Source organism: Pinus tabuliformis, chromosome 4_1 (assembly GCF_031772625.1).
Source record: "Pinus tabuliformis cultivar Carrire ecotype Pingquan chromosome 4_1, CPIR1, whole genome shotgun sequence".
Taxonomy (NCBI): Eukaryota; Viridiplantae; Streptophyta; class Pinopsida; order Pinales; family Pinaceae; genus Pinus; species Pinus tabuliformis.
In genome coordinates this window covers 917498213-917570301 of record NC_142303.1, presented here as the reverse complement: position 1 = coordinate 917570301, position 72089 = coordinate 917498213, and positions in this window count along the sequence as shown.

Here is a 72089-nt window from a genome sequence, read left to right as displayed (position 1 = left end):
GCACAAAACAATGCTTCCACATCCTCATCCTTTCTTGAGAGTGCATCTGCAATAAAACTTTTCTTCCCTTTTCTGTAGATGATGTCAAAGTCATAACCCAACATATTTGTGACCCATTTTTTTCTGTTCTTCTAAAGATAATATTTTTTTCTAAAAAGTATTTACGACTATCATGATCCATTTTTACCTTGAAGTGTCTTCCCATTGGGTAAGGTCACCGTTTCTTAAGTGCATGTAGTATTGCCAACATTTCCTTCTCATAAATAGCTTGCTTGAGATGTAGCCGTAAAAATACCCAACCACCACCTCAAAACTTTTTTCACTGCGATGTTGATATACCTGTTGTTTCATTTGATTCTTCACCAAAGTGGCGTTATCCTTTAAAATTTGGAGAACTTGTTGTTGATGCTCGATGTGATATTTCACTGCTTGAACCCTTTTCTTCTTGATATGTCCTTCTATCTTGAGAGTTTGAGGAGTGGTAATTTCTTCCAATGCTTTACAAGATATGGTTGGATTCATTTCTTGATGCTTGATGTGATATTTCACTTGAACATTTTTCTTCTTGATATGTCCTTCTATCTTGATAGTTTGAGGAGTGGTATTTCCGGACAATGCATTGCAAGATATGGTTGGATTCATTTCTTCTTTCTCAATGTGATCTTTCACTTCTTGAACCTTTTTCTTCTTGATATGTCCTTCTATCTTGAGAGTTTGAGTGTAATTCTTGCCAATTCTTTACAATATATGGTCAGATTCATTTCTTCTTTCTCTATGGTTGGTTCCTGGTGTATATCCTCTTCTTTTGATGTTTCTTTATCCTTTTCTTCCTCCTCTTCATATTCTATGTAAAATAATTTCTTCTCAGCACACTTATGACCTTTAGTGAATTTGCTATCACAATTGTAACAAATCCATTTTTCTCTTTTTTCTTCCAATTTTTTTGGTGTAAACCTTGTAGGTTGTGGAAGGCTAGGAGAAGGAACACTTCCATAATTATAGCCATGAGTGGTGGGATTCCTTGTTTCCGTAATTTCGCTTTCAATTTTTCTTGCCCACCTGAAGGCCTTCTCCAATGAATTAGGTTCCCAAAGATGAACCTCATGTTGAATGTTATCCTTTAAAGTACCTATAAAGACATCAATCCTTTGCTTCTCTGGAATATCATTTACCATTATATTTAATTTTTTAAAGTCCTCAATGTGCTCTTCCATTGAACACTTTTGTTTGAGATTTATCAATTGACTAAAGAAGGTGTTTCTCTTTGTATCCTCATAATGTGCTATCATTTCCTCTGTGAAAATTGACCATGTAACAAGTGGTTTACGAGAACAAAGCCCTTTATACCATAAAAATTGATCCGGTTCTAAATATGAAGATGCAATACGTACCTTTTATAACAATTTCACCTCATGTAGATCAAAATATTGCTCCATCTGTAGTATCCAATTTACTGAATCGTTGCCGTCAAACTTCCTCATATCGCCTTTTCTTGATTTTAGGAGCTCGATCTTGAAATGAATATAACTCTGTAATTGTGGCTCTTCCATTTCTGAAATTTTGAATTGCAGTAGCCCTCTGTGTTCTCTTTCCAATGACACTAGTCTTATCAAAATTAGATTCTCCAAGAAAGAGTTATGCACAATCTCCCAAGATGGCCTGATTACATACCTTTTCAGAAGAGAAAACTTGTATGAAGTGTCATGTGTCACTGTTTTGACCTTTGGATCTGAAAAATATATGCAAGAGACTACAGTCTATCCTCTTTTTTTATCTTCCTATGAAAATTCAATCTAATGTTTAGAGTGAACGTTATGATGATTTTCCCAAGGTGACCTATTTGGAATGTAATTCGAGGGTCTACAAAAACCCTAACTTCCACAGATTATATATCCGACATTATAGCGAGACAATATCTGGAATTTGGAGCTGAGGTTCAGAACGAATTATTCTCAAATGGATTTTTGTTTTAGCTTCTGAAACTTTGTAGTGAAAGAGTTATAGCGACAATCCCACGATGACCTATTTTAGTTGAAATTTTGGAGCTTGCAAAAACCCAAAATTTCTTAGATCATATCTCCATAAATATAGCAAGACAAACTCTGAAATTTGGACCTGAGGTTAAGTGCGAGTTCTTCTCAAATGATTTTTTTTTCACTTTTGAAATGTCGCAGAAAAAATTTTATAGTGAAAATTCCACGATGACCTGTTTGGAGCAGCGAAACCCTAGAATCCAAAGCTCTGATACCAAATGTTATGAAACCAACTCACAAAAAGATAGAAAAGATAGATGAACGCCTTAGAAATAAGCCTCTTCGAGGGTCAACCTACTTTACATTACACAAATGAACAATTATTGGATGATACAAATGAAAAGACTTCCTTTCTGTATATAGGAGTCTAAGGGGTCATAATATAATCAGAGCCAACATAACAATAATAATGTAAGGGCATAATAATAACAATAGTGGGCTTCTATGGGGCACAATAATAACAATATGGGGACTACATGGGCACAACAATATAATAATGGGGTGGTACTAATAACAATAAGGGGTTACACTAGTAGTATAGGGACGTAATAGAAAAAGACACTTATGAAAATGAAATAAAGTAAAAATGACAGTTGTGAACATGAAAGAAACACTTGTGAAAACAAAAGTGCACTAAAGCGATAGTTGAGAAAAATCACCAAAAAAGAAGTAGAATTGCAATCAAAGTAAGGGAGACTATTAATAGAGAGTGTGCACTGAATGTCGACATGTGTTTCACAGTACACTATGCTTATGGATTGTGCAATCACTGTCGCTAGTGATTGTGCAAGCCTTACCTTCAAGAGTAGCACAATGCTTATCTAAGCTTGCATAGAAGGATGTGTGTTTGTGAATTCATCAAAGACAAAAAATGTGTGGGCAAGTGATTTTGAAACTTAGAATAAGACTTGATAATTTGAAAAACATTAGACAACCATGAAGTGACCATGGAATGATAGATCACAAGATAGTTAGTAGGTTCCAAAATTCAACTGTAAGCAAAATTTTAGAGGGTGTTTGTTCGTAGTGACAACATGAAGTTAGTGAGCCCTAGATTGAAAACGGATGAAATGTGGTCCAGAAGGATTTGAAGGTTGGGAGTTCTAAGAAAAATTTTGGAGGGTGTTTGTTCATAGTGACAACATCAAGTTAGTGGGCCCTAGTTTGAAAATGGATGAAATGTGGTCTACAAGGACTTGAAGGTTGGGAATTGTAATAGCCCCAAGTTAAAATTTCATGTAATAAAGGTTAATTAAGGAAAAATAAGACTAAGGTCACAAGACACATATTCCAATTAGAATGTTGGGCAAACAATATAGTGGCCATCACTTTTGGTTTATTAATGGCTATGGAAATTCGAAAAGGAATTGGCAAAGGCAAAGAGGAATTAAATGGATTTTATTTATGAGAAATAAATGAAAATAGAAGAAACGGAAGGTGAAGAGACACAAATTTTCATGTTAATGAAATTAGAAGGAAAATGAAGGGAAATGAAGAAAAAGGAGGCATCAATAATAGAAAGGCATTAGAGAATCAGTTCACAACTTTTGCGCAACTTTAGTCAGTTTTTAGCTTGGGTCAAGTGAAACAGAGAGAGAGAGCGTTGCAAGAGGAGAAAGAAAACAAGCAAGTAAAGGAAGGAAAAGGAAAGAAGAGGATAGCCAAAGAAAGAAAAGGAAAGAAAGGAGAAGGTTGGATCAACAACTTCAATAAGAAGATTTTGCAGGTAAAAGGTTGCATGTGTGATTTCCTAGCTATGGTGTGAATGCATGGTACATGTATTTGTTTATTTGGTTCATTTGTTATCATTGATATGGGTTTTGCTGGGTTTGACAGTGGTTTTAGCCTCGTCTTTACATTTATGGGATAACCATGGTGTGATGGGATTCATTTCTTGGTTGATATTTGTATTGCCGAAAGGTTTTCAATCGGGTGAGGTGGTCTCCGGAAAATTCCCAAGGGTTAGGGTTGGAGATGATTTTCATGGGAAGGCCTCGATAGGTGGGTGGAGATAGGAAAAATCCTCAAGGTATGGTGAACAAATTCTGAGGCATCCAAGCTTATTTTGGTTTTGTGACCTTGGGATTGGTTTAGGTGAGATCACAGTAGCTCGAGGGTGGAGGTGGTTTAAACTCAAGATTCCCTTGGTTGTTTATGCCTTGGTTTACCCAATGAGATCCCACATTCATGCTTGGAATATGGCATGAGGGTAATTTGCTGAAAGAAAGATTTGGTTAAGACTAATCTATGGTCAGGTGGTACATGGAAGTCCCTAACTTGGTTGGCTTTTGCATAAGTTAATAAGAGCTATTTTCCTATTGTGATTCATGAGTATTTTCACTTGTTATTATGGTGATTTGATGTCTATTATTTTATGGTTAATATTCTGGTTATATGTTTCTTATAAGAATGATATATATTTTCTCTAGCTATAGATATTGTTATGCTTTGATAGGTTATCGAATGCTTGATGAATGCATGGACTAACTAGTGTTGTTGCAAGTACTTGAGAGGGTATTAGACCTTTCCGGTGATTTTTAGCTAAAGTACAAATATTTACACTTAGATATGCATGCATGACCTATATCTTACATGTTTACCATATTTTTGACGAAATGTCTAGTGTGTTCTAGGAAGTCTAAGTCAAGTTTATGATTCAAGTTTGAAGGTTTAACATTGTAGCTATGTCAAATGTGATTCTATAAAGTTACAAGAAGTTATGGGAAGTGGCTTGGATTCTATCTTATAAACGTGGCTCATATCTTGGGACCGCGGGCACCAAACTAAGGAATTTATGTCATAATCGTATGGAGGAAAGCTTATGCATGTGGTTGAAGGCCTATAATTGCACCCTTTCCTTCTTGCATGTGATTGGGGCATTAAGTTAGTGAAAAATGGGTCCAACTTAGGGATTGACCATCTGGGTTGGGTTGCAGCCTTCTAAGTGGTTTGGGGTATCTAAGGGGTGTCAGTAAAGTTGTTAGTTTGTTGGCCCCACTTCCATAAATGGAACTTGGAGGTCGGGTAATGTCATAGTAGCACTCTGCTTCACATTTACCGAGAGGGCTTGTAAAACTAGGTAAATTTGGGCATTGTCATGTTACAGATTGGTATCGGAGCATTAGAGAAATTTTGAGGTCTAAAATGGGCCTCCTAAGAAAAATGTACAACCAAAATAAACTTTATAAGAACCAATAGGATTCAAGATGATGATCTCAACCATGGGGTATGATTCACTATTTTTGGAGTAAAAAAGTAAAAAGATTAAAAAATATTAAAATTATAAAACTGGTTTTTCAACTCGTATTTTCAACTTATCTCCTTAATGTTTTACTCAAATTTCAAGTGAGATTAGTTGTTGGATGCAAAATTTAATTCCTCATCCAAATTGTACCCATGTTGCATACTTGTGATGGACCTTGGTACACGAAAAATGATAAATACATGAAAACTCATGATTGCAATCACATTTTTCATGTATTTCTCATTTTTCATGTAGCAAAGTCCATAGAAAGTACACAACATGGGTACTCCTTGGATGGGGAATAAAATTGTTCCTCCAATGAGTGTTCCCACCCGAAATTTGAGTAAACCCATAGGGAGATAAGTTGAAAATACGAGTTCAAAAGGTAGATTTTTCTTTTTCCCCTCTAAAATTTGATGATGTAATCTAATCTTATTTTATTATTTCCACTATTATTTTATAATTTCCTTAGGAGGTCCATCAGAGACCTAAAAATTCCCCTAATGGCTTCCGAGTTTAAACACTTGGACTAGATGGGAAGGATATGATTGTTATGCATGCATGCCAGTCATATGCATGCATTGTAGTGGCTATAGTTGTCATGTATATATTGGGTGTTACAGTTTGTTGCATCATGCTTGATGATTGAGATGATGTTGATAGGTTGATATGATGGTATCATTATGTGTATATACATGTATATAATGTTAATCTAGACTAATTTGTGCAAATGAGATAGCCTCCCCTGAAAAACACTAAGGTATGTTTGATTATGTATATATTTGGTTTATATGACATGGTATGTTTGCAGGAAGTAGAAGATCAAAGATGATGAGCATAATGGTGGTACATTTCACATGACTCCCATTATAGATCAGTTGAATAGCAAGGGGAAGAGTACTCTCCTAACATAGTGGATACCTTGAGAAGTCTGAAGGTAGAAATCAAGAGTTGCAAGGAAGATAATGAAAGGACAATTCATTCATAAGAAAGGCTTGCGAGAGCTCAGGAAAAGAAAGTCAAGGTCAATGTAGTGACCCTTCAACATTTATCATATTTGTAGAGATAAGGATAACCAAGGATTAGTTATGGACAAGAGGAAATGACTAATGAGGCATATGGTAGGAGGTCTCAATCACGACACAAGATGGACATGGATGACATGATCAAAGGCAAAAGATGGTTGGATACACTTGACAGGAGAGGTAGTGGTTATGGGTTCTATTCTAGACTTGGTTAAGATAGATATCATAGTCGTAATCACTATTATCCTTGTAGGAGGAGTGATAGGGCGTACTTTCTAGATGAGTTCAAGAAATCCAAGCCTCCTACCTTTGATGGAGAGTTGAAGAAACCAAAAGATGCAGAAGCATGGCTTCTTGGGATGAAGAAGTTCTTCGAGTTGCATGATTATACAAAGAATATGAAAGCCAAGATATCTATTTTTAGTCTCAAGGGAAAGGCGTATATTTGGTCGGAATATGTGAAGCATGTCAGAGGCATCAAGATAGAGGAATTGAGTTGGCATGAGTTTAAGATACCTTTTAGAAAGAAGTATTTTTTCGAGAGATTATGATGGAAATACTAAGGAGTTTTATGAGTTGAATATGGGTTGCATGATAGATGAAGTGTATATGAATAAATTTATGGAATTTTTGAGGTAAGTGCCTTACCTCAGGGATGAAAAGATGAAGGCTCAAAGATTCATCATTGGACTGCCATTAACATTTAAGGATCGAATTATGTATGACGAGGCTCATTCGTTGGAGGAATTCGTTAGGAAGTTGAAGCACTATTATGAGTAGTCGAAGAATAACTATGAGCCTAAGCGTGTTTGGAAATGGAATGAGAAGTCTAAGCGAAAATGGCCTCCAAAGCGGGAAATACCTCAAGATGCATGTAAGAAGGAAAATGTGACTCCTTACAAGAAGTTCAGTGCATCTAAGAAGGGACATGGAACCCATCTTGGGGAGCAGAAGAATAAGGATACTGGCATAGAACTGTTGCAGTTTTGGATTTGTGGCAAGGATCATTGCAAGAAGGATTTTCCATTGTATTAGGGTGAAATACCTCATATTTTTAGTGCCCAGGAGGCACAAACAACTAGGATGTTGGACAGAGCATTCCTTAGATATATGTAGGAAAAGCACAATTGCAGGAAAGGGTGTGTAGTATTTGTGGTGCATGTTTCCAATTAAGAAAGGAAGGGTGTTGAGGATGTTTAAGTATTGAAGAGGTATCTAGTTTTGTAGCTATTTTAGTATGTATTTCTAGTAGAGATTTCAGAGTTGACTCCTCATAAGGAAGTGGGATTTTTTATCGAGTTGGTATGAGGAGCAACACTAGCATCAAAGGCACCATACATGATGAGCACTCCAAAGTTAGTGGAATTGAAGTTGTAACTTAAGGAAATGATTGATAAAGGGTACATAAGGCCAAGTGTGTCAGCTTGGGGTGAACCAATGTTGTTTGTGAAGAAGAAGGATGGTACTCTAAGGTTTTGCATTGATTACATGAAAATGAACAAGGTGATAATCAAGCATAGGTATCCCTTGCTACAAATTGATGACTTGTTTGATTAGTTGAAGGGAGAAACAATGTTTTCAAATATTGACTTGAGATCAGGGTATCATCATGTACACATCAAAGAAGAGGACATCTACAAGACAACATTTTGTACAAGTTATGTGCACTAGGAGTTTGTAGTGGTTTTGTTTGATCATACTAATGCTCCAATTACTTTCATATATTTGATGAATAGTGTGTTGTGTCCTTATCTGGACAAGTTTGTGATAGTGTCCATTGTTGACATATTGATATATTCTAAGAATAAGGAAGAGCATGCAGTGTACATAGCTGTAATGTTAATATTACTGAGGAAGAATTAGTTGTATGCCAAGTTTAGAAAGTGTAGTTTCTTTCACACTGAAGTTCATTAATTGGGACATGTTGTTTCCAAAGAAGGTATAGCAATAGACCTGAAAAGGATTAAATTTATCATTAAATGGATAGATCCTAGTAATGTGGATGAGGTTAGATCATTCATGGGACTAGCAGGTCATTATATGTGGTTCATCATGAACTTCTCATGGATTTCCTATCCTATTACATCATTGCAGAGAAAAGGAAAGAAGTTTGAATGGACTAAGGAGTGTGCAGGAAGTGTTGATTAGTTGAAGCATTTTCTTACAAAGGCTCCAATATTGAATATTGCATATCCTGATAAGGAGTTCATGGTATGTACAGATGCTTGCAAGAGTGGACATGGTGGAGTCTTGATGTAGGAAGGACAGGTGGTATGTTATGAGTCAAGGAAGTTGAATGAGCATGATCATAACTATGTGACTCATGATATTTAGTCGAAAACTATAATTCATGCCTTGAAGATGTGGAGACAATATCTTCTTGGCAGGAGGTTCATTTTGATGAGTGATCATAGTGGACTGAGCTACTTATTTGACCAACCTAATTTGAATGCTAGGAAACCTATATGGTTAGCTACTCTCAGTGAGTTTGAATTTGAGATCAGGTACATTAAGGGAAATTAGAACATGGTTGCATATCCTCTTAGTAGGAGAGTGTAGGTGAATCAAATTGTAGCTATGAGTTCTTATGGGAAATTTGCAAGAGAGGATCTTGTAGGTAGGACAACATGATGAGAAGTATTAGTAGTTGAGGAACATGTTACAAGAGTAGGGTGAAGGCGATAGGGATGGGGAGTATCATCTCATAATATATGGCTTGATCAGGTTTACAAACATGATTTATGTGTCAGATGACAGTGAGCCCAAGAAGATTATGATCCAGGTGGATATTGGTGGCCACCTGCCAAGTCCACCTGGACCCCCACCATTGTTTCTCTCAGCATTTTCAGTTTCCTTAATTGTAGCACAACTTACTATTTTTAGCAATTTTTTCGGGTCCTGAACTTCTGGAGCTGTTTTGAGGCCCTAAACGACGTTTTTTGGGAAATCTGGGGGCAACATGGGTCCATGGACCGATGTTACCCTTCCCAAAGTGGTAGTGCTTGGATAGATATTTCTAACGAGCTATTGTACGCGTCAAACGGAGATCGTATGCCAAAGTTACGACCCCGGGAAGTTGATGTACCAATTTACCCAAACAGGGCCCACAGTTTGGCGTTTCATCTCCTAGGGTTAGGTTTTGGAATTTTAAGGGTTTTCCATTGTTTCTCAAAAATAAATAGGCCTTCAAGCCTCATTGTAACACAGTTCAGAGGCATGTAGCCACCACATCTCTTCTCAGAGATAAGCTACCATCGCCCTAGCTGGTTTATTTCCATTTTCTGGTTGTAAGCATATTTCATTATTTTCCATTAATGAAAAGAAGTATTATTTCCGCTGCATCTTTGTGTATATGGTTATCTCTATAATTTGTTGCGTTCCTGTTTAAATCTGGATCAGATTACCTTGAGGGAATTTCATGTCAAGATGTATTTAGGTCACCCAGGATATCAGAAGAATTTGACATCAGTTAAGAAGTTCTACCATTGGAGAAACTTGAAGAAAGAGGCGGTTGAGTTTGTTGCAATATGTTTAGATTGTGAGTAGGTAAAAGCAAAGCAGAAGCATCCAACTGGTTTGTTATAACCAATTCCGATTCCAGAGTAGAAATGGGAGGTCATTTCCATGGACTTAATTACAAATTTTTTGAGGACATCGAAGCAACATGATTCCATCATGGTTGTGGTTGATAGGTTAAGTAAGGCAGCTCACTTCATTGAAGTTAAGTCTACTAATTCAACTACTGAGGTAGCTTAGATCTTTATTAGGGAGATAGTGAGGCTACATGGTGTTCCCAAGAAGATTATATCAGGCATAGACACCGAGTTCACTTCTAGGTTTTGTTGGCAGGGTTGTGGACAGAGTTTGCTTTCAGTACAACTTATCATCTGCATATAGATGGACATATAAAGAGGGTCAACAAGATTCCTAAGGACATGTTGAGAATGTACGTTATGTATCAGCAAAGGAAATGGGAAGGGTATCTTCCACTGATGGAGTTTGCATATAATAATGGGTATTAGGATTCCTTGAAGATGAGTCCTTTCGAGGTTCTTTATCAGCGGAGTTGCAATGCTCATATCAGCTAGAGTGATCCAGTGAATAAGGTGTTCATTGGACTAGATATATTGGATGAGATGGAGTAGGAGATGCAATTTATAAAAATAAATTTGATAGCAACACAAGGTAGGTAAAAGAATTATGCAAATCAACATAGAGCATTCAAGGAGTCTCAAGTTGGGGAGCATGTGTACTTGTGCATTAATCCCAAGAGGAGCTCTTTGAGGATTGGATCATGTGCTAAGTTGACACTTCAGTATTGAGGGCCTTTTTAGATCCATGATAGGATTGGATTAGTGGCCTACAAACTTGCACTACATTTGACAATGAAAGTACATGAAGTTTTCCATGTTTCATTTCTTAAGAGATATGTGTAGGATGTTGATCATGTGATTGATAGGTTTGTATTGTAGGTGGAACCAGAGGGAGAATTCGAGTTAGAAACAAAATGCATATTGTAGTGGAAACAACTCATTCTCTGGAATCGAGCAATAGAGAAAGTTAAAGTAGTGCAGTGGAAGCACTTTGGGCCCAATGAAGCTACATGGGAGATCAAAGATCAGATGTGGGCTTTATATTCTTCATTATTTGTTGATTCAAGCAAATAATCTCTCTCTCTCTCTCTCTCTCTCTCTCTCTCTCTCTCTCTATATATATATATATATATATATATATATATATATATATATATATATATATATAGATATATATAGATATATATAATGTGTGTGTGTGTGTACACACACACACACATATATATGGTCTACAATGAGTTGGGTTATAAAGCTCCAATAAGTGATATGTTTGTTTCATTTTCAACAGGATGTCATTGTAAATACTATATCGAGCTATGTTATAAACCTCCACATGTAATATGTTTTGTTTCTAGTGGTTTTCTAGTCATAGGTATCATAAGGGGGAGGGATTTGTAACAACCATGGGTTAAAATTTCATGTAATAAAGGTTAATAAATGCAAAATAAGACCAAGGTCATGCAATGCATATTCCAAGATGAATGTTGGGAAAGCATTGTAGTGGGAATTACTTTTGGTTTATTAATGGCTATGGAAATTGGAAAAGGAAAAGAAGCATTAATTGGCATTTATTTATGAGAAATAAAGGAAAATAGGAGAAAAGGAAGGTGAAGAGACACAAATTCGCATGCTAATGAAAATGATGAAAAATGAGACATCAAATATAAAAAGGCATTAGAGAATCAATTCAAAAATTTTACATGGATTTAGTTAGTTTTTTTTTTGGGTCAAATGAAAAAGAGAGAGTGATCTCCAAGAGGAGAAAACAAGCAAGTAAGCAAAGGAAGTAAAAGGAAAGAAAATGAGAGCAAAAGAAAGTGAAGGAAAACAGCGATAAGCTTAGATCAACAAATTCAACAAGCATATTTTCCAGGTAATAGGTTGCTTGTGTGATTTCCTAGATGAAGTGTGAATGCATGGTACACACATTTATTTATTTGGTTCATTTGTTGTCATTGTCATGGGTTTTGTCAGGTTTGAAAATGGTTTCAACATTTCACCTTTCCATTTCCTAGATATTCATGGTGTGATGGGATTCATTTATTGGTTGAGTTTTGTATTGCCAAAAGGTTTTCGAACCATGTGAGGTGGTCTTGGGAAAATTCCCAAGGGTTGGGGGTGGAGATGGTTTTCTCTTGGAAGCCCTTGACAAGTGGGTGGAGACAACAAATTATGCAAGGTATCGTGAATAAATTTTGAGGCATCAAAGCTTGGTTTGGTTTTGTTATCTTGAGTCCAATTTAGGTGAGACAATGGTATTTTGAGGATGGAGGTGGTTTAACCTCTAGATTCCCTTCATTTTTTATGTCTTGTTTTATCTTATGGAATCCCACATTCATTCATGGAATATGGCATGAGGGTGATTGGATGGAAGAAATATTTGGTTTAGCCCAATCTATGGCCGGGTGGTACATGGAAGTCCCTAATTCGGTTGGATTTTGCATAAGTTAATAAGAGTTATTTTCCTATTGTGATTCATGAGTAATTCTACTTTTTATTATGGTGATTTCATGGTTGTTCAGTCATTGTTAATATTCTAGTTATATGCTAGTTATAAGCATGATTTATGATATGCTCTAGCTATGGCTCTTGTTATGCTTTAATAATTTATCGCATGATTGATGAATGCATGGAATAACTAGTGTTATTATAGGTACTTGAGAGGGAATTAGACCTTCTTAGTGATTTTCAACAAAAGTACATAGATTTACACTCATATATGCATTCATCACTTGTAGCTTGCATGTATGCCATATGTTTTACAAAATGTCTAGTGTGTTCTAGGTAGTTGAAGTCAATTTTTTTGTTCAAGTTTGAAGGTTTAACATTGTTTTTATGGCAAATGTGATTTTGGAAAGTTACAAGATGTTTTGGGTAGTGGTCTGGAGGCTAGCAGGGAAAAGTGGCTAAGATCTTAGGACCACATGCACTGAATTGAGGAATTTAGGTCATAATTGTATGGAGGCAAGCCTATGCATGTAGATGGAGGCCTATAACCACATCCTTGCCTTGTTGTGCATGCATTTGGAGTGTTAAGTCAATGAAAAATGGGTCTAACTCAGGGATTGATCATCTGGGTTGGTTTGTAGCCTTCTGAGTGGTCTAGGGTCTCTGAGGGGTGTTAGTAAAGTTGTCAATTTTTCGGTCCCACTTCGATAACTAGAACTTGGAGGACAGGTCATGTCATAGTAGAACTCTGCTTCACATTTACCCAGAGGGATCATAAAATCAGGTAAATGTAGGGGGTGGCATGTTACAAGACTTTCATTGGGAAGTGGTGGCTTATCAACAAGTAGTGGCTTGTTGCTTCTGGGAGTGGTGGTTTCATTCGAGTTGTGGCTTGAAGACTTTGGGAGTGGTGGGATGGGAAACTATTGGAGGTTGGGAATCCAATAGGTAGTGACCTACATAGTTGAGTGAGTGGTGGCTTCCAATAGGTAGTGGCTTACATAGTTGTGGGAGTGGTGGCTTCCATCAGGTAGTGTCCTAAAGATAGTGGTTCGTCATGTGAATCACAAGTTGAGGCTTGCATGTTGGTGGTGGATAGTGGTTGATGTAAAAGAAATGTTATATTAAGAAGAATTCATAGAGAAAAAAAGATAGTGGTTTTTCTGCTAGAAGTGTATCCACCTTATATCCTGCATCCTCATGAGCTTATTGATGTGTTGTTATTCATGGTACTTGTATTTGTGTTGATTTCTACTCATGCCTATGTTATTTGATGTTTAAATGTATGCTATGAGTTAAATAATGAATGATTTAGTTAATTATTTTGTAAAGAAAAGGAAAAAGGGTCTTGAAGTGATCCATCAAGCATAATAATGATTCACTCCCCCTCTCTCAGTATTGTCAAACTCCCAACATAGTCATCATCATACATGCTATAGGAAATTATTTCAGTGCAACAAAGGACTATAAGTTTGTAGCCATACTATGCATGATAGGATAGAATTAAGGTTGGGAATATGTATAGGATAAGGGAAACTCTTCTACCGACCTTTTGATGATCAACATTTACAAGGAGAAAATCAGCCCTGATTTTTGGGATGAACTTTTTTGACAACACTATGTATATATCAGTTTTATGTATATATTTTTAGACATGTTATTATTATATATTTATTAACAGTATATCAGTTACAGATATGTAATAGACAGTTTCTCAATTGTGGCTTGGCCACCAGTTTCTTGATATATGCTTCATTGAAGCATATACAACATGTAATTTTCAAATACATAATGAAAGTTACAATTTTTTCTTGGGGAAAAAAGGAGAAGAGAAACTCTATTAGTAAGTGGAAAAATTTTGATTCCTCATCATGATTTTATATTTCTTGTATTCATATTCCTTTATTGATTTCATTTTGGATTGTTGCTAAGAAAACTAGTTTGACATGTAAATAAGCATTTCACATATATCTTGACATCAAAAAACATTAAATTTTAATGTCATTCCATGTTATAAACCTTGAAATAAACTTGATATGTGCATTTTGTGTGTATGTGTGTGCGTGTGTGTTTATGTGTGTGTGTGTTCCATGCACAAGTTATGAACTAGCACAAAAATTATCATAAGCCCCTTATAATTCTTAGGGATAATATGAACACCAACTATTATCCAAACATAGCTTGGGTTATCCAAGTCCATCAAATAATTGATGTAAACACAACATTTATAAACTCACATTAATCATATTCAAATTGCACTTCTTTTAGAAATAAGGATGTAGTGAAATCCATATTCATATCTTGAATAGTATGTATTAAAAGCTCATACATTTGATTCCAATCAGGATCCTTTCAATGCATGAATTGAAATTAAGTTTCAAATATGTTCTATGAGACTACCATATCAAGCTCAAAAACATATTCATGCATGCACTCAATAAAAATAAGAATAACGTTGACCATTCACATCTATCACAACCCCCAATATACCATTAAGGGGAAGAGTGACACCATAATTTCACATAATATATATTCAACTAGATGTTGGAAAAAAGACAAAAAAATATAATAAGAGAATAATCATTAAAACTACAACATTTTACTCATACTCAAGTCGAAATTTGACCTCTATTATGAGATTATAGTAGAGGATAGATATGATGTTTGAGTGTATAAATATATGCTATTTGAAGAATAAATGAAGAATAAACTTCAATCTCTTCATCATAGTTTGCAACAGTCTAAAAGGAATAACAATTTTGACCCTATGGTGTATGCATAACATAATCAAATCAAAAATTCAAATACCAAGGTTCCAAGCCTCATGGGATTTATTTTATACATAGGACATGAACCCAAATCATTCCAAGCAACTATTTTGGAGCTATGTAATTCAATACACATAACCATGCATAAAAAGTAATGCAATAAATCGAGCAGAGCTTAGCTTCCTTGGGCCACTTATACTAAAAACTAGAGAGAGAGAGAGAGAGAGAGGCTCTATAAAAGGCTTCTTTCCCTTCCCCCCCTCCCCCTCACCCACCCCCGCCCTCCACCCCACCACCACCCCCCCTCCCCCCCCCCCCCCCCCTACACACACACACACACACACATATATATATATATTTGTAAAAAAATGAAAGAAAGGAATGCATAGATAATCTTAAACCTAGCGATAAATCAATAGATTTACCATGAAAGAATTGCAATGACAAGAAATTATAGGTTTCTTCCATATTCCTTACCTTGTCCATATCAGTTGGGATTTATGGACATGGTATCAAATTATTGGTGGGATTAGCCTCCATTATCAAATTGCAACCACATGCACTAGTATAGAGTCAGATATCTCCAACAGTATCCATATTTTCCCAACCAAATACAAAATGAAAACATATAGTACACTAGACAACTTAATGTATAAATAGTGTAAGGGTAGCAAGGCACAATACTAAATTTGAGTATAAATTAAGATATTTTACCAACATTTATGATGTTGCAAAAGAGACAAAAATACATAAAATCAATTTATTGGTAAAATTTTGTTGCACTTTTGAATTCCATTATAATTGTCTATTTGTTAACCTAATTTTGATGCCATGTGTCATGTTTGAATCTTTTTTTATCTCAATTTACATTGGAATTTCAATGAATATTTTTTTTTTCTCAGTAAAACTATGCTAAGTAATTATATTATGTACAAAAGATCATTACAGGCAGTAAAACAGGTTTCCCATGGCCATCTGTGGCACTGTGGGTTGGCAGCTGGCTTTAGCAAAGAGATGTGTCCAAGCTGCCTCAAAACTCATCAAGATTTTCCTTTTAACATTTAACATTGCCCACGCAGGGGCTGTGACACAAGAAACCACCCTCGCAGGGGCGACCGTGGACATGTGCAATCGCCCAGAAAAGACTTACTAACTGAAACAAAGTCACAAAAGACCTGCAGACGAACTAAAAGACCCATACAAAAACATTTGATTTATCCCAAACATAGAAAGCGACCGAGACAGAAGACCTTGAAACTGGACCTGGACAAAAAGATGGATGACAGAGCCAATGTCTGCTACTCCTCCGGTTCCTCCTCAATGATCGGGACCCAACCATATTCTTCCTGGAGTCCTGCCCGTTCTTCTCCTGCCTTGGACGTCGACGCCTCCTGCGTCTGAGGTTGGGCGGGTGCCTTCTCAGGTGCTCCCTTTGTCTTTTCCTCAGCCCTTCCCGATTGGTCATCGGAGGGCGATTCTCTGCTGCTCGACCCGGCATCATCCTCCTCTGTGTCCCTAACGAAGAGGACTGAAATGTGTGCACTGAGGTGTCCCAAATTAAACACTGCGGTGCCAAACGCTGGAAGCGCTGGTGGTCCTTCAATTGGGTTGCCCGTATCCAAGAACTGTGATGCCTGCAGGTGGGGAGTTCCAGCTCGTCTATAACAGTAGCAGCAACAACAATGGTGGTGGGCATCCGCTGCTGGAGGGCGTGAGGAGCCCCCACGACCAGTTCCGCGTCTGCACGGCTGTCTTTCTCTTGGCCTAGCCATGTTGGCAATGGAACAGGCTGAGTGAAACAGAGCTGCCAATGCAGGGCTTCTCCTCTCGGCACCTGAAGATAGTGCTTTGATGCCCCTTCCTTGAATAGCAGAGAATTCAAAGTCCTCAGCGTCTGCCTGAAGGCAGAGAATGTCCAGGCTCGACTGCGCAGCGTGCCTATCTTGCTGAGAATGGCGTGACCCCATACCTTCATCCAACTTAAATCCATTAACATTCCTTTGAACCTTGAGCGCCATGAATGCACCCTGCCCTCACAGCAATCCGTCTTTAATTTCATTAAGGGTTCTGAGCGGGGGCCTCCACATTTATGTCTTCGGCGGCGTCCCTGGTGTCCTTCCGCTGGCTGGCTCGTGTCATCACCTGCTGGCCATGTGGCCTAGCACTCTCTCCTGTGCTAACACCCGCATCCGAGTGAATTTCAATGAATATTAGTTGTAACCCCAAAAGTTATTAGTGCCACTTATCATTTTAAAACTTTTTTGTGAGCTCTATATATGTTGAAACTCCACCAAACATTCATAGAAATCTAACCATTTCTTAGTGCCACATGACAAATTAATTTTTTTTTGCTATAATTCTAAAGAACATTAACAAAAAATCAACACTTTTTTAGTGCCTTGGGTATTTTTAAAGCCTTTTAATGAACATTATTTGTATCTTATGTCTAATGAAAAAAATTGTCAAAACAAAGGCATTTTTTATTTCCTCATGTTAAGTTAAAATTATTTTGGTGGTCTCTTTACAATATAACTAGCTCAACCATATAAATTAAATGGCCAATAAACACCAATAGTCATCAATCCATGATAAGCACCAAACACTTACTTTATCATACATCTCACATTGGAAAAGAAAAGAAAAAAATCATAAAAATTGTAACTTTTTTTAAAATTATTATTATTAATTATAAAAAGGAGATTCACCCCCACTTTGCCATTGATATTCTTAACATATAAAGATTATTTGTTACGATATCTTGGGCCATCATGATGACTTATGAAAACCACACTTCTTTATATGTCCAATTTTTTTAATTAATCAATTTTATTAAAAGGGTAAAACATGCATAACTACTTATGAAATAAGTCTCAACCTTTTATTTGTGAATAACAATAAGAATACTTTAGAATATTCCATGGAGATTAAATCCCTACTATCCACCTAATAATTATTCTTAATTAAATTAAAATTTTAGAAGCCATATTCCAAAATAGACATGCCTATTGGCCTAATTATGTTGTTTTAGTGATAACTTTGCATCACAAGACCAACATGTTAGAGATGAAAAAAGTAAAAATGAATTTTCTTATATGTTGAAATTATGATATTGTATCAAGAAGTTCACACTAATTATAATTTCCATGGAGTATAAATAAAACATTTTGATTTTTATGTATAAGTTTTTTTTGTTAATGTCAAGTTAAATTTCCTTTTGTGATTTCCTTATTTTTTTATGTGGTTCATGATCATTGGAGTTCAATGAATTTGTACGTCCATACAATATTGTTCCAGATATATCCACCTAAAAGGATCACTTTCCGCTCGGAAAAACATAGAGCCTAACCCTTAAGGTATTAACAGAATTGAACCTGTGACCTCCCAATAGTAGAGGTGCTTAACAACAGGGAATTGACCAACTGAATGAACCCTCCGAGCTATTTTTGTGGTTTCCTTATGTTGTAATTATGATGTTTTAGTGACAACCTTGTGTTGTAATACTGACATGCATTGACATTATACATTTTAATTATGATGTTATATCGGGAAGTCCACATTAGCTATAATCATTCCATGGAGCTATTGTGGCTCCTACAGTAAAACTCCTTGATTCCTCTCCATCCTTTAGGCCTTGAGGGAATCGAGGGGCCTACCTATTCAAAAAAGTTCAAAAGTCACCTTACCATCTCTTGTAAGTTATAATCATCCTTCCAATGACATGAAATGTGAAGGACACTTTTTGTGTTTCACTAAGTGTTATTGGTCATTCTAGAAATCTAAAGACACCATCCAACTATTTTTTTCATTGAGTTAACCTTTGGGGAAGGTATTAAATTAAGGTCTCTTAATTTTTTATTCATTCTAGCCCTTATGTAGAATATCACTAAGATTTTTCTTAGTGCTATAACACTTTACTAATCCTCAATGTAGTGCTACAACCTCAAATCATGTATCATTTTCACACTTTTTGTCACATTTTTGCCAATTTTTCTATAAATTGTGAAAATCATGAGCATTAAATATTCTCTATAGCATCTCCTTGACCTCCTCTTCATCTTCATAGTGTTGCATTTCCCCTCTTCTCAATAATACACGATGAAAAATTGCCAAATTTTTCTTCCCTCAGCCTTTGTAGTGCACCATTGTCCCATTTGTCTAGTGCCATAGCTCTCCCTAGATCCTTAATACTACACTATAGCTCTCCCTTTACCACCTTCATAGTGCTACAAGGTTGTCTTATCCTTCTTCATAATGCTATAGTGTTAAAATTTGCTCAAAAACTCATTTTTCTGGCCTCCTCCTTCAGTGTAGCACAACACTAACCCTTAAGCTAGTGGTATAACACTATAATAAGAATCATCATATTGTTAGCACAATTCAATGAATATTCCAACCTGATTTAGGATGAGTTTATGAGGTTTTCTCTCACTTAAAGTTCCTTTTCCCTAGTCTTCCTTGTGGAAAGTTTTGCTTAAATGAAGGTGAAATTCAAGTAAGAAAAGATAATATTTTAGGTAACTAAATCTCATGAAAATAATTCTATCATGTCCCTATAAAATATAATAATATGATCCCCCTTGGTTTCCTAGGGTTTACCTCACTAAAACCCCTCAGGTTTCATGGTCCAAAATCCTCTTCAAAATCTCAACATAGCTTTTGGGAATGGATCTTGATCACCCTTTGTCTTAAAGAACGAGAACATAAAGAAGTGTCCTCATTCAAAAAATATGTAAATTTTTATCCTAGTAGCATAGAGAGGACCCTCCATGGGAAATTTCATAGCCATATTGGCTAAGTTTGTGAATATGAAATTGTTATTTGAAGAAGGATCCTTGGGTTAAAGTTGTCATTGTTACTGTCTACTCACACTATAGCTATTATATATATATCATTAGTCATCCATGGAACCAAACCCCTTAGATATATCATTTAGCATGGTATACTACTTTTCATGATGGACGCTTGTTGTTTTAGTTATTGTATACGAAATTTCAACCCGACTGCTACCACTTCAGAGACTAACCAAGGAGAAAACCACTGAAGTAGGAGGATTATTTTATGGTGTAAATTATTTGGGATAGTGGTGTAATGTTAACAATATCACTCCATAAGTGAAAGGATTAGAATGCATGACCTCCACTAGATGGGACCCAAGGAGGGGTTATTCTGAACAAGTAAATAATTGGAAGATCTAATGAAAGTAAGAGTTTTTTTCAACATCTTCACTAGTGACCTTGATAGAGGAAGCCTACCGATCCTACTAAGAAGCACATTGACTTGAACCCATTCCCATTTTCACATAATAAGGATGTATCAATTCGATCTTAGGACACAACATAATATCACAGGGTCATGGACAACTAGCTACCAAGAACATGTTAATTGTTTCAAAAAGATGACATTCTCCAGATGAATTAGGCCAAAAAATAAACAAGTCTGGAAATAAATGTTTAGCATGTTGAGTCCCCTACATAATTTCTAATGAGAAACCTGAACAAGTTTTTGACTAAAAGAAAGGTAAGATCAAGAAAGAAGAATAAAATAATCAAGAGGATTTGTTTCAGGTGAAACAATGGTCAATCAATGTCCCCATAGATAGACCCATTGGGGAAACTTTTAAGAAACACCTTCCATAACTTCCCAGGAAAAAAACACGATTGAAATTCATGTACTTAGTCTTCCCATTGAAGAAGAATGTGTTAGTAGTCTCCCAAGGTTTAGTAGAATGTTACACAAGAATGGAAAGTTAGTATCTAGGAAAAGACAAAATGATTACATCACACTATGAAGTCCCAATGGCATGCCTTTAAGAAAACATGATGTTCTCAACTAAAGATTTAGTCAAAATGTAATACATGTCAACTTCACTATAGACATTTCAAAATGTTTTCATTTTTTATACTTGTAAATTATGAGAAGTTAAATATTTGTAATTGACCTAGAAAGAAGATGAACAATTTGAAAGGAAACTACTAACTTGAGTCTATAAATAATGTAAATGTTTATGTAAGAAAGGACTTTTGGAATTTTACTTTTGAAAAGGTTTAGAAAGAGTTCCCATTTTTAGGATTTCTTATTATTATTTGAAATAATTAAGATTGAGGATTAGAATATGGTGACTTTATATATTGGTTAATAATGTAGAAAAACCTAGAAAGGCCATTACTAGAACCAAATGATTACATGCAATATTTATGTGTTTCTGGCTATTCATTTTTATTTATTTTTAAGCTCGATTGGTGAGACATGTTGGGGGAGATTGAAATTTCGATCACTTGGATACAAAAGGTCTTTCCAACATGTTTCCTGATAATTGCGCTACCACCCACAAATGTTTATGACTATTCATTAATTGTTCATGTATATGTGTGTTTTTTGGGATTTATACACCTAAGATTATGGACTTATGTAGATTAGGTGGTTTCTCTCACATACTTGTTATTTCATTTTCTATACTTTCATATACAAGTACTTGTTAGATCTAAATGCTAATTATTATTTATTTGTTCTAACAAGTTAAGCACCTGTTGTTGTCCTAGATTATAGCTAACCATTCCCTTTCCTATGCAACTATGTGTCTATTGGTTCATTGCTTCCTATTTCTCCTTTATCTTTTCACTACTACTAGCATAGTGTATACCACTTTCATCTTAGTGCATTAGTTAATTTCACTTATAATTTGCATACCCCTTACTATGATGATCCTTCATATCTTATATAATTCTTAAAGCCAAGAATGGTTACATGGCCAAAATCATGATGTGTCTCTTATCCCAAATTCTATGAGGTGTAATTGGGACCTCTTACAGGAGATGCCACCTTGATTGTTGCATGGTCATTTTCCCAAGTCAATAGTTAATTTGACACTAGAAGGATGGCCTAATGTGCATGGATCATAAAAATCCTTAATCTAATCTATCACACACTTCAAGTGAAGAAACTCCCACCCTGCCACCCCACATTCCGTCTACTCATGTTGAGAATTTCGAGAGAGAGATGAGCTATGACATTGTATCTGATATTGAAAACCCCAATTTTTTCAAAAGATTTTTAAATTCCATTTTTCTTGTTGAGGTGAATTTCCTTAGGTGTATCACTTTCACTTATGGTAAACAACTCAATATAATTCTTGTATCGCCTCATAAACCTATAAAGAAGTAGATAGAAGACTAGTACCAAGGCTGGTGTCCTAGTTGGTTCCATTGAGGATTTGATTCGAAAGGGCCTCAAAGGTATTTATGGTACATTCGATCATATCACTCCAACTCTTTTTGGCTCTCTCCCATCCACTCACACACCCTTTGATATTTCTAGTGAAACTAGTCATGTTCTTTATCTCGATTCTTTCTTTGATTCTAAAGAAGAGCTTCATCAAGGAGGTTTACTATTCATAATAGTCATCCAACCTCAACCATAGTAGATGTCATAGGAAGCCTTGAATATTGTAGGAATTATGCATGATCTTCCTAAGTGGCTAGAAAGGTTGCTTCCCAAATTTGATCCCAACTAGTATACTTTTGTTGAAGATCATATTAAAAACTTTTATTTAGTGTTGCAGCTAATGAATGTAGAACAATAAGATGTGTTTTATCAGTTTTTCCTATAAAACATCGAGAATAAATCTTTGACTTGGTACTATAATTTACACATTACTTCCATAACTTACTGGGATTCCTTGGAAAATATTTTATTTAGAAAAAATGGTGAAGAGAAAGCCCCCACTTCTCTTTAAAAAGAGATAATCACCATTAATATGGATAAAAAAGAGAAATTCAAAGAATTCAATCAATGCCTCACCATTCTATTGAATAAGATGCCCGTTTATTCTTATCCTGCAAATCCTCTAGCTATTAAGTACTATACTTCATCCCTACACCTGCCCATATCCATGTTCATAAAGAGGGAAGATAAGGACACCATATCATTGAAATTTGAAGAAGGAATTAAAGTTGAAAAGGAGATAATGGTTTGTAGATTTATGTGGTGTGGTTTTTGAGATTCTGAATTCGGAATATCCAAATTCAGAATCTTGAAAAGGAGATATTTTCCCTAGTTTGCAAGACCCCTAAAGAAGAACATATGGTCAACATAAAGAAGCCTCTGACTCTTAGTAGACCTATTGAGAAGGAACCCATTGATCTAGAAAGTTTCTTGAAATTTTTCAAGAATATATATAACAAAGTAATTAACCTGAAGGATAATTTAGGGAAAAAATCATCTCGACACAAGCCTTTTCACCTATTATAGAAGAGGAATAGTAACCTAACCAAACCTACTAATACCTCAAACCTGAGCTTGAACCTTGTCGACTTTTGTATGGACAACTCTTTTCATACCATCAAGCTAATAATTTAGAGAAAACAATTCCATAATAGGTTAACTGAATGACCCAATTCATTAATTAATTTTTGGACCAAAAATCGTTATTCAATGATTCTTTCCGAGAAGTAGAAGAGGAGCCCAATTAAGCTAAATAATAGACCACTAAAGTATCTACCATGTTCCTTTGGGACTAGGTTAAAGACCCAAAGATACAAACTATAGGAGAAGTTTTTATTGGGAGAAAAACTAGTAGCTCAAGCAACCCCACAAAATTATTGTCTTCATAGAAAAGGACATGTACTTGAAGTTACTTAGCATGCTAAGGGTAAATACCTATTAAGGTAGTTGCTTACTCCCCATCCTCTTTTAATTATATTAACTTATCTCGTAAGGTTACTTTCGCTTCTTCACAAAATGCTAAGTATGATAAAATTCCTATGTAGGAAATTAAGTAGACCATTGCTTCTACACCACCTTCCAACTTCACTACTCCTGCATAGAAAGCTAAGTCTCCCTTTCCTCCTTAAAGAAATGGTTCATTAATTTCATCAATCAATGCCTTCGAATATAACATTATTGAAGATATGAATAAAACCATGGCTAGCATTTGGTTATATGGTCTTTGCAGTATCCCACATTAGAATCAACTTTCTATAATATATTTTTAACCCTATCATGTTCATTCTGAATCCCCACACCTATATAGAACTTTTCCATAGTTCCTACCACTTTAAACAACTTTGATAATGAAAAGCCCATTGTAAACAAAAGAATCAAAGAAAATTCTAAGTCACAAACCTTTCATTTTGTTTTAACAATTGAAATGTTCAATCATAATGCACACACCTATTTAGTATAATAATTTGTCTACAAGAATATCAATGATATCCCTAAAAATACTAACACAAAGATCATTAAGTTAAATAGACTAGAAATGAAGCTAATTGGTGAAATAAATGATGTAACAATATGATTATCCTATGATACATGAGTTCATTAGGTAATCAACATCATATTCATGGACATAATAAAGGAATAGGCCTACTACTAAGTAGGTATTGGTGTTAGAAATTGCAAGAGTACTTTGCTAATGGTTGGTCCCACCTCTAGTTACCCTATAAAATAAAAAGAAACCAAATATAAGTAAACAATGAGCCTCATATGAATCACATCGTAACTCAACTTGAAGGGTCCAATGATCCAATCAACGTTGTGTGAAATACACCGAGGAACCATTTTCTTGATATTATCCTTGGTGATCATTCAACCTAGTTGACTCGCACCATGTTAGAAGTACAACTTGATATCCTTCAAGTACTGTAGGTCAATGATAATAAAATTTATAATTTAGATGTAAATAGTGAAATACATTAACATAGATGTAAACATTGACACATATATTAACATAGATGTAAATATTAACAATTTTACTAAATTTGAATTTGTTTCTCACATTTGTACATTATTTTCTGACAATTTTGAAATGTAGGATGAAGTTGGTAGATGATGTACTCTCATCAAACAACATGAACACAAATCGTTGGTGTCTTGATAATTGGAATTTTGATGTACTTATAATTTTGGGATGAACATACGGTGGGTACTGAATATTAATCATGATTAATCTCCTCAACCAAATTTTCACTAGAAAGAGGTATGAAATCTAATCCCACCATTCAAATCATTTAATTTTATATCCATTCTTCATTTATTTAGTTCTGCTGCTAACATTCTCATGGTTGTAGCTGTTAGTCCCCCTTTCCCATGTCATAATGTTTTTTTTGGGTATTTTCAAATCTTGTATCCCAATCAAGCCCCCAGGTTAGTGAGAATTCCACAATAACCATAAAAGACTTGAAACCACTATCATATACCTATTTTTCCTAGTCAATAGATATGTTGAGATTCTTTAATAGAAACTACACCGAGTGAACTAAAACTAGACCCATTAGTTCATAAAGAACTTATAATGTTAATATATGCACATAGATATTTCAAGACCAAATTTATCACATTAAAAAGGGAAATGCCAACAATTATTGAGCTTATCCTAATGGAAAAGGTTGTTCTCAAAGCCTAATATTTCATGAAAGTTGTGGTTGTTGGTATCTATCCATAAATAAAATAGTTCTTTTACTTCTGCTTTTAGTTTTCATATTTACCTTTTTCTTTGATTTTTGTTCTTTCATCTATGTTCATTTATTTCTCCCTTGTACATAAATGAAATAATTTATGATGATGAATTCCATGTAGTGAACTGAAAGGTGATATACGTACCTATCTAGAATAAGATAGATCGTGGATCTGTGTATGATGCCTAGGACCATTTCACATAATATTAGAATCCCAATTCTTCCTGAAGATAATATGGTCATTAATACATGGGGAAATCTCCCTAAACAATTGTAATGCTAAGTGATTTCATATCCACTTATTGATTTGGTTGAGAAGCCTCAAGCATCCTATGAAATATTAATTATAACCTCATTATCCTAATCTAAAGCCTCAAGCTCGGGTATTGATGTCAGGGAGACAAACATAAAATAAGGGGATCACCCTGGTTTCCATTCAAGATCTACTCATCCATCTTGTGGCCAACTGACCCAAATAAATAAAATTATAATAAATGAAAATAAGTGCTAATGAATAAAAGGTAATTTTTTTAGAATGGTTTCCTAAGTATTGGGGAAAACAAGAAATTTTGCAAGGGATATGGATACTCCTTGGTCATGAATAAATGCTTTTGATTTCGAGGTGACTTTTTCAAAGCTATGGATGCTCACTAGCAGGGGAGATAATACTGAAAAATCATCTTTAATCTCTACTCACTACACCAAAGTCTAAGTGAAAAGGAAAACTCTTGGTAAAGTTTACACCCTTCTGTTCCTTAGATAGGATGTAACTAAAATCAAGAAAATGGTAGTCATATAACTCAACACTACATGCTTCTCAATAGTAGTACCCTCATGGTAGACATAATACATCTTACAAGGACATTGATCACATGTGTTTCAAGTATATTCTTGAGCATACACAAATATTTAATGGTCCTACTAGTGTTTCACCAATTATTGTGGCGTCTGCAATGACCCTTCTTAATTCATCTCCATGCTTTAGGCTTGGAGGGAATTGAGGGGGCCACCTATTCAAGCAATTTCATAGTCACCTTACCATTAGTTGTAAATTATAATCAGTCTTCCAATGACTTGAAACATGAAGGAAAACTTATGTGTTTGATTAATTCTTATTGGTCATTATAGCATTCCAAAGACATCCTTCAACTGTTAGTTTCCCTTGGTGAAGGTCTTAAATTAAGCTCTCCTAATTTTTTTTAATGATTTTATCCATTATGTAGTGCAACATTAAGCCTTTACCCAATGTTATAGTGCTCTACTGAATCCTCAATGCAACATTATAGCCTCAAAACAAACATCATTTTATCACTTGTTTTCACATTTATTGTCAAATTTCCTCAAACTTTTGACTCTCCATGTCTTTGTATGACATAAATAGGCATTAAGGATACACTATAGCTTCTCTTTTACCTTTTCCTCATCTTCATAGTGCTTCCTTACCCTCTTCTCAATGCTACAAGGTAAAAATTGGTCAAATATTTGTGTCCTTTGTTCATATTTTTCCTCGAGATTTTGTAGTGCATTGATGTCCCACTTTCTAGTGCCATGGTTCTTCCTTTACCATATTCATAGTGAAACATGGATCTGTTGGTATCCTTCACAATGTTTTAGGGTCAAAATTCACTCAAAATCTTATTTTTCTGGCCTCCTCCTTCACTGTAGTGAAACACTAATCCTTAAAACAATGATATAGTGTTACACTAACCATAACCGTAGAGATAAAAAATTACACTAAGCTTCCATCCTAGGTCAATATTAGTTTCATAAGGTTTTCTCTCACTAAAAATTCCTTTTCCTAAGCCATCCTTATGCAAGATTGACTAAAACGAAGGTGGAATTAAAATTAAAAAAGGGTAATGTTTCAAGTAACTAAATCTCGTGAAAACCCTTCTATCATGGCCCAAAAGCTCTAAGATAATGTTTCCCCTGGGATTTCTAGGGTTACCCTCACCAGAAATCCCTAAGATTTCATGCTCTAAAACCCGCTCAGGATTCTCAACTTAGCGTTTGGGATTGAATCCAAAAAAATTTGGGTCTTCAAAAATGTGTACATGAACAAAAATTCTCATGTCTAGAAACCCTTAATTTTTTCCTAGTAGCATAGAGAGAACCCTCCATGGGAAAGTACGTACCAAAATTGTGAATATGCAACTATGATGGATAAGAAGGATCCCTAGGGTAAAGTTGTCATTTTTATTATCTCCTCACAACCACAACTTGTTATCTCTAGACCAATAGTCAACCATGAAACCAAGTCCCTTAGCTCTCTGCATCTAGAATGTGTTGTGCTATTCAACAACCCCCCATCTATTAGTTGAATAGTTAATATTCAATTGATAAATGGGGACATTTAATAAAAACCCTCCAAAAAGGAAATTTAGTACTTATGCACTTTCCTTTGAACTTTTAGGAATAAATTAGTATATCGAGTCAAAACTCTCTGAAAACTAGCAATTCTCACTTTTTCGCATACCACTGGACCAATTGTGTTAAAAGCCTTGCTAACAAACAAAACCCGCAAATTGTGATCAAAAGGATCACCATACTTAACTTAGATATCATTGGAACTTTTATTCAAAAGCTAAGGCCTAAGGAATTTCACATAAAATAAAGCTCTTATCGCAATCACATATCAATGCTCATAAAGGACACAAACCCACAAAACACGTTGAAATATGCAAGACGTGATATTGAGGTAGGACAAGTCAACCTTATCGCATCATGTCAATTTATTTAAAATTCCAAACTTATGAAATGCGCGAGCTTCTGAAAAGTGATAAAGCCTGAACCTGATAGAAGTCAGTGTTATAAATTAAGAGTTAAGTCTGTTAGGGCCTAAATCTACCTCAGGCTGAGAAATGCAGAATCTACGGTAACATCAAACCATGCTTAACTTGGTAGCTAGCTCTACCAGGTCGGGAGAGGGCATCAGAATAATATAGTCAATAGAGCTTGACATGACTGATGTGAAGACTAATTTTAGGCTAGGTATATGTTCAGAAGAGTTTGATTGAATTTAATATGGGTTTTCTAGCTCAAATGTGAAAGACAAATTTGGGTCTGGGGAATGGACGCAGTCTTGCAGAGATCTCTATGGAGCGAGGTAGGCAAATGGTTTAGTACTTCAAATTGAGTGATATGGAGAGATTTTAGACTGGTGATGAGTTAGAGAGGTGTTGTAGGGAAAAGTATCCAATACGGAATGACCCTATCCCACTCTAAGGGTGATAGTACCTCAGCAATAACCGAATGCAAAGCTATTCAAGATTACTTCTTTATGAGATGTAAGAGAGAGGAGGAAGAGATCCACTAACCGTTATCTTCCGCTAATGGTTGATCCAATCTTCCCTCTTTGCTGCTTGCTCCCAGCTCCTTGCTCTTTCACTGGCCCAGCTACACAAAGATCCTGCAAAAGCACAAGAAAAGGAAACTACAAGAAGCATACATCCATAATTGATTCAAGGATTAGAATAAATCAAATATACAAGCATCAATACGCCACAAAGACACATGCATATAGAAGAACCTCAAATGCTTTATTAATGGAAGAAGTAAAGTTCTGAGAGTGTTACAACCATAAGAGGCCCAATCCAGCAACACCTCCCAGCAGAAAGAAATCTCCTCTTCACCTCCTTCAAAGCAATCACCCAATAGTTCTATACACAAACCAACAGCACTTCCTTACATTCACAAAATTCCAGCCCCCTTAGACCTCATGAGAGAGCTCTATATATAGGATATTTGGAGAAAGGATGAGTCAGCTTGAGACTGACATGAAGTTGACTTGTGTCCTCTCCCTCTTCAGTTATACTCCAGTTCTTGAGTCCACTTGGAGATCCTAGCTTCCACTTGGAGTTTAAGGACCTCTTACTCATCATAGGGCGAATTGGCTGATCCAAGTGCCATTTTAGAAGCTTCCTGGGCACCTGACACCTTGCAGAATGACTGTGCCACTTAGCCAATCTCGCCCAGCGCAGGTAGCCTTCATTAGATTTGACATTCAGCACAGGTACAGAGTGGAGCAGTTGACATTCAGCGCAGATGCTCAGTGGAGCAGTTGACATGATCCTAAAATTGCTTGTTTTTGAGTGTTTTCAGGTGGAGAACTGATCTGAAGTGCTGTGGTTTGCTGACCTTGTTCCTCTAGGGGTAAGAACAACATGTTTAGGGACTTTGGATCCCTTAGATTATTGACATTTCATGCTTCATGCTGTAAGGCACAAAAATGTCTATAACAGTTGCCCCCTAAAGTATGAGGTCGTTTATCGGGTGAAATTCTTTATCCAGAGGATCCGAAGTTCATTCAATCGCTGAGAGGTGTCTTGTAATAAAATACAATACAATACATTATTTTTCATTCTGCTTTCATGATCTAGCTGAGGTGGGCATTCCCATGCTCAGCTTTATAAATACATTTTGGTACATAGAACAGACGATCGTCTGATGGTAGATTGATAATTCTCTGCTAAAATTATCATCCTTTGAGTAGGATGATCATCTGTTGCAATGATGTACATAACAAATGTCTTTATATCCCGAATGTATATCGCAGCCCGGATGGATGAAACTAGATCCGGGGTCTTCAAACTCGCTCGATCTTCACTCTAAGTACAAGTCGATCCATGTGAGAATTGCGCTGAAGTCGAACATGGAAAGACATCGCTTGATTACCGGTCAATAATGTAAACCGTTAACAAGCGCGAGAGGAATCACCAATAATGACAATGACCCTCAAGGTACTACAGTACAATTCACGTGGTGTGAATAAAGGACTTGGCGTCGAACACCACGCAAAATCTTCTGGTCGAAGGTCATTGATGTATACCTGTCGCCGGAAGTGAGAAACTTGCCATTGAGGCATGCAAGCTTCAAAGTACTGAAGGGGTTGTTCCTAGATCAACTTCTTGGATAATGAGCTGAAGTCGACAAGAAGCGATCCGTCAAAGGAGGGCCTTAATGAATCCCACATCAATGACACGGAACAGAGCTAATGATTTTAGTGGAGGTGAAAACAAACTGTGACATATGACTCAGGGTGGCGATCATGAATGGGTGAAGGATAATGTATGGCAGTGGATGGGACACGGTTGACTCTTTCTGAATGACATCTCTTGAACATATAACGACACTGATGCGATGGATCGGTAGCATTACCCCAAATGTGGATGGTTTGGCGAGGACCATGGTGATGAGACCGGTGAATGAAAACAACCCAACCCGATGTGGTACGGAGGAAAAGTGTCATGTTCAAGAGCGACTTGCTACCATTAAAGCTTTGAGGTTCTCCCAATTTTTCCCCAGTCATTTCTGACCAGTACCTCTTTATTTTTGTCAAGCTTGAGGAGGATAACATATGCTTGTTCTATAACCTGCCCTTCGGGCAAGCCCATCGCTATGTTTTAACGAGCCTAGCGATAGGGAAACTCGTTCTCGTCTAAAGACAAGTTTGTCGCTATTTAATCATTTTAACGAGTCTAACAACAAGGAAAACTCGGTCCTTTTCAATTTTAGAGAGTCTGAAAAGGTACAGAAAGTTAACTCCAAAATTCCTTTTTCGTCATCTAATCCCTTAAGTCCGAAAAAGTATAAAATAATACAGAAGGGATGAGTGTTCGGTACTTTTAACGAGCCGATCAAAACAAGCGCTCGATCTTTTTGTGCAATAATCCCTCAGGTCCAAAAAGATTAAAATCTAGAGGAGGGATAGCTCTTCCGGTCCCTTTAACGAGCTGGAAGGCCAAAACTCGGCAAACTTTTCATGTTTTACGAGTTAGAAAAGAGCTCAAAGAAGACTCGTCTTTTGAGGAACGAGTGATATACAGGGATAGCAACTGATTCCAGGTACAGGTTGGAATTTTCCAATCACGGCAGTGTCACAAGGATGGCTAGGTGAAATCACTCTTCGCAGCTGTTCCTCAAAATGGGTAAACAATCATATGGAGGTGAACAATCGGCCAAATGACGGTGGAGGTGGTGGGTGCAAACACGACCAAGGCTTTCTATGGCTGATAAAATTACGATCACAAAGGTTATTTACCGGGATAGGTTCTTTTTTAGATAAAAATGAGCTTAAACTCTGGAGGAAACATTGCTCACTGCTTTTATTTATTTTTTAACGAGCATGAAGACCGCGTTAAAACTGCTCGGATCTTGCGTTTATTTTTTAACGAGCATGAACTTTATGCTAAAACTGCTCGATATACCAGTCATAGGATAAGAAATGTCTCCTGCAAGATTCCAATTTTTATAGAGCTTGCACCTCACATAAGCTATGCTCTTTGGCAAATTTTGACCTTTGCCCCACATCCTTTCTTTATGTAAGTTAGGAAACGATCAATGACCGCTCTTTGCTTACACTCCAAAAGGTTTGTATGCCCCCAGGTATAAGGTACAATTTCAAGGCTGCCCCTACTTATCCTTCAAAACATTTGTTTTGATGGGTGAGGCTTGCCTCTTTCAGGTTATCCAAAAAATGGTTTTATTTGCTGCCGCAAATGAAACTCTTTTTCTGGCGATGTCTATCATTAGGTTACTCAACGATGGTTACTATTTGTTGCAGCAAAGGAATCTCTTTCTTTGGAGGCTGCCCCTACTTATCCTCTAAAACATTAGTTTTAATGGGTGAGGCTTGCCTTTTACCCAAAGATGGTTACAATTTGCTGCCGCAAAAGAATCTCTTTCTTTGGTAGCCTACCTGTTTAGACAAAGGTGAATGACTAAAATCATCAAACACATAACTTTGACAAAAGAATCCTGTTCCAGAACAACCCCCTTCCTTCTTTCGGACGGGGTACGAACTAGTCATATTCTTCCGCGGAAATTCTACTTTATACCCAAGGTTTCCTCTGCCCGAAGCAGACCAGGATGCATGCCCCCTGGGTTCCAGTCCCATCTTTCCGAATCACTCGCATTCATCAGGAAGGAGGACTGGGGGTGGAGACATTTCTCGGGTGAAAAGACCATTGAGGGTTGGTATTTGACTATTTGCGATGCGTGATCCCGGAAATGAAAGTTGGTCTACGAGCTTGACCATTCTTCCTTCGTGTGGAAAACGCATTACTCTAAAGAGTGAGGAGACTATAGCTCCCATGCAATATATATAGTCTCGTCCAAGGAGTAGGTTATAATCCAAGGGTCCTTGAATGACCATCACGTTCATTTGAACGGTCTTCCCTTTCAATGTAACAGGCACATTGGGGAGGATCCCTAACGGTCGACTGGTTCCTTTATCAAAACCCGAGAGATTTCTTATCTCAGGTAAAAGCTCCGGGGAACCCAGTGCTTTCCAAGCAATAGAGGAAAGGATACTCACAGATGCCCCTTCATCAATGATAGTTCCAGCCATTACCATTCTGTAGATTTGGACTATGATTCTGAATGGTATACTGGCTGGTAACCGGGGTCTGCCTAGTTGGTTCCAATCAAAGGACACAACCAGGTTGCTTGGTGGTGGGACCGAATACACGGCCGGATATGATCCTGACGATGTTCCTTCCTGCGATAAAGGAATGGGCGCATTGCCCTGATGCTCATCAGAATCTGTGTTGACGAAAAGAATCTGGATGGTGTCATCCTTATTCTCTTCAGTGAGGGTGTCATTTGAAGATGAATCTTCAATGACGGTGTCATTTGAGGATGAAACCTCTGAAGGAAGAACCGGGTCAACTGCCGTATCGACCTTTAGACTTTCGTCTGGTCTGGATTCAGTAGGTTCATTTTCAATGACTGACGCTTCAGCTGACCACTTGAGCAGGCCAGCTGTATTTTCAACCGACGAAGGACTCGGCACGAGTTTTTTGTATCCAGGAGGAAGTATTGCTGGTGAAATCGGACGATCTTCCAAAACTCTCTTCGCTTCGTCTAAGAAGGGACAACGATGGATGGCATGACCGCCTTCACACAGTCTGCAGGGGGATCTTACTCCCCCTCTTTGTCTTGAACCTTCACTTTCGCTGGTTGATGGTACGCAATCAACATGGTTATCAGAGGTTGATGCTCCCGAATTGTGCAAACGAGATGACCAATCCCTTAGTATCCGGGGAATACAGGGACAATCTCTATGGAAATGGTCTCCTTTACATATGACACATGGCGATTTAGGCTCGGTCTGTGCTGTGTGTGGGTTTTTGTCAGATGTCTTTTGCTTGCCCCCAGTCGCCTTAGGCTCCTTCTTCTTCTTCTCTTTCTTCTTCTTTTCCTTCTTCTCCATGGGAGCTTGGCTTTTGCCAGCCCCACCTTGCGAAGATGGAGGATTAGAGGAAGAGTTATAAGAAGTAGAAGGCTGGTGGGCAGCTCTAGACTGATCTAACTGTTGACTCGACTGTTTAGGAACCATGGTGGTCTGAACTACATTATTTGAGAAAAGCCAAACATGCAGGCCAATTGTCAATCCTGGAAGTGACAATGTGGCCATGTGGGGCGCACCGACTTCTCCCCAAGAGGAGAATGGACTAGGATTTCCATCATGTGGAGTTCCTTGGTTGGGGCGTTCCATGTTCTCAACTTAAGATCAACGCGAGAATAGGAGGTGATTATGTTCCGTTTAAAATAAATTTTATAACGACGCTTAGACACAACTTGCTTTTTCACTTTTTAAGAGTCGAGAAAAAGCTAAAGATGACTCTAGTCTCCTTCGATGTATTAACGAGCCCGAAGTGACAAATGCTCGGTTGGACTTTTTCAGTTATAGAGTTTGAAAAAGGCCAAAAGAAACTGCTCTGGAGTTCTAGGCAGAGGGTGTGCCAAACTTTTCGCAAAACCATAGAATACGTTTTACGGTACGAGTGGTCGATCTTCGTGAATGCTGTGTTCACTGCATTGTGATCAGTAGGGCGGCCGACACGGTTTCCTATTGGATAAAGGCTTTATTCCTATAGGGGTCTCCCAATATATACGCGACGGTACGTGGGATCACAAGTCCGTATTGATACTTATCGCTTCACCGTGGAGGAATCACCCAACCACTCAACGCTAAGATATCACGTTTAACGACGCCGGAACACGTCTCTAGCTTAGACCTCTAGATGTTTGTGTTATGTTTCAATGCGTTGTTATGTAAATTCAATTTATTTTAAGGTTGATCTTGTTTAACAGTTTGCCTTTATGGATCACCACGAGATGTATAGTAACACTCCTAAATGCAGTCTAAGATGATAAGCAAGCTTTTCAATCTTTCAACTTTGAAAACCTTAACTACTGAGGGAAAAGAAAGATAACACCTTTTCACACAGATCATAGAGCACACACTAATGCATTTTTTCCTAAATCGACATGCAAGCTGTCATAATGCACATGCACAATGCAAGTATTTCTTTTCTCTTTCTTAATGTTGGTGAAATGCAAAAAGAAAGCTGTTGTATAATTTTGAATTCAATTTCAAGTGAAAGCAAACAAGCTTGTCCAAAATCAAAAGACACCTTAAGATTTACTTGTTTCGACACTAGAAATCTATAAACTCAAACCAAATGACGAAAGCAAAAGCTCAATCAGCTATGAACAGCAAATAAACTAACTCTTAAGATCAAAACGACACTTTATCACAGGTCTAGATCTAAGAGGTCACAGCAAGGCTAGTTCACTTTCGTTATGGGAAACTGTAAATGCATAAGAAATACACAAAGAACAAACACAGTTTCTTTATACAATTGAGGCGGAATAGTGACAAGGAAAGTTGGTTTCAGATAGGCCCACTGACTGGTAACAAACAGCAAAAAACAAGAGTGAAAACAAGGCAAGAACCAGCAGGAAACCCCAGTAGCACAGTGTACCACTGGTTCAGCGTAGGTAAAGGACTGTCAGATTGACATTCAGCGCAGTTCCCAAAGGGGCTACCTGCGCTGAAATGCAGACTGCCTTTGTACAGCTTGCACTGAAGAACGAGACTTGCGTTTTTCACAGTTTCCAGGTCACAGATTGCTCAAAAATTCACAGTTTTTGCTCAAATCAGAAACTATCAGTCAAGGACACACTAAGGGATGACAAGGAGGATGAAAAGCTATCACTAAGAGCTTATTAGAGTCCTTGTGGATCAGCTCTTCAAATGATAAACTTGCCCAGAAACTGAGCTAGAGTAGCTGCCCTCTACTTTGTATTTGAATGATTCAAACACAGTTCGATTCGGTACTCCCTTTGTTTATGAAATGAATAGCAAAAAACACAAACAACCAACAAGATACGATCCCCAGTGGAGTCACCAATTTGTTGTAGGGAAAAGTATCCAATACGGAATGACCCTATCCCACTCTAAGGGTGATAGTACCTCAGCAACAACCGAATGCAAAGCTATTCAAGATTACTTCTTTATGAGATGTAAGAGAGAGGAGGAAGAGATCCACTAACCGTTATCTTCCGCTAATGGTTGATCCAATCTTCCCTCTTTGCTGCTTGCTCCCAGCTCCTTGCTCTTTCACTGGCCCAGCTACACAAAGATCCTGCAAAAGCACAAGAAAAGGAAACTACAAGAAGCATACATCCATAATTGATTCAAGGATTAGAATAAATCAAATATACAAGCATCAATACGCCACAAAGACACATGCATATAGAAGAACCTCAAATGCTTTATTAATGGAAGAAGTAAAGTTCTGAGAGTGTTACAACCATAAGAGGCCCAATCCAGCAACACCTCCCAGCAGAAAGAAATCTCCTCTTCACCTCCTTCAAAGCAATCACCCAATAGTTCTATACACAAACCAACAGCACTTCCTTACATTCACAAAATTCCAGCCCCCTTAGACCTCATGAGAGAGCTCTATATATAGGATATTTGGAGAAAGGATGAGTCAGCTTGAGACTGACATGAAGTTGACTTGTGTCCTCTCCCTCTTCAGTTATACTCCAGTTCTTGAGTCCACTTGGAGATCCTAGCTTCCACTTGGAGTTTAAGGACCTCTTACTCATCATAGGGCGAATTTGCTGATCCAAGTGTCATTTTAGAAGCTTCCTGGGCACCTGACACCTTGCAGAATGACTGCGCCACTTGGCCAATCTCGCCCAGCGCAGGTAGCCTTCATTAGATTTGACATTCAGCGCAGGTACAGAGTGGAGCAGTTGACATTCAGCGCAGATGCTCAGTGGAGCAGTTGACATGATCCTGAAATTGCTTGTTTTTGAGTGTTTTCAGGTGGAGAACTGACCTGAAGTGCTGTGGTTTGCTGACCTTGTTCCTCTAGGGGTAAGAACAACATGTTTAGGGACTTTGGATCCCTTAGATTATTGAAATTTCATGCTTCATGCTGTAAGGCACAAAAATGTCTATAACAAGAGGGCATGAAAGTCTCAGGGATCCTCTTCAAACAGCTTAAAACATAAATAACTAAACAAACCCTAGGTAGAGCACTGCAACATCGATGAATTCTACCTTTGTCCTTATTTCATTTAGTTAAGATGAACAGAGGGAGATGATGGCATACATAAACACATGTAAACTTGCAATTACAGAAGGAAAAACAATACCAAATCAAGTTGCCACAATAATCCCACAATATTTTGCAAACCCTGGTCTATTCCTTTGCCAAACTGTTGAAATGAATGTACAATAATGCTCAAAGCATTCACAAGAGTCCAACCTTTACCAATGACTGAAAAACTAATAGATATAGGAAAAAAACAACTCATGATAGGATTTAGGGGTCTAATTCATGAGTTTAGGAGCTGTTTCAACAAGATCTAAACTAAGAACTGAAGTGGAACAACTTGCCTCTAAAACCTAGGAAACTGATTCATTCAGTTGCAAACTACCTTTTCGTGATGAATCTACCTCCATGAGTGAAAATTTAGCATATTTACATCAAAATCCATCAATTCACATTAAATTACATCATGAGTTTGAATTTTAGACAGAGAAAAGTCAAATTGAGAAGAAACTAGGCGAAAAACAAAGTTTTTTGGCCAAAATGAGAAAATTTCATCCTATGGGCCGCGCTCCTATCCTTGTGTGCTGTGCTACTTTGGAGCTAATTTTGGAGGCCTTCCTGTGCACCAAATTTACTCCAAGTGGGTTTTTTGGAAAGATTTGTCTGTCTACTTTCCAGAACAAGTGGCATTTCTGAATTTGGTCTTGATTTCCCCCTCCAAAAATGAGTTCTCCCAACACTGCTTCTTGTGTGGCCAAAAAGGTCATTTTTGATGTGTTTTTGACCCTTTTGGAAGCTCAAAACTTGACCAAATTTCTTGGCCATTTGAGGTAATTCATATTTTTCCATGAGGAATGCAAAAGTTCTGAGTTTTCCTCCAAAGGAGGTCCCTAGAAAAAGCGTGCGCCAAGTGGCATGGCACACCAGGCAGAAAAACCTATTTTTTAGTCCAAAAATTCAAAATTTGGAAAAAGTTTCCCAAATTTATTGAAATTTGGGCTGAGTGTCCTTCATCAAGTGCTGTGTTGGGCTAAGGAAGCCTTAGCCAAGATCTAGAGTCCATCTTTCTCTTTTTCTGTTCCTCAATACTTTCTTCAACTTGGCCTTCAAAGTCCTAATTCTCGCTTTGCAAGCTTTGTTTCTTGCCATGTAGTGATAGACCATGTGCCTCAACATATTTTTATCTCTGTTTTCCTTCTCCAGCATCTTTTCCAAGTGAAAATTTGTCCTCTCAAGCCAAGATTCACGATCAACTTCAGTTTCTTTTTCAAGTGGTGTCAACTTGGTTTTCCTCCTCTTGGTAGCTTGCTGGTTTGCCCTTATGTTTTGGAGCTCCATGATGGTTTACTGATCCTCTCACTGTCTTTTCTCTTCTCAAGATAATTATTATCCATTTGGCCCTTTCTAGGTTGAGAGACAAGTCATGAATGTCAACTTGCTGCTCCCGAATTATCTCTTTGAGCTTTGAGCTCAAATCAGTGTCATCATCCTGAATAAGAATGAAATCTGCCTCTTGACCACCTGAATGCCCCTCATCATGTAATGGATACTTTCCCTTATCTTGTACCTACTCTGTTTATGGAGGAAACGAGACCCCTTCCACCTCGGGTGGAGATAGTACTCATTTTGCTGCTACAAACAATCTCCTAGTGCCCTTTTGGTATGTGACAAACACTGGCACACTGGTGGTTTGTGTCTCATGCACCTCTTGCTAATGTGAAGGCTCTCCTGCCTCATGAAAAACTGATGGGGGCACTTGAGGAATAGTAAATACCTCATGTGAAATGAAATCCTCCCATGAAACATTCAGTAAACTAAGTTGATGAAAAACCACAATTTTGATTAGTGCAAAGTGATAGATGATGTTATACTGCTGATGAGGAGGTTTCCTTTGCACCAATGTGGTCATCTTCTAGATATTCCGGCAAATGAAATAGGGGAGGTTCATCATCCTCACCCTAGTAAAATGCATCAACAATATGATATGATAGGTGTATAAGTGGGAAAATCTGCCCTCACAGCTGAAATATTTGATTATGAGTTTCATTAGTGGATCATATGTGTCCTATAGGTACCTGAAGGTGAAGACCCTACTGACATGCTTTTGAAAGCCAGCCTTGATATAAGGCTCATAATGATCTCTGTCTACCAACTTCCCCTTATTCCACTGCTCACCTACATTTGGAATACCGGTTGCTTGAGCTATAGTCTCAGGTGTCGAGGTGAATGTTACACCTACCAAATTGACTTGGCCATTGTGAAGATGGAGTACAAACAGTCTGGCAAGCTCATGGTGGTATTTGACTCTTTCCACCATCTCACAAAATTGGTAACAAGATTGATGTTGGAAGCATGTTATAGCAAAAGGGCAAGCCAACAGCTCAGTAAGTGTAGTAGGCTCCTCCCGGTTATGTTTTCCACTCTTGTGAGGTCTCTTTGGTGCATGAATTTCTCTGGAAGAGTCACTGACTGTTTCCTCATTTCTATCATAAGAAGAATCCGACTCCATGTTTTCCAATGCTTGAGTTTTCTTAGATAAGTATGAAGATATTTTATAGTGTTAGTAGGTATTTGCTGCTAAAAGATATGAATTGATGAGGGACTGTGTATGAGGGGTTGGGGATGATGCTGGTTGGGTTTTTGGGGAATAGAAGGGTTTGGGAATAATATTTAGGGTTTAGGATTATTGATTATCGTTTGGGATAAGTGAAGGTAGGGATTAGGGTTAGTAGTTTTATGGATATGGGGAATAGGGAATAGGTAAGTATGAATGAAAAGGGAGGGAGAAAATTAGGTGAATGAAATGTAGTGAGGGAGTGCAAATGATAGGGGTAGGATTTAGCAGCAAAAACAACAATTTGTAAACCCTAGGAAATGTTTTTTGAACAAAATTGTGCAAGGAACTAGGGTTTAAATTTTTCCCTATTGAATCACCACGAAGACTAAAATGAACTCATGCATTGGGCATATTGGAGTGTCAACTTACTTGTGCAATGAGGAATTTTGCAATTTAGAAGTTTGCAGGAGATGTTTGGATGAATTTCGGGTGATGTAGACTAGTGTGCCGCGCCACCTCGTAGGTGCGTCACACCTCTCTGGTGCGTCGCGCCAATACAAAATTTCAATGTCGATTGCGCTATGTGTGCGCCGCGCTTTGACCCAGGTGTGCCGCGCCTGCAAGTTTTCACCTTTTGACTGCAAAATCACTCCCTTGGCTTTGAAAATGCAAATGCACTTGCTCTCCTTCACTTTTAGACACAAATGAGCCTCCTTTGACATGAAAACACTTTATATAGCAATGGTTTTAATTTTTCACCAAAAAAAAACCCACTTTGATAATGTTTGCTTTTCACTTGTTTTTTCAAACTCTGTTTTGGGTAGTTTGTCTTACTTTTTGCCTTTGATGGACTAAATACTTTGGCTTTTTGTTTCTTTTGTAGGAACTTGAGTTGCAGAGGCTTGGCAAGGTGACCAGGGCTGCCTCTAAAATTATTACATATAGAAAAATGAAATTACATGAGATTTTGTACATAGAACATAAAAACTCTGTTTTTCCTCAAAACAGGGTTTTGAGGAAAAATCAATCACTGAGCATGTGATTATTGAAATTATTGTTGCTGAGACTTTATTTGACCTCCTCATGCACCTACTAACCATTACTGAGCGTTGACAATACCTTATTGACGAAACCCTATACCTAATGAGACCTAAACCCTAAAAATGACTCTTGCAGATTTAAGGACAAAAAATGAATGCAAATGACCTAAATGTATGAAAATGGGCCAGTAGGTAAAGATCATGAGGGAAAATTTATAAAATGCCACTACCATTAGATGATCCATGACCCTAATGAAATGGAGATGATCGGATGAGACACCTAACATGCAATGCAACAAGAGAATTTGATCACTAATGGAGGGATGAAGATACCGACACTAACATTGGCTCCAATGGGGATGGTAACTCCTTGGAGGTGCGAAGAACTGCAGATCCTTGGGAGAGAAGAAAAGTGCCTTCATCCATTGGGAAATGGAGTCAATAACTTCAAAACACCCAAAAACCAATTACTATGAAACTTTGACTCAAGACTCATAGTTGAATTGACTAATTCAAAATTGAAACAAGACTCTCAAAAGATGAAACTAGACACTCAGCTAAAACTATCTTTAAATTGACTGAAACAAAAAATGACTCAAGACTGACTTAACTAAAACAAGTACTTACAAAGCTTTTAAATGGCAGCAGACTATCGAGATTTTAGGGCTTCAAATCATGATGACAACCACCTGCCTACTGATGAAATATGTACAATCATGTGAAGTGGGCCTTCCAATGTAACCAATCTAGCAGATGGCTACATACTAAAATTTTGCTCTCACTTTCCCTGAGCAGGCAGAATGATGTACATGTAGGCAACTCACAATAAGAACTGAAACCAAGGTTTATGCTAACGAACCATGCAACATTCATCTTCTCTAGTTCTTGCAAAAGAATGCCGAAAGGATCTTGAAAATCCTGAAGCACTAACTTGTCTTGAGATCCAACAGTAAAAGTACAAGTACTCCCTTCATTCTGATCTGAAAGAACAACTGGTTGCTAACTGATAGGAAGGCATAGAGAGGTATAAGATTCTGCCATCTGAGTGTTAGCTGTAAATTTCTTGACCATGAGAAATTCTAGCATATTGTCTCTCTCAAGCTCATATTCCTCAACTTCATGGTCTAGGTCATTCTTAAACAGAAAACAATCTTCAAGATTATCAAACATGGCAGCCTTATCATTTTCATGAAGGAAAACATTATCTTTTCACTGATCAATAAAGCTAATTTCAAGACTATCATTATTTTCAAAAGTGGAAGAAATTTCACCAACACTTCTTGACCATGTGCACACTGCAGACCTGCATTTGTTTGGGTTGTAGCTTGACCTTTCAAGAGTTGATCTATCTCATCTTTAGATAGAGGAGATACTACTTTTTGCTTTCTTTTGCTCAAGTGATTATTTTATTCTTGAAATAACATGAAAAAACATGAAAAAACTGAATGACAGTCCTCATTTCCCTGATCTTCTGAAATTTAAAAACATAAATGATGATAAATAATGCTCAATGGATTTTCGTAAAATTCTCCTAAATTCGTAATAAATCAGAAAATTATGCTATTTTACCTCAAGTTTTACCTCAAAAAAAAAAAATTAGAATGACATGTATGGACTGGCATTTGTTGAAGCTGATGTAGGCAGAGCTGGTGTTGAAAGTGATGCAAAAGGTGGAATCCAAGCAAGCACATCATGTCTAAACAATTGTTTGCATTCGCGAGTTGCTCGAGCCTCTTTTGTTAGTTCCAATAGTGTGGTCATGCTGAAAATAGAGTTTCCCCCCATACTTGTTGTTCTCCTGTAAACAAATCACTATTTTTCATACAATGTTCTTGAATCCACAGTGTTAGTTTTGAATAACAACAAATAAGATGCATACAAAAATTTCAATAAGAAAAGCTTTTGTATACATTCAATACTAATATTTTGTCACATCAACAAGTTATGGCATAGTGCAGTAATCAGATCACATGCTATCCCATAATGCATACATTCCCCCCTCCAATTAGAAAAGGGATTTTGTGGCCATAAAGCCTATGAAAGGTGTTATACTGACGGCAAGGCAAGGGAATGAACAATACATCAGTAAATGAAGCAGAGTACACATATCAATGATAGGATGACAAGAGTTATGGTTATAATGAGAGCAGAGTGTGTAAAGATAGTTATGAATAAGAGATAGGACGCTTTGGATTGATGATAAGTTATGTGAAAAAGAAAAAGGACAACAATATGACAAAAAGATTCTTTGCTGACGGTATTCTAGCTAAAAATGATGCAATTGATCTGAAAACAATTTCTCATTCGTAAAGGTTCAAAATAGAGAAAAAAATTAAGGAAATAACTTCTCTGATTAAAAAAAAGAATAAGAAAAGGGTATTATAGTAATAATTGACAATAAGATATAACTTCAATACCATACACAGAGCCTCTATTGCCAGCAGGTGTCCATAGCCTCAGCAGGGTTGTTTTTTAACCCATATGAGCCAGAATCCTCAATTTATAACTAGAGAGTTCCAGTGTTGTTCTATAGAAGAGATCAATGTGCTTGCGTGGTAACCAGATAACCATACTGCCATTCACTGGGATGTAGCAAAAGTGATCAGGCCAACTTGTGATGCGACCACCTATTCCAAGGATAATTTGGCTATCCAATGGATCATAACTCTGGTGTGGTGGCCATAATGGAAATGTCATTTTGTTACAGCCTTATGAACATGGTAGGCTGGCTCATAATGAGACTCCCTATCCTCCATTTGCAAACAAAATTTTGCTGTTATTACACATTTTTATGATAAAAAGAGGGAGGATTAGTACTCCTTAAGAGCAAGGATGGTGGAAGAAGTTGAACATGTCAATAGAAAAAAATATACCCATAATCTCATTTATTACAGACAGAGAAGATTTTAACTAGGAAGGCTGGAACTAGCATGGTATTAAGACGATTAATCAGTATCATGTTCAATAGAAAACAATGCAGTAAAGTAATATATAAATAATTGTGTCCCTTTTGAAAAGAATCTATCGTCAAGGAGCTGTCCTATTAAAGATCATAACATGAATGATATTAACTCGCTTCAATAGAATCCATAATTCTTGTCCTCATAAAAGTAGTGTACTTCATGCCATGAAAGGGAATCAATAAAATGTGGTTGAGATGAACTAGGAATAATCCCACAAGAGGAAGAAAGGGTTGTTCTCGAAAATACTCCCAAAGTGTTGTTCCTTTGAAGGAACAACAAAAACACTCGAAAAAGTGGTGTTCCGTGTAGGGAATAGTAAAGAAAATGCATGCCAACAACAAAAATACACACAAAAAAGTGTTGTTCCCTGTAGGGAACAGCGAAAAAATGCACGTGAAAAAGTGTTGTTCCCTATAGGGAAAAAAAAATACACTAAAAAAAGTGTTGTTCCTTAAAAGGAACAGCAAAAAAATGCATGCCAAAAAGTGTCATTCCTTAAAAGGAACAACAAATAATACACACAAAAAAAAGAAAAAGTGTTGTTTCTTAAAGGAAAAACAAAAATACATGCGGAAAAGTGTTGTTCCTTAAAAGGAACAACAAAAAAAATACACCCAAAAAGTGTTGTTCCTTTGAAAGGAACAACAAAAATGCGAAAATGTTGTTCCTTTGAAAAGGAACAACAAAATGCAGAAGTGTTGTTCCTTCGGAAAGGAACAGCAAAATGCGGAAGTGCTGTTCTTTTGAAAAGGAACAACAAAGTGCGGAAGTGTTGTTCCTTCGGAAAGGAACAACAAAATGCGGAAGTGTTGTTCCTTTGAAAAGGAACAACAAAATGCGGAAGTGTTGTTCTTTTAGAAAGGAACAACAAAATGTAGAAGTGTTGTTCCTTTGGAAAGGAATAGCAAAATGCAGAAGTGCTGTTCCTTTGGAAAGGAACAACAAAATGTGGAAGTCTTGTTCCTTTGAAAGGGAACAACAAAATGTGGAAGTGTTGTTCCTTTGGAAAGGAACAACAAAAGTGTGAAAGTGTTGTTCCTTCAGAAAGGAACAACAAAAGTGCGAAAGTGTTATTCCTTCGGAAAGGAATAGCAAAAATGCACAATCATAAAATGCAAGCACGCAAAAAACGAATTAGTTGTTCATTGCATTGATGCTGAGGATGGGCCACAATTTGAAGGAAGCAACACCTGAAACACAAAATATAAGAGAAATCAGAAAAGAAACAACATTTTATTTAAAAACAGTATGTAAATAAATAAATTAAGTTACAACAGCTATGATGTTATGTAAAAAAATGATCTCTTTGAAAAATGTTTTGGCAATAGTGACAAGACATGAATCTTCAAATGGAAATCAATTCTTCATTTCTTCTATTATGAATCCGTTGGGTAATGAGTTGGATGAAATTCCCTTGTTTCATTAAAATTTCTTTCAAGAATCGCTCGTCCATAAATTGACCTTTTTTATTCTCCTAGGACCTGCAAAAAACGAGTGTCTACCTGCAATAAAACATTAAATCATGGAGAAAGAGAGGTGATCGGGCTCCCCTAATCCAAGAATTATGCAAAAAAACAACAATTAGTTACTCTATATAACAAATCCACTAAGAAAATAACAAAGTAAAATTTATTTGTCACTTGCAGGAGAGCAGTGGTTAATCATGCTATCCTACAGTGTTTTAATCACAACTTCTTTGTTTCTTGTCCAAATTGAGTGATTCCAAAGCCAGATGAGAGATAATTCAAAGGTATATCTCCAATAGAAACAAGTTTTAAAAATTCAATGATATGATATGTCAATTTTACTTAGAACAACATGCATAACAGAGTCATTTTCGATTACCCCACTTAGAACAACAATGGATATTTTAAGCATAGATTTTTCGTTTGATGGTGGATTCAAATGATTCAAATTGAAAATTAAATTAGATTCATTTATTTATCTCCAATATAAATATTTTTTGAAGATAATAAGAATCGATAGGTCAAATACTCTAAGGAACAGTCGGAAAGGCAAAGTTTTAGGAGTGATGATTTATGATAGATAGTCAGTATTTTGATCATAACTTCCTCATACGATATCTAAAATGAGTGATTCCAATTTATTTGTAAAATATATTCATATATAAATCTACCATAGAAATATGTTTTAAAAATATGGTCATTTATGCCTTCAAAAATGGACTGTCCCAACTTTGTTCCTGAGCTGCCTATTGGACACCTTATCACTGTTTTGGTTCTAAATTTTTCGTTTTAAATCCAAATTGAATGATTCAAATTGGGTTGGAAAGTAGGAAACAAGGGATACTTAGGATAGAAACAGGTTTTAAACATATTTTCATTTAGGCCTCCAAAAATTGATTGTCCCAGCTGTGTTTTCAGAAATTTCATCAAGCCCACAAGCCAAAAAATATGATATTCAAACATTTTTTCGAAATTGGTGATAAAAATGAAAATGAGTGTTTGTAGAACTATTATTTCCATTATAATTCATCTACATACACAAATGAATTAAAAAAACTTTATCACCAATGCTGATTTCCACAGCGTGTTGCAACAAAAACAACTATTTTTACATTGAAAGCAAAATGCATTTATTTATGTCCTTATTTATTTTACTTTTTCTATACTAACCTATTCTGATTTGAAAAATGAATACGATTATGTATAGGAGTACTTCCAATGGAACCATTTTCAAAATAAGGCTTCATGTATGAACATACCCAAATTTGAAAAATGCATATTAATGAATATTAGGGTATGAGAAGCCAACTTACATACCCAAATTTGAAAAATGCATATTAATGAATATTAGGGTATGAGAAGCCAACTTCCCTTGAAAAGATGGTGTCAAAAATTGTTGAAGTATGGAGTGATACTACAAACAAATGATAGAGTGAAACCAATCTTCAATATATCCTTTACTTTCTTGATTTCCCATAGCCATCATACCATGAAGTTATTGAGCTTTTAGAATGGCTTGTTGATGCAAACTAAAAGAAACCTCATGTTTTCCCATAACTTCTACAATTTTTGAATTTGAAACATTTTGAATCTCATTGTAAGTTTTCTCTAATGGCGCATGCGAGATAGAATGGGTGGGAAGGGAGGGTAAATTTTGCAGTTCAACACTACAAGCGTGTTGTACTGGTTTATTATGGTGAGGGTGTGGAATGAGTTGAGCAGGAAATTGTGTGCGGAATGAAGCATTTTGATGATGTAGTTGATTGGATTGAGTGGATGATTTTGAGAGGCAAGCAGGATGTTGTGGAAGAGCTAGTGAAGAATATAGAGAATGTGTTTGTGCTACAGGATGAGGGAGAGTAGTCATGCAATCATAAGATGAACCATGCCAAACTTGTAGATAAGATTGGTGGTGGTTATATTGAGATTGACATGGCTGCCCTAACACATTAGTATTCCATAGTGGATTATGAAAGTAAGAGAATGGAGAAGAAGTGTTTTCAACCATACCTATAGGCCATGATTTCCATGGTTTTGACCTTGTTGCAGCTTCCTCATCTCTTTGAAATGATACTTCCATCCTAGATAAGGAAGAACAACTATCTATGGGATGCTCTTTTCGATAATGAGGGCAAAACACTTCATCAAAATCTTGATTTTTCTAAACCTGCAAAACATCCAATTTTGAACTTAGATAGCTAATAAAATCAATTTTAAAATGTTCAAATAAATCATTGATTTCAACTCTTATGTCTCCTGTTCTTGTAGCAGATTTGGAAAAGAAAGAACAAACATCTCTAGAATTCTTACCAGCCTTGGAGATTCCTCTTGAATACCTTATGCACAATTCACAAACATCATCATATGACAACTGAAAAACATCACCTTTTCCTATCAGATTTAAGAGTTCTAAAAATTCATCTTTGATTCCTTTGAGTAGGAGTGTTTTTAAAATCTCTTTTTTCAAATGCTTATGCTTTGATTTTTGAAGGTTGTAATGAAATCACTCTACATAGTCCTCCAAGCTTTCATTTTCCCCTTGTATCATATCGAAAATATCTTCATTGGATTTGCAGTAGTCTTGGTACTTCTTCAAGAATATGTTCTTCATGTCCTCCCATGTTTGGATGCAGTTCCCACCTAGGCTCATGAACCATCGGAGAGTTGCTCCTTTTAGAGTAAGAGGAAACACTTTCAACCTTTGATTATCAGTACAATAATCATATCCTCTGCAAAGTATTTCGAACTCAAATAAGAATGTATATGTATCTTCATTTGTCAAACCATGAAAATTTGGTAGAGAAGATGGGGGAATTATGTGCATTTGTGTCACTCCTCCTAGATCTTTGATAGGGAATTCAAAAGTAGAAATGTGAGCCATTTCTTACCATAATATAAGATGTTCTTCATGTGTTTATTTGAGGCTCATTCTTCAAATGTTCCTGTGAATTGGTTAGTGAAGTGGATGGTGCTTATATCACCACTTAAGTGAAATCATGAGATATTTTTCAAAATTTCTATTTTTTTTTTAGTCATTCACACAGAAATTCAAACATCTATTTCTACCCAAAGTTCTTTAACAATTCTACTGGAAAGTGGGCAGGAGAGCAAAGCTTTTACATGCTCTGTATGCAGGTTCCTACCTTCCATTTTTAATACCCAATTCTTTCCTAACAGGCACCCATCAGATGCACACTACTCTTTAGAAATGGCTACACTCTCCCCGGCAACGACACCAAAATGTTGAGCGATAAAAGGTGTCTTTTTAACTCCTAATTATCTTCACATTAATTGTCAACCCAGGGACAATTTTTTATCTCAAGACTGTACTCAGTCTGAGGCGGTCACTTGCCCAAGAGTAATGTTTTGCAGTATAGTGCTTAAAATGCAAAAGTAAATGAATGCTGGAAACAAAATCTAATCAGAACAGCAAGAAACTGAAATTTTTTGAACTAAATCATTCACTCAAACAACCATCAGTCGAGGACTCAGTATTGATAACTCTCTCCCCTGTAAATTGATGCAAATGAAAATCAATCATAGGCAAGATCTCCAATCTGAGAACTTATACAACTATAGCCAATGTTTTTTACAGTTGTTGATCTTTCAATCCACACTAAAGCAATTAATTGGAAATGATAAATCAATAATGTTGCTAACAGAAATGGAATAAAGACGCTCATTTCAATAATACTTAAAAAAAAACCAAATAATTGCAGGAAAGAAATGAGTAGCAAAGCTTATTTCTGAATTTGGTCTCCATTTGCCCCTCCAAAAACGAGTTCTCCCAACACTGCTTCCTGTGTGGCCAAAAAGGGGCATAAAGGTCATTTTTGAGTTGTTTTTGACCCTTTTGGAAGCTCAAAACTTGACAAAAGTTCTTGGCCATGTGAAGGCATTCATATTTTTCCATGAGGAATCCAAAAATGCTGAGTTTTCCTCCAAAGGAGGTCCCTAGCAAAAGCGCATGCCAGGTGGCGCGACGCACAAGGAAAAAAACCTGTTTTTTAGTTCAAAAATTCAAAGTGTCCTTCATCAAGTGCTGTGTTGGGCTAAGGAAGCCTTAGCCAAGATCTGGAGTCTATCTTTCTCTTTTCTCTTCCTCAATGCTTTCTTCAACTTGGCCTTCAAAGTCCTAATTCTCGCTTTGCAACCTTTGTTTCTTGCCAAGTAATGGTAGGCCATGTGCCTCAACATCTTTTTCTCTCTGTTGGCCTTCTCCAACATCTTTTCCAAGTGTAAATTTGTCCTCTCAAGCCAAGATTCACGATCAACTTCAATTTCTTTTTCAAGTGGTGTCAACTTGGTTTTCCTCCTCTTGGCAGCTTGTTGGTTTGCCCTTATGTTTTGGAGCTGCATGATGGTTTGCTGATCCTCTAACTGTTTGTTCCTCTGCTCGAGATAATTGATTATCCATTTGGCCCTTTCCAGGTTGAGAGACAAGTCATGAATGTCATCTTGCTACTCCCAAATGATCTCTTTGAGCTTTGAGCTCAAATCAGTGTCAACATCCTAATTAAGAATGAAATCTGCCTCTTGACCTCCTGAAGGCCCCTCATCATGTAATGACTACTTTCCCTTGTCCTATACCTGCTTTGATGATGGAGGAAACGAGACCCCTTCCACCCTGGGTGGAGATAGTACTCGTTTTACTGCTGCAAACAATCTCCTAGTGCCCGTTTGGTATGTGACAAACACTAGCACAATGGTGGTTTGTGTCTCATGCACCTCTTGCTGATGTGAAGGCTCTCCTACCTCATGAAAAACTGATGGGGGCACTTGAGGACCAGTAACAACCTCATGTGGAATGAAATCCTGCCATGAAACATTCAGTAAACTGAGCTGATGCAAAACCACAATTTTGATTAGTGCAAAGTGATAGATGTTGTTATACTGCTGATGAGGAATCTTCCTTTGCATCAATGTGGTCATATTATCGATATTCCGGGAAATGAAATAGGGGAGGTTCATCATCCTCACCCTAGTAAGATGCATCAACAATCTGATATGGTAGGTGTATAAGCAGGAAAATCTGTCCTCATAGCTGAAATATTTGATTATGATTTTCATTAGGGGAGCATATGTGTCTTGTAGGTACCTGAAGGGGAAGACCCTATTGACATGCCTCTGAAAACTAGCCTTGATATAAGGCTCATAATGATCTCTGTCTACCAGCTGCCCCTTATTCCACTACTCACCTACATTTGGAATACCAGTTGCTTGAGTTATAGTCTCAGGTGTCAAGGTGAATGTTACACCTGCCAAATTGACTTGGCCATTGTGAAGATGGAGTACAAACAATCTGGCAAGCTCATGGTGGTATTTGACTCTTTCCACCATCTCCCAAAATTAATAACAAGATTGATGTTGGAAGCATGTTACAGCAAGAGGGCAAGCCAACAGCTCAGTAAGTGTAGTAGGCTCCTTCCGGTTATGTTTTCCACTCTTGCGAGGTCTCTTTGGTGCATGAATTTCTCTGGAAGAGTCACTGACTGTTTCCTCATTTCTGTCATGAGAAGAATCTGACTCCATGTTTGCCAATGCTTGAGTTTTCTTAGATAAGTCCGAAGAGATTTTATAGTGTTAATAGGTATTTGCTTCTAAAAATATGAATTGATGAGGGACTGTGAAGGGACTGTGTAGGAGGAGTTGGGGATGCTGTTGGTTGGGCTTTTGGGGAATAGAAGGGTTTAGGGAATAATATTTAGGGTTTAGGATTGTTGATTACGGTTTGGGATAAGTGAAGGTAGGGATTCGGGTTAGTAGTTTTATGGATATGGGGAATAGGTAATAGGTAAGTATGAATGAAAAGGGAGGGAGAAAATTAGGTGAATGAAATGTAGTGAGGGAGTGCAAATGGTAGGGGTAGAATTTAGCAGCAAAAATAGCAATTTATAAACCCTAGGTAGTGTTTTTTAAACAAAAATGTGTAAGGATGATCTGATGTACACCCTATGGGTGCCATCAATTAAAGATTTATCAAACTAAAGGTATTACAGACTCATGTGATGGTGTGTGTGTTCTGTGTTATTGAAACAATGGATCGATCAGATTGCCAATACACAGGAAATAAAATGGAAAGACAACAGAGAAGTACAGTAAGCAACACAAAGACACAAACAATTTTAATAAGGAGTTCACCCTATTCTCCAGGGCTATGTCTCTGGTCTAGCTTCAGTGGTGGCCTTGTTTTATTGTGTCTTTCAGCAAAGAAATTACAATACAGGGGCTGAATATGAATTCTCCTTATGCAGATTTTTCTTGGCAGGGTGGTTCTTGGATTCCCCAAACCACTCGGAGTACACAGACTCTTCTTCTTCCTACCAGCTCTGTGACCCTTGGTCTACAGTGGAAAGAGCCAAATATGATGCTTAGTCCAGACAGATTCCTCTATGGGAAGGCCTAAATCTTCAAGCTCTCTAGTGCTCGACACTGCCTGTGGTCAGCTCGACCCTCTGCCTCTTCTGCTTGGTTTTACTGTTCTCTGTGTTCAGTCCTCCTCTCAGGGTTCGTTGTTCACTGTCTCTCTTAGTCGCTTGGTCTCTTCTCAATTCTGATTCCAAATCAACTCTAACTGGTTCCATTGTCTCTGTTCATGGCTTTAGCCATTTGATCCCTATGCCTGTTCGCTTCCTCTTCCACCTGTGTCAATTCACCTTTTGCAGATGTGCTTGGAGTTCCCTGCATTCAGCGTCATCATGAATGCTCAGGGAGTGGCCATTTGTCCTCCTCTAAATGGTTCCAGCATGCTTCGTTGGTTCATTTCTTCAGTTACGTCATGGATGCATTCTTCCTCCACCGTGGTGGTCAAATAGATTCCAAATCCCTTTAGAATGTGGCTTAACTCCCTGTTGATTCTGCTTCTTTCCATCGGGAAAAATCTTAGCCATCCAATCTGGGCCCTCCAGATCCGACACCATACGCATGTTTTGCATGGTTGACTTACTCAATCGATAGTGCGCGATCATCGAGGGTTTTCTCTCACCCCCGCCTGCCATGCATCGATCGGTGTATGGAATCACTCTGCTCCTGTCCAAAACCTCTTACCGTTCAAGGGCGCCCCGATCAAAACCGTCGGTTTCCAGAGCACAGGTCCCGGCTTTATACTTTAGCGCTTTTACCTTTTCCCGCCCGCGGTCCTCCGGTTCCCCCACGTGATCGGGTGCTTGGGCTTTCCCATTTTGGCCTTGTTCACTTAGCGATGCGCGATTAGCACTAATCACGCATCAAAAACCTCGCCCTTTTTCCATTTTGGGGCTCCCAGGGGCTACTTTGGCCTCCTGCATGATCTCCATGGGCCTCAGTCAGCACGCTTTGATCGAGGTCCTCGTCGTTCCACATCAGCTGCCATGGCCACTGGTTCAGGGTTTTTTTTATACTATTTTGGATTTCACTAGAGATTTGTTCGACCTGATTCAGTCATGGTTTTTGACAGTCTTTCTACGGATCCAATTTGGATCATGGACTCCCTACTGAAAAAGCTTTTGGACCACCAAAAGTTGGTTTTCAAGCATTGACTAAGTGAGGATACTGTTTCTTCACTTGTGGAATCTCAATCCACTTTGCGCTGCTCCGTGAACATTTGAGCCCAATCCTGAGGTACTCAACTTCTCCGCTACGTGTTGTCCTCACCTTCCTGTCCAGCACTATGTCTTCCTGCAACTCATTGAGGTATTTAGGTAGCAGGTCATCAATAGAATGCAATTGACTTTGCTCTTCAGGGTCCTCAATCATGGAAGGTTCAAACAATCTCAAACAATCTACATTTACGACTGAGTAGATGTGCATGTAAGCTGGTAGATCAAGGTGAAACGCATTTTCACCAATCTTTTAAAGTATCCTGAAAGGTCCATACCTGATAGGCTTTAGCTTTTCACCTTCACCTTGCATCCTATCCTTGCTAATATACAGCCAGACTTGGTCTCCAACTTGAAAACTATGCTCCATCCGATGCTTATCATGCCTAGCCTTATACCTGGCCTAACTCTTTTCCAGCTATTCCTGTACTGCCTGATGGATCTCCTGGATCTGTTCAATGAACCTGGTTGCCTTATCCACATCACTGTGCCTATCAACCATGGTATCTTTACCAAAGACAAAATCCAAAGGAGACCTTGGTGTGAAACCAAAGCAAGTCTCTAAAGGAGATCTCTATGTAGAAGAGTGTTTGGCTCTGTTGTAAGCTTGCTGCACATAACACAAGTGTTCATCCCAAAGCTTAGGATGTTTACTACAATATCCTCTCAGTAACTGGATCATAGTCCTGTTTACTACTTCTGTCTGGCCATCTGTTTGTGGATGAAAAGCTGTGCTTTTCTTTAACTTGGTGTCCATCAGTTCCCACAGACTAGACCAAAACGTCCCCACAAATCGGGTGCCTTGATCAGATACAATGGAAGTGGGTAATCCGAAATGAACCCATACATGTTCAAAGAACAATTTTGCAGTCTGTTCAGCTGTGACCTGTTTACTACAAGGTATCAAAATGCACATTTTGTTGAACCTATCCACAACAACATATAGATAATCATGACCTTTCCTAGATTTAGGTAGTCCTCCTACAAAATCCATGGAAACGCTTTCCCAAGGGTGAGAAGGGACTGGAAATGGAGTGTACAAGCCTAGTTTTCTATTGCTGGGCTTGCTTTTGGCACACATGGCACACCCTCTTACATATCTAGAAGTTGTCTCATTCATTTTCGGCCAATAGTAGAATCTTTGTAGCTGTGCAACTATTTTACTTACCCCAAAGTGACCTGATATCAGAGAAGTGTGCGCTTCCCTAATTATCTTTAACCTCTCAGTTTGTGGAATTCAGAGTTTCCCACAATGGTATAAGAGTCGGTCCTTTATATGATAGTCCAATTCTTCTACTCTTTTGCCTTGACTCAAAGTTGCATATACATCTTTAAAATCCATATCCTGAGCATATTGTTCTATGTAGCTTTCATGTAGTACAAAATTATGCTTAAGTATGGTAGATGCATTTATAATGGGTCTAGATAACATGTTTGCAACCTTGTTATGTATGCCCTTTTTATATCTGATGACTAAGTGAAACTGTTGTAGAAAACCCATCCACCTGTAATGTCTTGATTGTTGCAACTTGGTTTGGGAGTGTAGATATTGGAGTGGCTAGTGATTAGTATGTATTACTGTCTCTTTACCCATTAAGTAATGTTTCCACTTTTTCACACTCTGAACTAATGCATACAATTCTTTATCATATGTAGGATAGTTAACTACTGCAGGATAAAAAGTCTCAGAATGATAACATATGGGTTTTCCGTGTTGTGTCAACACTGATCCCATGGCATAGTCACTGGCATCAGTTTGGATCTCAAATGGTCTTTGCAAATCTGGTAGTGCTAGTACAGGTGCTATACTTATTTTTTCTTTTAAGGTGTCGAAGGATTTCTGATGTTTGCCTCCCCACTGAAACACCTTATTCAATCCTGTTAAAGCATGTAAGGGAGTTGCAATCATGGAGAAGTTAGAGATGAACTTCCTCTAATATTGTGCTGCTCCTAAGAAGCTTCTCACTTATTTAGTAGACCTGGGTTTAGTCCAATTTACAATGACTGCCACTTTAGAGGGGTCTATTTTGAATTCACCTTCCCCTACTATGTGACCCAAGTAGTTTAGATATGTTTTGCCAAATTCACATTTTGAGAGTTTAACATAAATTTTTTCTCTTTCCAAAACATCTAATGTCTGATTAACATGCTTTAAATGTTCTTCCCACGTTTTACTAAAAATCATAATGTCACCCAGATACATAATAACAAAATCATCAAGAAAAGGTCGGAGTACATCATTCATTAATCTCACAAAAGTAGCAGGAGCATTAGTTAAGCCAAAAGGCATAACTAGGCATTCATACAATCCCTTCTTTGTTTTGAAAGAAGTCTTCCATGCATCTTGCTCTGCAACTCTGACCTGATGGTATCCACTGTGCAAATCCAGCTTGGTGAAATAAATAGCTTCTTTTAATTGATCTAAGAGATCATCTATGCGAGGAAGGGGATAACGATTCTTGATTGTTATCTTATTCAGTGCTTGGTAATCAATGCACATTCTCCACGAGCCATCTCTCCTTCTCACCAAAACAATTGGTGACCCACATGGTAATGTGGTAGGCTTGATGAAGCCCTTCTCGAGCAACTCCTGCACCTACTTCTTGATTTCAGCATTCTCTAAAGCAGACAACCTGTACATCCCAATGTTAGGCAATGGAACATCTTGCTGCAAAATAATATCATGTACTATTCCCTTTTTGGGTGGCAGACCTTTAGGTTCTTGAAACAAGACATCATACTCTGAAACATCCTTTTCTATATCAGCTTATTGTTCAGCATTACAGCCCTCAAATACATTGGTTTTATCATGTTTCTTTTCCTTTACAACCATCAATAAGAATTGTTTGCATGAATCAATCATTCTTTTCATATGCCCTAAGTTTATGAGAGTATAGTTATTCTTGAGCTTATGAGCTCTCACAAAGTATTCGATTCCATCCTTAACCAGTAGATACTTGTTCTTGGCTCTATAGAAAATAACCTTTCTATCATACAAGTAAGGACTTCCTAAAACAATTCCACATATATCCAAAGGAATTATGTCTAACTCAACCTCATCTACAAATGCTAACCCAAAAGAAAAATTGAGTTTGCATTGTCTAGTCACTTGTAGTTGTGCTTTATCATTCAACCATCCTAATGGGTATGGTTTCTTGTGAGGTGTAGTTGCTAATCCCAATTTCTTTACAATTTCTTCAGAAATCAAATTTACTTGAGAGCCACTATCAAACAAAGTATCAATCTTTTGATTTTTGGAAATAACTCGAATATAGAAAAGCTCATGTATTTTTCTCTCATTTTCTTCATCAATAACAGATTGAGCAGAATTACTAGTAGATGCTTCAGAATTCTTACCTTTTACACCTGTCGTTGCTATGGTTGTTTCATCTCCTGAGTTTGACCCCAAATCTCTCTGAGTAGCTACAGCTGTCTTCTTCTTCTTGCCCTCGGACTTCTTAGGTCTCAGCTCTGGATGCAGAATCCAAAAATGCTCATCATCATGCCCCTCCTTTTTACAGTGAGTGCATGAAGCTTTGGCTTTCTATGTAGTGTTAGCCTTCCTTGCTTTCCACTTCTGTTTTCTTTTCTCCTTGCTTTTTCTTACAGTGGGTTGGGATGGTCCCCCAACTTCTAGATTGCCATTCTTTCCTCTAGCCTCTAGATGAGTAGCTTGTACATACACCTCATCTATACTAGTGGGATTAAACATGAGGATGGTATGCCTCATGTAGCTATGTAGACCACCAATGTACTTCAAAAGAGTCTCTCATAAGTCTAGTGAGATACCCAACGTCAATGCTCTCTTTCTAAACTCTTGAGTATACCTTTGTACACTTTTCCCCTTCAACTGCCGAAGAGTTTGCCAACTCATCATGGCCTGCCGCATGTAGGCCAATGGATAGAATTGTTTCCTGATTGTAGAAACGAAGTCACTCCAGACAAAGATGGTCTTATCATGGCTTTTCATATCAGCTTGGGTTCTACCTTCCCACCAAACCAAGGCAGTGCCTCTTAGGTGTAGGCTTGCCAGCTGAATCTTACTTTTGTCTGAGTTTATGTTCTGTACCCTGCAATACACACCAATTTGTCTAATCCAATTGTCCAATTTTTCGGCATTTGGCTCTCCATCATATATAGGAAAATAAAATTTAACATCTAACTTAATCAAAGATGCTTTCTTATTATGTACAGGGCTATTAGGAGGTGTGAGAAAGTTTTCCTCTTTCCCTTTTCCTTTGGAGTTGTCATGGAAGTGAGACTCATCTTCTTCTTTCTCTTGCTTAGAGCCTGATGCATCTTCCACCTTTTTCTTTCTAAAGTCTCGGTACATTTCTTCAACCATGGACTTCATAGCTAGGAAACTCTCTATGAATTGAGGGTCTACCCCCATAGAACTTTCTTCTGACATGGTCTTTCGAGGATAGACTCTCCCAATTTCAGGATTAGATTCCACCAACTCTCCTTCTCCTAATTTGAGCTTTGATCTTGTGAGAATTCACAGCTATACCAACACAAGCTTGTCTAACCTTACAACCTTATGCTCTGATACCACTTGATTTGATATTCACCCTATGGGTGCCATCGGTTAAAGATTTATTAAACTAAAGGTATTATAGACTCATGTGCTGGTGTGTGTGTTCTGTGTTATTGAAACAATGGATCGATTAGATTGCCAATACACAAGAAATACAATAGAAAGACAACAAAGAAATACAGTAAGCAACACAAAGACACAAATAGTTTTAATCAGGAGTTCACCCTATTCTCCAGGGCTAGATCTCTGATCCAGCTTCAGTGGTGGCCTTGTTTTATTATGTCTTCAGCAGAGAAATTACAATACAGGGACTCAATATGAGTTCTCCTGAAGCAGATTTTGCTTGGCAGGGTGGTTCTTGGATTCCCCAAACCACTCAGAGTACACAGACTCTTCTTCTTCCTACCATCTCTATGACCCTTGGTCTACAGTGGAAAGAGCCAAATGTGATGCTCAGTCCGGATAGATTCCTCTATGGGAAGGCTCGAATCTTCAAGCTCTCTAGTGTTCGATGTTGCCTGTGGTCAGCTCGACCCTCTGTCTCTTCTACTTGGCTTTACTATTCTCTGTGTTCAGTCCTCCTCTCAGGGTTCGCTGTTCACTGTCTCTCTTGGTTGCTTGGACTCTTCTCAATTCTGATTCCAAATCAACTCTAACTAGTTTGACTGTCTCTGTTCATGGCTTTAGCTATTCGATCCATATGCCTGTTAGGTTCCTCTTCCGCCTGTGTCAATTCACCTTCTGCAGCTGCACTTGGAGTTCCCTGTGTTCAATGTCATCATGAACACTCAAAGAGTGGCCACTTATCCTCCTATAAATGGTGCTAGCATGCTTGATCGGTTCGTTTCTTCAGTTACGTCGTGGATGCGTTCTTCCTCCACCGTGGTGGTCAAACAGATTCCAAATACCTTTAGAACGTGGCTTAATTCCCTGTTGATTCCGCTTCTTTCTATCAGGTGCAATCTTAGCCGTCCGATCTAAGCCGCCTAGATCCGATGCCATATGCACGTTTCGCACGGTTGACTTGCTCGACTGATAGCGCGCGATCAACGGTGGTTTTTTCCCACCATCGCCTGCCATGCGTCGATCGGTGTATGGAATCACTTCGCTCTTGTCCAAAACCTCTTACCGTCCAAGGATGCCGCGATCAAAACCACCGGTTTGTAGATCGCGGGTCCCGCATTTTTACTTTAGCGCTTTTACCTTTTCCCGCCCACAGTCCTCTGGTTCCCCCACGCAACTGGGTGCTCGGGCTTTCCCATTTTGTCTCTATTCGCTTAGCGCTAATTGCGCATCAAAAACCTCGCCATTTTTCCATTTCGGGGCTCCCAGGGGCTACTTTGGCCTCCTGCACAGTCTCCATGGGGCTCAGTCAATGTGCTTTGACCGAGGTCCTCATCGTTCCATGTCGGCTGCCATGGCCACTGGTTCAGGGTGTTTTTGATACTGTTTTGGATTTCATTAGAGATTTGTTCGACCTGATTCAGTCATGGTTTTTGACAGTATTTCTATAAATCCAATCCAGATCAAAGGAATTAGGGTTTAAATTTTTCCCTATTGAATCACCACGAAGACTAAAACAAACTCATGCATTGGGCATATTGGAGTGTCAACTTACTTGTGCAATGAGGAATTTTGTAATTTGGAAGTTTGGAGGATGCATTTGGATGAATTTCGGGTGTTGTAGACTGGTGTGCCGCGCCACCACACAGGTGTGCCATGCCTCTCTGGTGCATCACGCCAGTACAAAATTTCAATGTGGACTGTTCTCTGTGTGCACCGCGCTAGCTCGGTGTGCCACGCCTTGACCCAGGTGTGCCGTGCCTGCAAGTTTTCACCTTTTGACTGCAAAATCGCTCCCTTGGCTTTGAAAACACAAATGCACTTGCTCTCCTTCACTTTTAGACACAAATGAGCCTCCTTTGACATGAAAACACTTTATATAGCAATGGTTTTAATTTTTCACTAAAAAAAATCCACTTTGCTAATGTTTGCTTTTCACTTGTTTTTTCAAACTCTGTTTTGGGCAATTTGTCTTATTTTTTGCCTTTGATGGACTAAATACTTTGGCATTTTGTTTCTTTTGTAGGAACTGGAGTTGCAGAGGCTTGGCAAGGTGACCAGGGCTGCCTCTGAAATTATTACATATAGAAAAATGAAATCACATGATATTTTGTACATTGAACATAAAAAATTCTGTTTTCCCTCAAAATAGGGTTTTGAGGAAAAATCAATCACTGAACATGTGATTATTGAAATTATTGTTGTTGAGACTTTATTTGACCTCCTCATGTGCCTGATGACCATTATTGAGCGTTGACAAGACCTTATTGACAAAACCCTAGACCTAATGAGACCTAAACCTTAAAAATGACTCTTGCACATTTAAGGACAAAAAATGACTGCAAATGACCTAAATGTATGAAAATGGGCCAGCAGGTAAAGATCATGAGGGAAAATCTATAAAATTCCATTACCATCAGATGATCCATGACCCTAACGGAATGCAGATGATCATATGAGACACCTAACATGCAATGCAACAAGAGAATTTGATCACTGATGGAGGGATGAAGATACCAACACTAACAAAGTCTTTGACATAGTGAAAAGTGATTTATAAGGTAATAACTCCATCAGAAAAATTACACTCTAAACGGAAAAGGATATCCCTCTTATCCCGCATCTCGCAGTATCCTAATGAACTTCAAGAAAGTACGCAACCAAATATGCGATAATGCGATTTGTGATATTGCATCGCAATCGCAAAATCAATATTTTCACAGCTTAAGCCTGCCACCTTAAAAGTTTTCCTTCCTATTTTTGCGATGCGGTACATTAATGAGTAATAAAGATAGGGATAACGGACCATTAGTGTCTATTTAATATAGGTTAATGGCATTTATGTTAAAAGGCGACTCGACGTGATACAATATCTTTTCATCTACATTTGTTAAAACTCCTTTCTTTTCACCTTTTCAGGTTATCTGTATCATTCATTCTCATTGTTATTCTTGCTTGTGTTTATCCGATAACTTCTGCTTTGCTCCATTTCAGAAAAAATCTGCATGAAGCATCGTTAGAAACAATTGGAAAGAAGGGAAAGATAGAGGCATCCAAGAAATAAAAAATGGTCCCTCTTTTCTCTGATACTACGTGCAACAGAGATGGAGGAACTATGACATGGGAGGCCATTTACAACTTGTTAGAAGAGGAGAATCCCAGGCCATTGGAAGCAAAGGCCACGGTAGATGCTCAAGAGTCATCTAATGCCTCCTATTTCGAAATGAAAAGTTATTTCCTGCACCGCATAGCTGCACGACCAAAAATAATCCCATACATGGACATGGTCAAATGGGTAATTGACGATGTAGACATCGTCGAAAAAAATTCAAGAATAACAGGCAAGAGGTCATGGGGTCCTTCTCAGCAGACAACCTACCACTAATGTACTAGTTACCTGAGCCATAAAGTTTTACAACAAAAAATTCCTTGAGAAATTTTCCAAGGAAAATGAGGACCCAACATATGTCACACAAACCTGGACATCAAGCGAAGGAAATCTCAAATGGGATAAAACGGGTATGTACCCTATGACATCCATTCCTTCCCTTCATAGTTTCACAAAAGTAATGATATGTAGAATGTTTGGTAAACCCAATAGCACCAAGTTTTCCTCGAAATGGCTCCCATTGATAGATGTAACAGTGAATGCAAAAATAATGAACTGGGCTCAAATTCTATCAAACAATTTGGCTAAGGTCATTATAGAATATAGAAGGAAGAGAAATTCTTCTTTAATAATGTTTCCCCCCTTTTTCATGAGTGCTTTTGTAATAGATGTAATATGTTTTAGTTCTAAATTTCCAAATATGGGATGGAAGTGGACTATACAAGACCTGCTTCCCATCCATATGTACCATAATATTTTGTGGGAATCTCAATATCACCCCCATTTTTATAAAATCTGTCAAGGAGTTATGCTATCTATCCATAAAGAAGTGTAAAATAGAATCGCCCCTAGGTTTTATAAAGAGGCTGAGGTAGATATCTTGCCATTAGCTAGATGGTTTCGGGAAGAAACCTTTACTACACGAGAGTATTTGGGAGCATTGCTTCAATGCATGTTCTCCCATATTATTTCCCCAACAAACTAATGGCCAGAGAAATAGCCTACCAAATAGCAGGGGAAGGTAGATTAAGCAGAGGACTGACAGAGCAGAAGAAGGCCATTTGGCCTACATTTCCATTAAAATGTGGTGCATTTGCGCTACATTATTTTGGAAGTGCATGCAAAGAACAAGATATTATTAAATATGTGAAATTAGCTACATTTATAGGAATATAGTCTGACCCAAACGACAATGTTACAGATTTTACTACTATGGTAAAAATAAAGTAGTTCACACATGAAGAGGATGTCTTTGATGACCTCTTCCTACAGGTAGAAACATATTCACAAGTGTTTCATTTGGCATCGGTACTTTTAACCCTAGATGATATTAAGGCTTTCCATGTGTATAGGGAAAAGAGATTATTGAAGGTCCCATTAGACCTATTGTAGATTGAAACAATAAGGGAGCCAACTCCCAGTGTAATCTTGGAGGGTAGCTCCAAAGAAAAATTTGAAGAAGAAACCCAAGAGAGATCTATGCATGAATCATAGCACTCTAAGCAACAGTCTCAAAATGGGGGAGGAAACACCAATACAGATTTCGAAAAGGACATAGTTGGAACTATAGAAGAGATGACCTAGCAAACCTCAGTAAAGAAACAAGAAGAAGTTTCCTCTACATCAACTCAGTCAGGTAAAAGCCTAATTATTGACTTGGAATAGGAATGGGAACAATTCAACAAAAATAATCACACAGATTCAAACCCTGAGAAAACATCTGAGATACAGACTCCTAAGCAAACCCAACAAAAGTCAAATCTAGAAACGATACAGGAAGGAGACACAGGCACTCAGGACGTTGAGATCATTCCTACTACTCCTACTTCATAAATTGTTCTAATAATTGAAGATATACTTCCTCTAGATGTATTTTATAGCCCTACCCATAAAGCTGTAGTCAAGAGACAAAGGAAGAAAATAAAGCTGGACGTTGTGGTTGTTACAACTCTGGAAAATGAATCAATGGACATCGTATGGAAGGACTCGCCCATGGACCCATCTAAAAATCTCACAAAACTATCACAATTCGCATGAGCCTATGCCACAACAACTATTGACAAAGAAACAGAGGTCCAAATGCTGCTCAAAGAAAAGGAACAGAGAATTCTGCTGCTAGAACAACAATTAGCTCAAGAAAAGTCTAATCAACAAGCAAAATTACAAGTAGCCCAGCTCCAAAAGGAATTCGAACAGATGAGAATACAACGTCAAGCCATTTTAGAGGAAAAATATGCATGGATACAAGCTATAATCAATAAGTTTGAGGACAATCTGAAAATTGATGAATTCATCAAGGAAGCACTCAATCTTAATTCCCTATTATTGTAGTAGAAGGAAATACTTTGCCAGAAAATCTCACAGATAAGTCCTTATTGTGAGACCAGTGAAAAGTTAACAAACCAGGTTATTGACATGAGGCTCAAGTATGACGAAATCCATAAAAGGATTTTTGAGTTTATAACCTGGAAAGAATCATAGGATGGGAGGAATGCTGACCTACTGAAGCTGGAGGAATCTCATAAAGACATTTTGTTCATGGATTAAGATTCTTGGTTGAAACAAGTGGAAAGGGAAACAACGAGAGCAACAAGAGCAGAAAACAAAATAATAGACGCCATCAATGAAAATATTCATGGGGTCAATCTTGTCAAGGAATTTATACCAGGATTTTTTCCAAATGACAAACAATTAGAGCAGCAGTGGAGACAAGTAGCACAAAAAAAGGAGGAGGCAATCAGACAAGTAAACAAGCTGAATTGGGAAGCATACTAGTAGTTTTTAGTGAAACCACATAACGAGTGGATGACCTTGAGGTGTTTAACAACCTCTACACAAAAAATGGTGCCAACACTAACAGATGCCATATTTGTTGGCTAGTTAAAATCTGCAATCGGCCAACCACCTCAACTCAAGCCAATGACTGATATTTGCGATCTTAGAGATCAAGTTCAAAGGAACTAGTCATTTATTTATTTTATTTTAGTTTTATTTTTTCATATTCTGAGGAAGGTCATTTGAACCTCCTTAGCTATTTTTTGTAATAATCTATTTTAAGACATATAGTTTAGTATTTAAACCCCTCTCATGCATTTAGAGAGGGGTTCAGAAATTTTATCAGAAACACTTTTCAAAACATTGCACTTCTGTAATTTTGAGGAGGTTTTGATGAAATGAATGGAACATGATCTATTTTCTTTAAATATCTAGCATGCTCTACTGAAATGCACTTTTGTACTCTTAGAATGTGTTGGATTGAATGAAATTGGGTCAATATTGTTGAAGCACATGAGCAAGACTTATCATACCTAGTACTTTTATCTTATGATTATGTTTTATTTATGTATCAAGAAATACTTATTTTTTCAATTGTTTTATGTATGAAAGTCTGAATTATAGTTTAGCATTATTGCACTTTTGTATGATGTTAGCTCTGATTCTATTCTGAATACATGAATGATTTTATATGCGATATATTTCTCTCAATCGTTTTTTCTAACTATTTATCCAAAACTATTATTGTTAAATGATCTTTATTACCAAGTGCTGTAAGAAATCATTGTAGATCGAATATTGTATTTAATTCCCAGGTATATCTATAGTTAAATAGTGTTAAATTAGGATATATGCATGTATTTATTAGTTAGACTAGATTACACTTAGCTTAATCACTTCCTTGTTAAATCATATATCACCCCACCAACACTATCAAAATATGTTCTAGGAAACTGGTCTCATTATCCCCAATCGGAGCCACTACACCAAATTGAAAATGAGTTGCTAACCAAGGTCCAGACCAGGTCGTTTTCCCCCATGTTCTTGTAACGATTTTCGAGGTTTCAACATTTTGGCACTAGAAGGAGGGCCTAGCTATGAATGGCAAGCAAATCCAAATCAGTAATTCATTCCAAGAGTAAAGCTCCCTCACCATCACCTCCAACTTCTTGGTCACATTCTAAATCCCCAAATCCTAAGCGAGAAGTTGTAAATAAATCCTTAGAATCCACTACTGAGGTCCCAAAGAAGTCAGATCAATCTTCTTCTATTGAAACTCCTGAAGTGTAATCTTTAATCCATAAAATACAAGGGATTTTAATATCTAAAGAAGAATTTGAGTTATCTCAAGCTAGTGTTACTTCTTAGTTTCCTTCCTCTCAAAGGTTAACTAGATCTTAGAGTGAAAAATTTTGTATCCCCCCATTTGAATTCCCTCTATAAAACTGAAGGAGAAATAAGAAAACACAGTCTGAAGCTCATAGTTAGGTTCTCTCATCATCACCTGAAACACCTTCATTCATTCCATCTTCTTCATCACAAAATCAAACATCCACCTCACAACTCCATATTGTGTTTTACACTGGTACTGGAGCACAAATCTCCTCTACCCAATCACCTTCAACTACTGAAACATGTTCCTCTACACAGATACCCATTATGGATCAAAGACCATGGAGAAATCGAAGATTTGTTTGAATGGAAAGACCATTACATCCATTACCTTTGCATCCAATGAAATGGTTGCCAAAATTTAACCCTAATGATGGTTTGCCTACTGAAGAACATATAAACAATTTTATATTGTCCATAAATCTGAATGTAGTGGTCAAAGAAGATGCAATTGTAAGATTATTCCCTTATACTTTACAAGGATCAGTAGGATCTTGGTATTTTTCATTACCATATGGTTCCATTAATAGTTTGGATGCTTTTCATAAATAGTCCTTAACCAAGTTTGAACATGATCGATTGACAACTACTCTTATCAATGATCTCTCCAACTTGAAAGCTGAACCTAAAGAACTGATTAAAGACTTCAATTCATGTTTTAATAAGTTATTGAATAAAATATCGATGGCATCCAAGCCCAATGATGAAGTCCAAAATGAATGGTACAATTCTCCTCTTCCCTCAAACACAACTATTTTTGTGGATAAGGCTGCCAAACCAACTTTTCTGAAAAATATGGAAGAAGCCATAGTTGTGGCGAAATGCATTTTATCTTTAGAAAAAATAATGAATTAGAAGAATGAAAATCCAAGAAGGTAATTTTTAGGGATGAATCCAAGAAAAAAGAACCTAAATATCCTTTTGATCTTGAAGGTCTACAAAAAGTCTTTAAAACCATATCCAATGAAATGGTTGACATCAAGAAATAGGTAGCAGAGACTTCCTCAAGGAATCCAGGTACCATATCAAATACTGAATCAGATGTGGAGGAAGAAGAAGTTTCAACGCCTGAAGAACAAATGGATGACGAAGAAGTAGTTGAATTAGAAGGCATGTGGGGTTTCATTCTTCCTAACGAAGAAGCACAAGAAGCATTACCTGTCACAACCAGGAGTAGAATCACTATTGATTTTCCACAAACAAATACAAAACAGAAAGCATCAACTCCATCTCCCAAAGATAAATTAATAGGTAAGAAATATTTCTCCAAAGCCACTCAAACCACTACCCCTCAATCAAATTTCACCTTTAGCTAAAACCCTATTAGTATCTGATGGAATGGAACACAACATCATAGAAGATATGGAAAAGACCAGGGTGAATATACATTCCATGAGCTTAGCAAGTTAAAAAATCAACAAAAGATATTTCTCAAAGATATAAAAGCAACCCCTACTTCTCCTCTTCTCGTTGCTGTTATCTCATAGGCTTCTCAAGAAATGGGAAGGCATCCTACTATCTCATTAGATAAGATCAGTTCAACTGATATTGCTCTAATAGGAGGAAGATCTAGATCCTATACTCCTCCATTTCTTTTGACTTTTGAAGTTTTCAAGAAAAATCTAGATAATTGTTTAGTTGATTCTAGAGCTTCATCCAACATTCTACCAAGAACAGTTTGTGTGAAATTAAATGTGGAGCCCCACAAATCTATTGTTCACATTGTGCAGTTAGATCAATCTCAAGTCGAAGTTATAGGCGAACTCAATCAAGTTACTTTTTGAATCTCATCAAACTCAAAAGTGTGTCAAGTCATTGACATCCTTGTGGTTGATATCCCAGAATTCTACAGTTTAATCCTCAGCAGAGACTGGTTAGAAAAGCTTCATTGCTATCCTACAACTAACTGGTCCCACATGTGGCTTCCATATAATGTTAAGCCGAATCAAATAAGGGTTGACTGAGAGAAACATCAAAAGTATATCGTCACAAAATTGGAGGGAGAAAATGATGACAAAGCCAAAGCACCAATTTCTTTTTTTAGCTCCAATTTGCAAAGGGCTGAATTAAACTACTCAAATTTTTAAAAACAATCTTTCACTATTTTCAAATCAATAAAGCATTTCAGACCGTTTCTCCTCAAAACTCACGCCAAGATAGTAGTCCCATTCTCAGCAGTGAGAAATCTATTAATGTAAAGAGATGAAGGTGAGAAAAGTTCAAATTGGGTAACAAAATTGCAAGAATATGACATTGAGATCATACCAACTAAAATTGTTAAAGGTCAAGGTTTTTGCAGAATGTTAGCAGAAGCATCCAAGCTACCAGCACTACAAGATTCGGGTGATGATATACAAGTATATGAGGTAAGCCTCAATGACATTGAATCCAAATATGTTGACATTATATTTTATTTGAAAAATGGATATGCCCCTACGCAACTAAGTTATAAAAGAAAAATGGCTTTGAGGATAAAAGCTAAGCAATATGAAATCATCAATGATGTGTTGTTTAGGAAAAATTATGATTCTATTTTTCTTAGATGTCTTGAAAAGTCTGAGGTAGAAAAGGTTTTGCAGGAACTCCATGATGGACCAGCTGGTGGACATTTTGGAGGAGACACAACAACACATAAAATCCTGCATGCTGACTATTATTGGCCAACCTTATTCAAAGATGCACACAAATATGTAAGGAAATGTAAAATTTGTCAAACAGCTGTTGGAAGATAGAGGAAACCCACATTTCCATTGTAGTCAATCAACATTGAACAACCATTTGAACAATGGGGACTAGACATAATAGGTGAGATCGTTCCTCACTCTTCAAAGTAACATAGATATATCCTTATAGCAACTGATTACTTCAAAAAATGGGTGGAAGCAATTCCACTTAAGGTAGCCAATTCTGAAAACATCATTGAATTTATTGATTAGTTTATTATTACCAGATTTGGTCTACCATCTACCCTCATGTTTGACAATGCATCTTATTTTACAAGCAATGCTATGACAAAGTTTGCTCTTAAAAGAGGTTTTAAACTTAAATATGCTGCTAAATATTATCCTTAGGGAAATGGCTTGGCTGAATCAACAAACAAAAATCTCATAAGAATCATCAAGTGAACCATTGATCAAAGTCAGAAAAAATGGCACAAATCTTTAAAATTTTCTCCATTGGTGGATTGAATAGCACAAAAGGCCTTAATAGGCACTTCTTCGTTTAATTTGGTCTATGGGAAAGAGGTTGTCCTCCCTACAAATGTAACTATTCCCTCTATAGCCCTACTTCAATTGATTGAAGAAACTCCTTCCTCTTTTATGCAATTAAGACAATCAAAAATTCTTAAGCTTGAAGAAGAAAGGGAAAAGGCCAAAATTACATATGCACGTCATCAACAGATAGTCAAATCATCATTTGACATGAATTATATAAGTTTAAAATCCTTTCAGCTTAGAGACCTAGTACTAAAGTTGGATAAATCACACGAGGAAAAAGGTAAGCATACCAAATTCCAAAGAATGTGGCTTGGCCCATTTTATATTGTGGAACAAATAGACCCATCAACCCTTTCATTGCAAGATTTATTAGGAAAAAGAGATTCTCTGCCCGTTACTGGGTAGATTCTGAAAAATATTTTTCATTGAAGATAACCTCTTCTATCCCTTGTACACTATTTCCTTTACTTTTCCTAGGAAAATAAAAGTTAAATAGCATTTAATTTTGGCCTTTACTATAATAATCTCTTTTATATTTTGAGTTTTTGCTTGTATAAGTGGGGATTGTTAAGAAGATCATTTTCACATTTTCACATAAGCTAAATTCTATTACTCTGAAATCTTCTTGTTCTCTATCAAAATTACTTGTCCTTTGCTAAACCTCAACTTTGTAAAAAAACCTTTTTTCTACCATCAGTCAAGAAAAGTATCTATAACAAAGCAAAGACTCTCTCCAAAAAAGCATCCTTAACTCTAAAATTCTCATCCAGAAACTCTTAAGGAGTCGATGGTTCTCCCCATCTAGTAAGTTTTTCTCTTTTTAGAGTGTAATTCTAAAATATGGTTAAACTTAAAGGATAAGAGGTCTCATCAAGAGTCGACTTACCATGATCGTAGGGAAGTAACAAGCTGACATTACCAATACTGCACATCAAAACAAGGTGATGGCTTAATATTATGTCAATCAAAAGACAAAGGGTCTAATCACGAGCCAACTTGTTTAGTTGAGTTACAACTAGTGAATGGAATTGTCAATTTTGGCCACCAAACCAAGACAATGACCTTTAAGGATAAAAATTGAATTTTTTAAGAAAAATGAATTGTTTAGAAAAGAAAGGAAAAAGGAGTAATTATATGAATATGAATTTATCTCTAAAAATTTCACTATTATCTGGATGGGATACAGAATCATTGCTAGTTAAAAGGTAACCATGTCGAGGCTATGGACACCTACTGGTAGCGGAGGCTCTAGCTATGACAACGGAGTACATCTAAAAGCTAGTTTGTGAGAGTCCCCTACTTAAAAAAAAAAACCAAGTAATGACTGATGTAGACAAAAGAATTTTGATATTGAAGAGGATAATCAAATGGATGATACATAGGTAGATTATGTTTTTATTATTCAGAGAAATGTTACTTATCTTATATTTCATGGGTTTCCTATTTTTCTGAACTATCTCTATTTTGAAAGTTTTAGAAATTTCAAAACACTATCAGAGATAACTGGTTCTTCCAGAGAATCGCCAATTGTTGTGCTATTCAACAACCACACATTTATTAGTTGAAGGGCTAGTATTCAATCGATAAATTGGGACTCTTAATAAAAACCCTCCAAAAATAAATTTAGTACTTAGGCACTTTCCTTTGAACTTTTAGGAATAAATCAGGCTATCAAGTGAAAACCCTTTGAAAATTAGCAATTCTCTTTTTTTCACATACCACTGTACCAAGTGTGTTAAAAGCCTTATTAACGAACAAAACCTACAAATTACGATCACAAGGATCACCACACTTAACTTAGATATCATTGGAATTTTTATTCCAAAGCTAAGACTGAGGGCATTTCACATAAAATAAAGCTCTTACGCAATCGCATATCAGCTCTCATAAAGGACGCATACCCAAAATACATGTTGAAACATGCGAGACATGATATAGTGATAGGACAATCCAACCTTATCATAATGCATCAATTTATTTAAATGTCCAAGCTTATGAACTGTGCGAACTTTCGAAATGTGATAAAGCCTGAACCCAATAGAAGCTAGTGTTATAAATTAAGAGTTATGTTCACTACGTAGTGAAAAGCGCTTTATAAGGTAATAACTCCATTAGAAAAATTACGCTCTAAACGGTAAAGGATATCCCATGTATCCTATATCTCGCAAAATCCTAATGAACTTCAAGAAAGAGCACAACCAAAATATGCGATAATGTGATTTGCGATATTGCATTGCAATCGCAAAATCGTCATTCTCACAGCTTAAGCCCGCCACCTTAAAAGTTTTCCTTCCTGTTTTTGTGATGTAGTACATTAATGAGTAATAAAGGTAGCAATAAGGGACCATTAGTGGCTATTTAATATAGGTTAATGGCATTTATGTTAAAAAGCAGCTCGACGTGATATGATATCTTTTCATCTGCGTTTGTTAAAACTCCTCTCTTGTCACCTTTCCAGGTTATCTGTATCATTCATTCTCATTGTTATTCTTGCTTATGTTTATTCGATAACTTCCACTTTTCTTTATTTTAGGAAAAATCCGTAGGGAGCATCGTTAGAAAAATTGGAAAATATGGGAAAGACAACTGCGTCCAAGAAATCATAAATGGTCCCTCTTTTCTCTGATACTACATGCAACAGAAACGAAGGAAATACAACATGGGAGGCCATGTACAACTTGTTAGAAGAGAAGTAGCCCAGGCCACTAGAACAAAGGCCATGACAGATGCTCAAGAGTCATCTAATGTCTCCTATTTCGAAACGGTATGTTCTTTCTTTCATTGCATAGCTGCACAACCAAAAATAATCCCATACACGGACATGGTCAGATGGGTAATTGATGAGGTAGACATCGCAAAATGAACATTCAAGAATCACAGGCAAGAGGTCATGGGGTCCTTCTCAGCAGACATCCTACGACTAATGTACCAGATATCTGAGCCAATTTTTTTTTAAAACAAATAGTTCCTTGAGCAATTTTCCATGGAAAATGAGGACCCAGCAAACGTCACGTAGACCTGGACATTAAGTGAAGGCAAGATCAAATGGGATAAAATGGGTATGTACTCTACAACATCCATTTCTCCCCCTCATAGTTTCATAGGAGAAATGATATGTAGATTGTTCGGTAAAACAGATAGCACCAAGGTTTCCTCAAAATGATGCAGCAGTGAATGCAAAATAATGAACTGGCCTCAAATTCTATCAAACAATCTGGTTAAGGCCATTATATAATATATAAGGAAGAGAAATTCTTCTCTAAGAATATTTCCCCCGTTTTTCATGAGTGCTTTTGTAATGGATGTAATTTTTTTAGTTCTAAATTTCCCAATATGGGATGGAAGTGGATTGTACAGGACTCGATTCTCATCCATATGTACCATAAGATTTTGTGGGAATCTCAATTTCACCCCCATTTTTATAAAATCTGTTAAGGATTTATGCTACCCATCCATAAATAAGTGTACAATAGAACCACCCCTAGGTTTTCTAATGAGGCCGAGTAGATATCTTGCCAGTAGCCAAATGGTTTGAGGAAGAAACCTTTACCTAAATCAGATTATTTGGGAGCATTGCTTCACCACATGTTCTCCCATATTATGTCCCTGACAAACTAATGGACAAAGAAATAGCCTACCAAACAGGAGGGGAAGGCGGATTCAGTAGAGGACTAAACGAGCCGAAGAAGGCCATTTGGCCTACATTTCCATTACAATGTGGTGCATTTGTGCTATATTATCTTGGACATGCATGAAAAGAAGAAGAGATTATTAAATCTGTGAAATTAGCTACATTTTCGGGAACACAGTATCACCCAAATGACATTATTATGGATTTTACTACTATGGTAAAAATAAAGTAGTTCACCCATGAAGAGAATGCCTTTGATGACCTCTTCCTACAGGAAGAAACATATTCACAAGTGTTTCATTTGGAATCATTAATTTTAACCCCAAATGATGTTAAGGCTTTCCATGTGTATAGGGAAAAGAGATTATTGAAGGTCCCATTAGACCTATTACAGATTGAACCAATAAGGGAGCAAATTCCCAATGTAAGCTTGGAGGGAAACTCCAAAGAAAACTCTGAAGAAGAAACCCAAGGGAGATCTACACATGATTCAAAGAACTTAGAGGAGAAGTCTCAAAATGGGGGAGAAAACACCAATAAATAGCTTGAAAAGGACACAGATGGAACTACAGAAGAGACAATCGAGAAAACCTCAGCAAAGAAACAAGCAGAAGTTGCCTCTAGATCAAATCAGTTAGGTAAAAGCCCAATTATTGACTTGGAATAGGAATGGGAACAATTCAACAAAAAGCTTCATATAGATTCAAACCCTAAGCAAACATCTGAGATACAAACTCCTAAGCAAACCCAGCACAAGTCAAATCTAGAAACAACACGGGAAGGAGCTGTGGGCACTCAGGATGTTGAGATCATTCCTGCTACTCCTACTTTAAAAATTG